Below are 72,089 nucleotides of genomic sequence, written 5' to 3'. Positions count from 1 at the left end.
CTCAGAGTTCAAGTTTTAACTCAGAGTTGGTTGAACCTCCTTATTGAAACGGGTCCCTGGACCTGCTGCCCAGCTACACCCATGTCTGCTCAAAGAGAGAAGAGGATTGCAATTCCAGTTCCAGTCTTAAAAGTGCCACAGAGTGTCCACTCTTTTTGTTTTGTATCCATTTCATTGATCACATGCGTTTTTGTTTGTTACTTAATAAAAAAGTTCATATGAGAACACGTTGGGATTCTTTTGTTTCGTCCTTTGGGGGAAGGACCATTCACCATTCTTGAAAGCAACTTGAAAGCATCATTCTTTCAAGGGGCGTCAGATTACCTAGCAACAGCCCTGCTCTCTTCTCATGTAAGATCGCCGGAGTGCTGGAGTCTATCCCAACCTCTCAGGCTGAAGAGAGGGAAACACTCTGGGCATCAATGGTGTTTACACATTTCACAATAATTAGTGGTGCTTTCCAACCACACAGTATTATTATTTCTGTGCTACAAATATTCAAATTATCACAGAAGTTCTGGGATAAAAATGTATAGTTCGGAATCAGATATAAACGCTGATGCCTACGGAAGCAATCAAAATAGAGCAAATCACCTTTTGAAAGTAACTTGATGCTTCAAATAAAGATTCTATCAATTATATTGTAATTGTGGCGACAAGGGACTGTTAAAAAATGTATTCGTGATTGAATCATTCATTCAAGAGATTTGTTCAAAAACACTGATTCATCCAGTAATGAAACAAGAAGTATTTAAGTGAGTCATTGAATCATTCATTCAAAATGATATTTTAAAAATAATTCATTAAAAATTATTAAACATTTTTAAATAGACTGCAGCAATTAACATTTTTTCAGAACCTCTAGTAAATTGCATGTTATTTTGTTTAGTTGTCTGTTCAGAATCAGAGATTTGTGATCACTATTTAAAACAAACAAAAAAATGTGATTGTCAATTTATCCAGAATTGTGCAGCTCAATTGCTTGCGAAGCGAATCTCGAATGCTTACTATTCTCCTTCCATACAAACTTCGGCGCTGAGGGATTGATATGAAGTTTGGCAGCCAATTCACAATTTTGATCCCACATCTTTCTGAACATCACATCCTCCTTTTTATTTTGAAGCAGCATCAACAGTGCATCAACAGAGCAGTGCAACAGCATGCACTGACATTACTGGCAGCACTGAGTAGATCACAAGTTGGGTTTTGCAAACTGTTGCTAAGAGGCGTTCGATATTGTAATAAACCCTGAATCACAATAATGCTGTTAATGAAATCAAACGACTCCATTGTTCTGCTTAGAGACATCGCTGTATTGCAGCTCTTCAGCTGATCCAATGTTACATAACACGTTCTCATAGTTTTGGATGACAGTGCTAATGCACACATCATGCTGAGACCAGCATGATTCATGCTGCTTTCACCTAAAAAGGTTTGCAGTCATTTTTGTGAAGCTGTTATGAAAGACACAATGTCTTGTACAGCATTCAAGGCATTTCGTACCAAAGGGATGCATGTTGAGTGCACTATTGCCAAATTAAGTGCATGTTTTCTGCATTGCACATAGGTGGCAGCTGGATATAGCGGTTTAATGCGGGCTTGATCAACTCGCACCTTGCCACTTAGGTTCCCAGTCCCATCATACCCCGGTCCCACCATATTGCTAGGCTGTAATTTAAATTCTTCTAGCTTTTCCAGCAATGTTTTTGTTAGTGCCCGCTGGTAGTATCAGCAATGGAAACAAAGCACAAAAAGTCCTCTTGAACGGAAAAGTTGCCAGAGTCACGAACCACATAGCTGTTTCATCCGACAGCAGAGAAAACCACTGGGCTCGTTTTCATTTCTCAAGAATTGTGTTCTGAATCTGTTTCCCACACAACTCAGTTATTTTGTTTTGTATTTGATGCCCACAGTAATTTGCGTTTGAAGGTGCAAGCTGCAAATACTGTTTTAAGGTTGCATCACCATCTGCACGAAAGTTAGGAAATTGCTTTGTTCGTCTGTATGACCTCTAAGAGATACACTTTGCTGTCGCAAACAGCAATTAAATCAATTATTGCTTTGACACCATATTAGTTGCGTTCTGTTGTGTCTTGGTGAGAATGATCTAAGCTGTACAAACTGACTGCTTCTTTCCTATATACACACACATGTAGAAAATCTGCTGCAGCGATTTGATGTGCTTGAGTGGATAGATGCTTTGTGACGATTTTTTTTACGTTACTCCAGTCACTGAATGGCTTTGTCCTGAGAGTCATCTCGCCAGAGAAGAAAAGTATAAAGGCCACACAGAACAGGCCATCCTGTGATATGCTGTACCTCAATGTTGGATATAAAGTCTCATTGAAAAACTCATCAGGGATCTTTTCTTTGTTTTCCAAAAATGGATTTTGACGGAACGACCCAGTCTCTGGGTGGTCTGAATCTACTCTGCAGTGTTCATATTTTCTATATATATCAGGGATGTAATGGTACATGTATTCGCATACTGAAATTTTTCCGAATGGGTCTTTCGGTTCTGTATGCATGTACCGAGCTAATACAGTGTTGTTTTAACAGCTTCATGTGTGAAAATTCTCTGTGTGCGGAACGTAACTTCAAACTACAATTTTCTCCCTAGGATGGACAATATAGTTTACTCTGATGATGCTAACACATCTGAAAAATTATGAAGGACACAGAGTGTGCTGCTGCCGGATAAGGGCATGATCCAAGTTGTCTTAAACATGAGACGTGCTTTATATTCAGTGCTTCAAACTAAAACATAAACCAGATACATCGAGGAGGAATATCAATGCCATGATTTTTCTCACCTGAAGCATCCGTCAGCTTTCTTTCTCTCCATGTCTCTGCTGTAGACAGTCTTTCTTGCCTTTTCTTTGTCTTCCAGGCCAAAAATGTTTCCAGAGTAATTCAAGTGATGTTTGCTACAACAATAACAGCTGATCATTACAACAGTTTTAATACAATGTCATTGTTTCCTTTACAATCATGTTCTATGACACTCTTCTTAATGGTCTATTTTCTCTTCCTTCTCACCTCAGTCTCTATAAAATCCTCCTCTTCATTCTTTTCTTTTTTCTTCAGAAACACAGATGAAGAGTGTGGCGGTAAATACAGTCATCACCTCCATCAGAACAAATCCAAACTAGCCATTTTTACTGTTTTAAAAACTCAGTGTTAAGAATATATACTTTAACACATTCAAATAAATACAATTATTTATTGATTTATTTAAGCAATGATTAAAATAATCAAGTGAGCAGTTAAATGGCATTAATGAATGAAAATCATTATATAAATCTTGCCAGAACCTACATTTTATGTCTTTGCTTTCTTCTTTTCAACCTCTCCATGTTTTTTGTTCACAAACTCAAGTTTCTTTTCATCATTGGCGTCTGCAATTAAAAAAATCAAGATGTGGGTTAAAAACAGAATTAAAACTGACCAAATAAAGCAAAAACAACAGATCTGCTCAGTTACTTGACATTTAAAAAGCTAGAAATGGGACAACTAAAGGATAAAAAAGTAATAAAAATGAGAACAACAACATGTATGTGCATATGTATAATTATTCACAAACAAGATTCATTCAGACACCAGTAATGATTCGTGCACTTAAAAGATTTATTCAACTCATAGGCCTACATTGATTAATTAACCACAACCATGGAGCAGTTTCTATTAGTGATGCTGGCCTTAACAGACACACACAGATGAGGAATATATAACTATAAATGAAGATGATAATGGTGACAGAGAAGCATATACACATGTAACATTGAGCTCATGCTGCTCTAATGGACTTACTGCTGATATCAAGTGTTGTTTACATTTAAATCAGCCTCAACATTCTATGTCAGTCCAGCAGCTTGAGTTGATTTTTGAAATCAACACAACTGTCCCTGAAGCCTGATCACACACTAAAAAATCTTTACAACTCTACTATTTGACAAGTTTTATCAGTTTGGGAAGTGTTTCTTCAGTCATCAACATGGAGCAGCGTCGCCTGAGAAGAACCAGGACTGTTTCCACACACCTGAGGGGATTCTGGGTGGAGGGCGTCTCTTCCAGTCAAGAGCGCTGTGAGCTTTCATGGCTGGCAGCTGTAAGCAGGTTGGATCACACTTACAGCTGCATCTCTGCCAAAGCTCGAAGACCCAAAGGATTGGAAGAGCAAGTGTCCAAGCACTACCTGAAGAACGCAGCTGTCCTTCCCGACGTCCGTCCAGCAGCCTCAGTCTCTTCGGTGGACGTGTGTCCGGCTCTTCCGTGTCAGCAGGAAGAGTCTGTCTCCATCCACGGCTACAGCACGCAGAGCTACCAGGACATTTACCGCTCTGTGGCAGAGCCCATGAAGAAGACACGCTACGGTCGGCACCGTCCCTACAGCCTTGAGCTGGGACTGAAGGTGAAGCAGCGCCTGTGGGAGACTCTCAAGCGCCCTTCACTGCTGGAGACAGAGCAGCCTGATGGACGCGTCCTCGTCACTGAGAGCTTCTCCACATCCAGAAGAAGCTTCGCTCCTCGTGTCCATGTGGACATCAGTGAAGAGCCGCTGCCAGAGGAACCGGCGAGAAAGAAGCCCAGACAGTGAGTCATGACAGCGGGGCGACGTATGTACATACTGTATATAGTTATAGAGTATGTTTATAGTTTTATGAGTAAGTTTCAGTTTTTAAAGTTTTAGCTTGAGTAACTTTTTTATTTTTATTTTAAGTAACGTACATTTTTAGCACATTGCTGTGTGTTGCAGGATGTTTCTGTCATTGCACTGATATGCGGTTCCTCGGTTGTTTTAAACAGATTTTAGTCTTTTGCTATGTGGTTGTCGGGATTTTTCGGGCGGTTTTGTTGTTCACATGCGTTTGCCAAGGTTTTCTCTGCGGTTGTTATTGAGTTGCTGTGCGGTCGCTGGACTCTTCAGAGTGTTTTTTCGTGCTACATGGTTGTTAGGATGTTTGTGTGGTTGGTGCATATTGCTTTTGAAGAGTTAAGTTAGGGTAGGTTAGGGTCCCTCACACGGTTTGCAGCTTGACGTGCTGTGAGGGCTTGTGTGCAACAGTGATGCTGAGAGCGACGCCACTGCTACTTCACAACTACTGAGGGTCACTCACAGTGGACAGGTCTCAGCTGAGATGCCAGACCAAGACAAACCACCTGATTCTGGACAGCAGCAGATTGCCCAGAAGATCAGTCTCGTGACAACGGCAACAACATCAGGATTACCTGAATGGAAAAGAAACTTTACTTCACAGGAGGAAACAGAGTCTGGTTTAATATTGGTAAAGGTGTACGACTAGTTTGCATTCTTTCTTCAGCACTCAGCCAATCAAATTTGAGGATTAGTAATTAAATCAGAATTTTTAATTTAAATCATGCATAAAATATATTAAAATATTAAAATAATAATATAATATAATATAATATAATATAATATAATATAATATAATATAATATAATATAATATAATATAATATAATATAATATAATATAATATAATATAATATAATATAATAATGGTATACACTTTACAATTAACTAACATGAATTAACCATGAGCAATACATTTGTTACAGTATTTATTAATCTTTGTTAATGTTAGTTAATAAAAATGCAGTTGTTCATTGTTTGTTCATGTTAGTTTAGAGTGCATTAACTAATGTTAACAAATACAACTCTTGATATTGATAATGTATTAGTAAATATTGAAATTCACATGAACAAAGATTAATAAATGCTGTAGAAGTGCAGTTCATTATTAGTTCACATTAACTATTGTAATCTAATGAACCTTATAGTGTTACCATTATAATATAATATAATATAATATAATATAATATAATATAATATATTTTTTTTTAAATGTTTGTATGTGTGATTGGCACATGATCACACAAATACTGGCAATTAGAGCTGTGAAAATGATTAAATTATTTAAATACAACAATTACTATTTATAAACACCGTCACAGTAAGTAATCTGAACTTCATAAACTGAAGCTTAATAAAACAGAAGCTCTGTAATGCACTTATTTGTGCTTCAATAATCAAAATCTGCCTGTTAAACATAAAAACTAGTATAGTAAGTTGATTAAAATATTTTATGCATAATCGCAAATATTAGAATTACTAAAAATAACTATATTTTATTTCTGTTCCTTTTAAAATTCATTTCCTTCTTAAGAATCCAAAATATGTAACGTTTTATTAACATTTTTCAAACAAAGACTTACTCAAATAAAAATGAAATAAACTGAAAAATAAAACTATCAAACGTTACTTTAGTTTTTTCAATCTAAACAACATTCGAATCTCAAATCTCTCAATATTTTGTTATGTGCACGGTAAAATCCACAGAGGTAAATCAACTCTGCTCAGATAACATTGGGTCCCTCTCTGAATAGTGTTAAAATAACACTGAAGCAGAGTTAAAGTTAATGAGATAATTAAGCTATTGATTCAGGGATGATTGAACATTAAAGAGAAACACAAGAACTACAAGTGACTTCAGCCAAAACCATTTTACTGAAATCAACTGAAGGTAAAACACATTAAAGGTTTAAATGTTGGTGTTTTATTGGTCAATAAATTATGCCACCATCGTGGTGGGGTTTGTTTTAGTTGGGCTCTTGACCTTTTTATGTTTTTAAAATAATTTGTGTTTGAGCAATTGCAATAGTGTTTCACAGCAAACACTTGTGCATTGCCAAATCAAAAGACTAAAGGAGCAGATCCTTTGTATGTTAGATTTTTCTCTGCAACAATTTTGTTGTGAATTCAGTGCTTAGCTGATATAGTCATTGTGAGATGGCCTGATTATATCCAAAGCAACTGATCATATGTTTAGTCATTTGTACATTTTGGTTTTGCATTAACAACCCTGTGAAACTACAGCATGAGAAGAAAGTGCTGCAGCAAACAGATATACTGTTTAATTTTAAAACCATGCAGTGCATAAAACAAATTGAACTACCTCACCACTTGGACACACACAGACATCAAGAATCAGCATATGAATCTCAACAATGGTGACAAAAATAAGAGCTTCATGCTACAATGCATGCTGGGTATCACCATAGGACAAAACTCCCATCATGCACTGCAGTAGGAATAATTATGGTCACCACTGTTGAGGATTGTATGCTATATTTTCTTGTATAAGCCTGAGCTGTAATAGCTGCTCATTTTTAGCACTGACTTATTACAGTGGCATTTATTTAATGGAATTTTTTTGTGTTTTGATAGCTGAATCTTGATAGCGTGCCCCCGTTTCTTGACTCCACCCCCACGTCAAACCAGTGCCATAAAGAGATCCGCACAGAACAGTGCAGCGCAAAAGAAAACCGGTATCGTGAGCGCACGCTTGACTGAAACGCAGAATAAAATGAGCGTTGCAAATGATTTAGTAGGTTTGAGCATGAAAAATATGTGGCAAAGATAAAATAGGATTACATCTGTCATTGATTTTTGTAATTGATTATATTTTTATTTTTGCACTATTTTATTTTATTTTGCAATTTATTATTTTTGTTTGCAAAACTTATTTTTTTCTGCTCAATACTTTATTTTTCCTTTGCAATTCTTTATTTTTGTTTGCAAAACATTTTTTTATTGCTCAATTCTTTTTTGTGTTTTGCAAAACTTTATTTTTGTGCAAAACTTTAAGGCATTAATTTGACTCCATAGTGATCTACCAGTTATGAACAGTCCAATGAAGAGGTTGTCAAAGAGTTCAGAAGAGGAAACATGTCTGTGTGTGTAGAAATCATCAAGCTCTATAACAGCAGAGTGTAGAGCATCACTTACCTGTCATTACTGATGTCAACGGCTGCTACAGAATGACTGAAGAAAACAGCATCTAGATGGACAGAGAAACACACTTCAAACATGAGCAGACTGTACTTAAATATACATGAACTACTAAATGTATCTGTACACATTTATATATTCATACATTTATTTATTTTATAAATAAAAATAAATAAAATATATGCCAATAATGATTAAATATGAATTAAAAAATGTTTGTTTTAATAATAATTATTAATAATTAATTATCTAAACTCATTAAATAATTTATTTACTTTTAAGAAATGACTGTGGTGAGTTTTTCTCCCTCTACAGACTGTTGTTAATTTTAGACTGATCAAATTACGTATAACACGATATATGATTCGCAACGAGAATTCACAGTGCATTCTTACCATCCATCACGTAACTTTGTTCAAGTTCACAGGTTTGTATTCTCTTATAGTTGTTTTATGAAATTATCGGTTATATTTGCTGGACGGGTTAATTTAAAATAGCTCACAGACTCCCAAACATGTAATTTATGTGGTTGCAGAAAGTATTAGCTCTTGAACGTGGTTGCATAACTGCCCAGCGAATCACCTGATGACTCGAGCTGTGGTCCGCCATCTTGTCCATCCCCCAGAAGAAGAAGAAGATGGTTTTTTGAGTCCGCGGGTTCGAGTTGAAGGTTGGGGCAACTCTGCAGGAAAGTGGACCTCGTGGGCCAAAGTTGAACCCCTGCACTGGACTTTACTCGACATCACAATTTTCATACCGCTACTAGCCCTGTTTGGACGCTAGGAAGTGAGGTAATTTTCGTTGCAATGCAGTTTGATTCTAAACTGATTTTTTTTCTTACTTAAATTAAAAAAAAAAAAAAAAGAAAGAAAAAAAAAAAAAAGAAATAAGTGATTAATTTAAACACTTAACGGATCAGTTCGTGTCAGAGTAGTCTGGAGTGGAAAGATCGACGAACTGCGCATGCGTCATCTAAAAACTTGGGTTATAAATAGCCTACGTTATTGTATAGTACTACTAAGCTGTTGTTGACCAAGCAAACAAATATGACAAACAATTGGATAAAAAACAACAACTATTTTTTCCTGTTTTCTCTATAAATTACCTTTTTTAATCTAAGGTAAGCATGCTTCCTTTCTCCGCTCGCTTTCTCTCTGTGCAATAGAAAGTAAGAATAAGTAATATGTAAGAATATGTGGTGTTGGTGATGTTTGGGGAAGATGTAGTAGATTGTGTAAGATTTAACTAGCAACTGTGAATTTTCAGTTTACATGTAACACATTTCTGAAAAAAAAAAAAATAAATAAATAAGTGTACTGTATAAATAAAAATGTTCGGTCCCATTTTATAGGTGTACTACTTTGTACTAATAATATTCACTGTAAATGAATAATTTGATACAAAGCACTTTTTGAGTACATTCATGTTTTTACATATTAAAAAAAAAAAAAAAAAACCTTACCCCTTAAACCTACCCATACCACCAAACCCTAACCTTATCTGTATCCACCTCAATAGCAGCACAAGTGTTTTGCAATACAGTTTGTACACTGTACTTCTTTATTTTTGATGTAAATATATATTAGATAAGGACACCTAATATAAAGTGTGACCAAATGTACATTTTCTTTTTGTGTACTACAGTATTGACTTTTCCTAGTCATTTTTTTTTTACCTACTGCTGAAATCTGTATCTAAAAAGCTCAGTGTGATTCACAAGAGCATTCATTTCGACAAAATTGACATTATTGTATAGTGTAGAAAACAGACAGTCAACTAAAAAGTAGAAAACACATGCAATTTGTATATAACAAATATTTCCATAGTGAAAAACCATCTAAACATTTTGACCAGTAAGGCACACAATGACAAAAACACTTGTTATTTTGTGACATTAGCCAATTTACTGACACAATAACTAGGTTTTAAAGCGTGAATTAAATGTTTTGGGTGAGTAACTACATTTTGCAGACATGTTGATAGAGTTCTGAATCTGATGTTTCAGTGAACAGTTGTGTACAGTTAAGGCTGTTTAAAAAAATGTCCCAAAGCTGTAAAAACTGTAATAAGCATATACACATAGAGGGGGGAAAAAATCACAGCATATTGCGCCACAAATGACTTTTAACTGCAGGTACTGTAGCACAAATTGTCATTGCAAGGAAAGATTATCTGGAGAGTGGCAACAAAACATTATTTATGGTTTCAGAAAAAAAAAAAAAAATCAGAGAGAAAAAAGGATAAAAATAAAAAACTTAGAATAACTAACTGCATAAGTGTGCACACCCCTGAACTAAAACTTAAAGTCCCCATGAAATCAAGTCTTTTAGCTTTTAGTATGAATATGTTAGCCTTAAAACAGAACTAAGTAACTTTTTTACCTTCATAAATAGTTTTCTAAGTCCTTACGATGGTTAATTGACTTGTAGTGGTGTGTTTGAGGTGAGCACTAACCCCCTCTGGCACGTCTACGCCAGAATACAGCACTTGCATCGACCCGACACAATCTCGCCTCATGTTCACGTTCACGCGAGAGTGACAAAATGCTTTACTGTAATTCAAAAACAATGTATATATTATGACTTTATAAGACAATTTCGAAAATTACCCACCTCCATCGAGGTTTCTTGTACTGTATTTGCAAATTACCCACCTCCTGTTTCTTGTACTATATTTGCAAAACTACTGCACTGGTGAGTGTTGTAATCATTGTAGTCCAGAGCTGCACTTGGAGTATTTACGACAGTGTGATTCACTGAAGCTTCGCAAATCTTACCGAGTTCCGCTTTAAGGTTATGGATAAGCTGGTGTGTTCCAAAACAATGACAAAAGTCACTTTTAGGAGATATAAGCATTCAAAACTTACAGTCTCTCACTTCTGCTAAAATGGATCACGGATTTTCATGACATCACATCGCATTTCAGTTTCTCATCAAATCTTCTGTCCAATCAAATGCTCTCTAAATCTGAAGTCCTGCCTCCTCCTACACTCTTACAGACGCTGAAGCCTCGGCTGAAATCGGTCATTTGTTCACACATTTACTATTTTTTTTATGGTGAATGGCACATAGTGCACTATATAGAGAATAGGGAACGATTCAGAGAGTGTAAATATGCTGTCCTTTGACGTGAATGAAGTCCGTTTTCACATTAGTGTCACACGAAAGGCCGCAATGCGAGCAGTCTGCTCCGGTCCAGAGACACGAGAGCACCGAGCGGATCATATGCGTGAGTCTGCACAGACCACAAAAGGTATCGGACCCATTTGAATTCTGCACAGAATAATGTATATAAGCGATATAAAGGACATTATGAGGAGAAACTTTTACAGTTTTACAGTTTTACAGAGTCTAATGGCTCTGGCGAGCTGTAACATAAATGAAACACTACTGGCTGTTTCAAAAAAGGGGCGGGGCTGTTCTATATATCGCCCTGTCTTCCTTTTTCAGTTGAAATTACGTCAACACTTTGAATAATAATGTACCTCCTGAGGACACATTTCAAGGCACATCCGAATTTGTTTAGTTCTCACCAAAGCTTGCGCTATATTGCTGTAGATCATTAAACTGTTACACTGCCTCAGAAGTCTGTCCGAAATCAGTTTCGTGAGGTACCTTCATGCACAAACACCGCCTTACAAGTCATTCTCTTATAAGGCAGCGAGGCAGCAAGACAGCTACCTAGGTTTTTGGACGCAGCCCATGTCACAAAATGATGTTTTATTAACAAAGCTGGGGAGGAGAATGTTCAGGTAATTAACCTAATTAACACAAGAGGAGCTCATTCAGTTAATCAACTCAAATAACGATAAGAGGTATATATACAGCAGGCTTACCTCTGTTTGTTGACAGTTTATCAGCATCCCTCCTCCACCCCATCTCCTCACTTCTAGTTCTATCTATTCGTATCACAACCAGGGGGAGTACTCTGGGTTTGGGCTAAATTTCTGAGCTCCTCCTCTGATCTGGCAACCTTTTTAGGGGGTTGACCCTTTGGTGCCCAGAATGAAATAATACACTTTTGCTTTTTCTCTGACATCTTTGAAACGGACAAATGCAATGATTAATGTATGCATTGACAGGATATTAAAAATTACTAAAATTATAGCCAGAGAGCTCTGCTTTAAAGGATTAGTTCACTTTCAAAAAAAATGTCCTGATAATTTATTCATCCCCATGTCATCCAAGATGTTTCTTTCTTCAGTCAAAAAGAAATTAAGGTTTTTGATGAAAACAATCCAGGATTATTCTCATTATAGTGGACTGCACCTTCCCTATTCTACTTATAGAAAAAAATGGAACTGGCACTGCGTTCATTCCGTAAGTAGAATAGGGAAGGTGTAGGACATACAGCGAAAGCTTTTTGAAGAATATGGAAATATGTTTGGCGGAAACACGTGCAAGACGATCATTTGTTTATATAAAGCATTTACATTTAATTTTTTTTTTTTTTTCGGAAATAAACGATCGTTTCACTAGATAAGACCCTTATTCCTTGTCTGGTATTGTTTAAAGCCCTTTAAAGCTGCACTGAAACTGTAATTTTGACCTTCAACTGTCTGGAGGCCACTGAAGTCCACTATAAGAGAATAATCCTGGAATGTTTTCATCAAAAACCTTAATTTCTTTTCCACTGAAGAAAGAAAGACATGAACATCTTGGATGACATGGGGGTGAGTAAATTATCGGGAAATTTTTTTTTTAAAAGTGAACTAATCCTTTAAGAGATGTAGTCTTAACATAGCTGAAAAGAGTAATAATACAGTAGAATTTGAAATAAAATAATGAATACACCTCTAGTCCTTTCCTTAGTTTCAGTTAGCCAAAGCTAAGCTAAAGAGTTTTTGACTGCATCAATAATAATTTAGCATGAATTTGGCTAAATTCCCCAACATCAGCTCTCACTATCTTTGATCACAGGCAAGTGATTTCGTCCAAAATCAAAATGCTAAAAAATGAAGGGGTTGGGCGTAGTTTTGATTTGAACATTTGGGGGTTTAGCAGGGTCACATGCAGGGCATGCTCCCTCTTGAGATTTATTTGTGCGAGTGTTTGTTTGTTTATTTTTGCAAAATGGTCTTTTGTTTGTTGTTGTTTTATGATTTATTTAATAGGGACAATACATGTTAATGAACATTTGTATAAAATACAAAATGTAAACAGCCGGATTATACAACATTGCTAATTTACATCCGCAGTCCCTTAGGCGGGTACACACAAAGACACATGTTTACAGAACTGATTCGTCAGAAGCCACTTTTTAAGATGATCTTTAAAAGCATGATAATTAGAACATATCAATATGTCATAATCATTTATTTTATGATTATATTTTGTTAAGCAATAAAATCTATTTAATCATCTGACCTTGGATCTCCTAATTGCATCAATAGGCTTGTTCTTGTTCGCTGTTTTTTTTAGAAAGATCTGGCAACACTCGTGCTCGTGATGCTTTTTTTTTTAGTGATACAGAAGAGAGAAACATCTCATATGCGCTTTTATAAAACGGTTAGTTCCTGTCCTTGATTCTGATTGGTCAATAGCTGTGTTTTATTCACGAAAAAACACAGCTATGACCGCTTCACCCAACGGTTCTATGTATCACTACACAACACCCTTAGCAACCACTCTTAGTAACATAAACTGTTTGTTCTCAACTGATATTGTTCATTGAAGCTTACTGTATTATGTAGAAGTGTATTGTGAGAAAGCGATTGAGTGAGCAAGTTTAGGACCTACATTCAGATTTAGCATTTTCCTTCAGGTCAGTCCTATGTTCATAATAAAAATCTGTTTAAACGTCCGATGTATTGTCTTGTCCTTTTAACAGTTAAGGGGTTTTCCCGTGTCAAAGTATTTGTCAGTTGCGTCTTGTTCCATGTTCACAATTCATAAAGACAGTCTTTGCCGCCATCTAAGAGCGTAATAATGTAACTTCTGTTGCTGTTCACGGTCAGGGACTATTTTTTCCGGCAGAAGGAAGGCTTTAGTGAAAGTTTACTTCACGAAAGTTGCATTGATACATATTTTTGGCTCCGCTTCGCGTTGTGCCTAACAACGCCTTCAGCTGTGACTTATTCACGATACAGCACAGCCTCTCGAACCTTATTGCTTACTTAAAAACGTCATTAACAACTAGTTGTTCAGTTCGGTTCTGTACACTCTGCGTAGAATTTCGGTAAATCCTGTTGTCACTACCTCTATATTTCGGGAGGTAATCGGTTGTAGAATGAGCTTGTCACTCCCGTATTTTACTGAACTGTGTGCACATGTAAAGAACAAGATTAAGCACTAGGCCTAATAAAAGGTGCACCGACAACCGAATTTAGCTGCAGTGTGTACATGTCCTAACAGCCCATGAAATTGAAACGAAACACAAACAGGATGTATTTAATAATGATGAATCAAGACAAAATTAGAATACAATATAGTAGGGCTACACTTAGTAAATAAATGACATAAATATCTTATTCAAGTAAGACCTGATAAGCAGAAAATAAAAATACAACAATGCCTTTATTTACACTGTAAGAGTTGTTGACTGAAGCTTCAACTCTCAAGTCTTTCTAGTTTTCCAGACTTTTTACCAAATTAACAAAATTAATCTAGATGATATTGTGCTTTTAGGAAAAACTTAGTATTTTATTTCACACAGTTTACTTGTGAAGCATTTGAAATGAAATGAACGTTGCAATATTTTTTCATATGAGTGAGAAGGCTTTTTGAATGTTTAAAACTCTTCCTACACAGAATACAGTAGCCTAGTACGGCTTTAAGGTTTCATGTACTTTAAGGTTTGCAGAATGAGTGAAAGTCTTGTCACAATATGAGAACTTGTAAGGTTTTTCTCCCGTATGAATTATTTTGTGTCGTTTCAGGTTTTCAGCTCTAGTAAAGCTCTTCACACATTCACTATATACACAATCTCTTTCTTCATCATCTGTTTTCTGGTGCTGTTTACAACTATCCAGCCATGAAAAACACACATAAAGCCTCTCACCTGAATGAACTTTCAGGTCTGACTTTAGATGTGAAGATGAATTAAAACCTTTACCACACTGATCACAGTTAAATGGTTTTTCTCCAGAGTGATTGAGCAGATGATTCCTGACACCTGATCTTTGAGAAAAACTCTTTCCACACTGAGTGCATGTATACAGTTTCTCTCCAGTTTGAATTCTTATGTGTGCATTAAGGTTTCCTTTTTTTTATTTCTTTTTTTTTTTTGTGAAACTCTTTCCACACTATGAGCAGGTATGCAGCTTTTTGGCTTTTGTTCCTTGAAGTCACAGTGTTTCTTTACTTTGTTTAGTTTGTGTCTTTGTTCCATCACTTCCATCTGAAAAATTCCAATTCCATTAGTGTTTCATGTTGTCTGTGGTTTACTTTAGCATTTGTTTTAACATTTGACTATCATTGTATATTTGAGAGAACACCAGCATCTCGTGATCCTGTTTCTCTGTCTCTCGGGATCAGTTCAGCTGAATTATTGTGTTTGCCATTTCCATCCAGAGTCAGTGGTGGATATCAGATTCTGTTTCAGCTGTTCAGCTTCATCATGGATGACATCCAGAGATAAAGATTTATGTCCAGGATGCTGGTACTTTGAATTCACATTGTGTTAAGTTACATTTTAAATATAAAAGATGGCAAGAAGATGCTTTTAGTTAAAAATTAGGATTTTATTAAAAACAAGACCAGCTGCCTCATGACATTTTTTTCAATGAAAAAAAACTTTTAAAGACCTTATAATAAAGTGATTATCATCATAGGGTATTAAATCTGTTCTCTTCTAGTTGAGTTCATCAGAAGACATCAGAACCAGAGTCTAGCTGTGTGTCAATGAAGAGTGACGAGTCTATGGATCAGCCATTAGATTTGGCTGGAGATACACAGACTGATCTCAGATATAACATTGACATTAAAATGTGTTTTATAGTATGGCATTTTAGCTTATCAGAATAGTATCTGTAGTATTTTATACAAAATATTGTAAATTGTAGAAAAGATTCTGGATTGATTCTGATATTTTCCGTATGTATCTCAATTCTCTCTTGAATCGATTCTTAGCTTAGTTTTCAACAGCAGATGGCACTGCATGCTTTACTCTGCTTCCTTCCAATTCCTTACACACACCGCTTGAAACTTCTATAAAATAATCCATGATAAAATTCGAAAAGGTTGAAGCGAATTACAGGGGTGTTTGCAGTGGGCTGTTTACATTAATCTTGCACCATTAAAGCATTCTGAGGTGCAAATACATTTTCAGAATGCATGAGCGATCTTCTTCGTGAGCATTTGAGTGTGCATTTAAAAAAAATAGCCTAGAACGGCATCTGCTGTTAAAAACTAAGCTCAGAATCGATTTGTGATGCATTTGGAAAATATCAGAAATTATTCACAAATTGTTATGCGTCAATAGTATTGTCCCAGCCCTAATAAAGAGACAAATCTGTGAAAACACTCTAAAATCCACAATTTTTGTAAGAACTTTGTGCAAAAGAAAAATCATAAAGTGAGTGCCTTTGTCATAAATTATAAATTCAAAGGATTCACTTTAATCTCTTTTTTATAGTTCAGTCAAAATTGGATACACAGCCTGATCTCAGGTAAATCATTCCTGTAAAATAGATGATTTGAATGATTTGAATATATGGTACAGAATACAGAAGACATTGTGCTTATTCACTCATGTAATACTGTGTTTTTTTTTATATTTTACAGCCAAGTCTTCGACATATTTAGATCAAATCTGATGCCAAAGTTTGAGTGTACGAGGCAGCAGCAAAGCACCCAACACTCCTGAATAAGATCTACACCAAGCTCTACATCACAGAGAGTGAATGTGGAGAGATCAGTAATGAGCATGAGGTGACCTGCTCTGAGACCAAAGAGAATAACAAACTACAGACACTTGAATTACAATTCACATTCTGTCATTGTTCTCTACAGGATGAGACATTGGGATATCACAGATGAAGGTTGTGCTGCACTGGCTTCAGCTCTGAGATCAAACCCCTCGCAGCTTAGAGTATTGGATCTGTCTTGGAACAAACTGAAATTCAGGAGTGAAGTTGCTCTTTGATCTGAAGGGTGATCCACATTATATACTGGAGGGACTATACTATTGTGAGTACATTTTTATTTAAAGCTTTTAAAGGTACAATTTGTGATATTTTTTCCACTAGAGGTCGCTAGAAGCCTATTCAAAACAAAGGCGTAGTTTGATGACGCCAAGTTTTAGAGTGGAAACTTGGGACATGTGGTATCCATCTCAACGGACGGTGCAAAAGAATAGGGATTGGAGTCTGGAAGAACTCATGTTCGTGGATGCGATTATTAACGTTACTGTTGTATGAAGCAGAGCAGGACCAAGTGTTGCGGGAGCTGAACGAGGAGCTGGAGCGATTGATCAACACACGCCTCACGAGCAGCGGGACTTTTATTATGACACAGTCGCCGGCGCCGATTCCGCTTATCCGGTAATGAGTTTACGGGAGCTGTCCTTGTCGACAGAACCAGCGGCAGATGGTAAACAGTAATTATGTTCCATAAATAAGTAACACAATCCACCATAAAACGTGCAAGAAGTAAATAAGGAACTGCTTGAAGCAAGCTAGTGGTTTGCTGGACGCTAGACTCTACTTCCGCATTCGTCCACGGCACTGTTGTCATGTGGTTTCTACGTCAGTAAAGGCGGTAACAAAGGTAACTCATTGACAGGCGACTGCACTGCCCCGTGTCACTGTTTAAAATGGGAATTTTCTCATGATTTACAAGTAGTTGAAAACATTAGAGATATTGTTTGTAATCAGCTGGACAAAATATATACCACTAGCCTAGTGGTTTTTGGATATTTTACTGCAAAAATTTTACATATTGTACCTTTAACTTAGTCCAAGTTCAGTAACACGCCTCATACTGTATGTGTGTAACAGGAGAATATAAGATAATTCAGCTCCGCTTTATAATAATACAAGTTTAATTCTATGATCAATAAATATATGAATATCTTTATCAGTGTCTCTGTGTGTAAGTGATTAAAAGAGAGTTGTTTATCATTTACTGTTATCAATCTATTAGCAGTAATGTCTCATACTCCATATGTGATTGTGTTTGTTTTATTGTAGGACTCCTTATTCAGTTTCCTCAGGATCACCTAGAGACTGAAGACATAAACGCCACAGCGATCACACTGTTGTGTGTGTGTTTTCACACCAGTTTCTTGTTACATGTAAGGCCCATGAAAATGAGTTCTGAAAATTGATACTTTGAATTGTATCGAATATGAAACAATGTATTGTAGATGTTGTAAAGCCCAATATACATGGCAAATGATTAAAGCAAAGTGGCAAAAGTTAAACACTCACATTTTAAGCAACAAGCCATTGACAGTGTTAAAAATAGATTTATTCTGCAATTCAAACAGCGTTGTTTCCTTTAACGGAGTGTCTGTTTACACTAAATGCAAATAGCCTGCCTTGGTGGCAGATGCTATTTACAATAAATACACAATTGTCTGATTGAGCCGGACAAAACTATTTCCCATGATCACATATCAGCTTGGAGAGGTGTTGATTTTACAAACCCAATTCCAAAAAGGTTGGGACACTGTACAAATTGTGAATAAAAACAGAATGCAGTGATGTGGAAGTTTCAAATTTCAGTATTTTATTCAGAATACAACATAGATGACATATCAAATGTTTAAACTGAGAAAATGTATAATTTTAAGGAAAAAATAAGTTTTCATGGCATCAACACATCTCAAAAAAGTTGTGACAAGGCCATGTTTACCACTGTGTGGCATCCCCTCTTCTTTTTATAACAGTCTGCAAACATCTGGGGACTGAGGAGATGAGTTGCTCAAGTTTAGGAATAGGAATACAGGCTTCTAGTTGCTCAACGGTCTTCTTTGTCACATCTTCCTCTTTATGTTGTGGCAAATGTTTTCTATGGGTGAAAGATCTGGACTGCAGGCTGGCCATTTCAGTACCCGGATCCTTCTTCTACGCAGCCATGATGTTTTAATTGATGCAGTATGTGGTCTGGCATTGTCATGTTGGAAAATGCAAGATCTTCCCTGAAAGAGACAACGTCTGGATGTTCTAGAACTTGGATATACCTTTCAGCATTGATGGTGCCTTTCCAGATGTGTAAGCAGAGAAAACACCTGGGCTTCTGGATCATGTTTAGATATGGCTTCTTTTTTGACCTATAGAGTTTTAGCCGGCAACGGTGAATGGCACGGTGGATTGTGTTCGCCGACAATGTTTTCTGGAAGTATTCCTGAGCCCATGTTGTGATTTCCATTACAGTAGCATTCCTGTATGTGATGCAGTGCCGTCTGATGGCCCGAAGATCACGGGCATGCAGTATGGTTTTCCGGCCTTGACCCTTACGCACAGAGATTGTTCCAGATTCTCTGAATCTTTGGATGATATTATGCACTGTAATGATGATAACTTCAAACTCTTTGCAATTTTTCTCTGAGAAACTCCTTTCTGATATTGCTCCACTATTTTTCGCCGCAGCATTGGGGGAATTGGTGATCCTCTGCCCATCTTGACTTCTGAGAAACACTGCCACTCTGAGAGGCTCTTTTTATATCCAATCATGTTGCCAATTGACCTAATAAGTTACAAATTGGTCCTCCAGCTGTTCCTTATATGTACATTTAACTTTTCCGGCCTCTTATTGCTACCTGTCCCAACTTTTTTGGAATGTGTAGCTCTCATGAAATCCAAAATGAGCCAATATTTGGCATGACATTTCAAAATGTCTCACTTTCAACATTTGATATGTTATCTATATTCTATTGTGAATAAAATATAAATTTATGAGATTTGTAAATTATCGCATTCCTTTTTTCACAATTTGTGCAATGTCCCAACTTTTTTGGAAGTGATAGATGCTTTGAATTTCTCTAACAGCAGAGGGAGACAAAGATCATGCAAATAATTTCACTGAAAATGTTTGTCTGTAAAGTATGAAGCCAACAACAAAAGAGCAGTGATGAGACTGTACACGCTTTATATTAAAATGGGATAATACTTTCAATGAAACTGAATAGAAATTATTCTGATTGAGGGTGTTAATTATGTTCCTAAATTATTAAAAACTACAACCATAAATCTGGTAATAATATATATATTTTTTCTCTCTCTTTTTCTAAAGCTTCTGTCATGGTTCATGCCCTATTCTGGTAAATGTGAATTAATGACTTTATATGACTGCTATATTGTGTCCTTAATTAAATCTAGTGTTAAACACCTAGGTATAACTCGAACAAGTTAAATGAAGAAAATAATATTTTCTGAAGATGACTGCAAATACATATTTCCATGTTTCAGTGAATACTGTTTACTAAAGTGGAGTATTTCTAGATACAGCATGTTCCCTTCTCTTTTCTGACTAGACAGTAAAGACAGTAAACTGGCAGTTTTTGGTTTTGTGTTTGCAGGAATATTTTGAAAAATGTAGGTGGTATTGATTTTCACCAAATCAATACCACCTACACAAAACATCCATTTAAATTTTCTGGTTTTAATCAAGTTGTTGCACTCTGTAAGTTACTGTATGAACAATTTGTCTTTACTCAATATAATACACCTATTTGGAACAACCGTCTTATTTAGAATTAAATCACTTTTAGATATTGAATGGAGAGAGGTAGTAGAGGTAGTCTATTTTTCATTTTTTAGATACATTTCTTTTTTCAGAAGGTGTAACTTTCAGTGTGATTAGAAACAATATGACAAAGTACTTATGCATATTCCAAAGTTTGTTCATATAAACTAAAATGGGTCCAATTTTGACATGTTTTTAAGCAAAATAATCAATTTCCAAGATATTACAATGTTCTTTTTATACATTTGACATGAATAGGTCACCGAAATGTAAACCACTGTTATCTGCGTTTAATTTCATTTAATAGAACACACCTTTGGCTCCTAGTTTTGTTTACATTCACTTTCCTTTTGGATTTTGGAACATTCCAGCTTCAGATGACGTGGTGAAAAGCGCTGGTCTGTATGAAGGTAAACAGTATAAATAAATACCAACATAAACAAAGCCTACTTTCATAACTAGAATACAAATATCTTAATAAAATGATAATGGAAAAACCTTAGGTGTGCAGGTAACAAAATCATAAAGGAGAAAGAGGTCAAAAATATGCACAAATAAGGAATTTAAGTATATTTTCTGAGCATAAATCTAGTTTAATTAACTGGGTTTTTTTTTTTTTTGGTTTTTTTTTTGTATCCTTTGTATGTATATGTATATTTGGTTATGTTCTTCTAATAAATGTAGTCACTAGAAGATGGGTCCGACTTTACGAGAAAAGACGAGAAATTCAGTCAGTCAGACTCTTATTTTGAAATAAACTTCAACAGGATCGCACGTCACCCGGAAATACTCAGAGCAGTTGGTGAATGGTGAACATGCTTTACATTGATGTTTTAATGCAGTTAGTCTCGCTACAAATTATTTGATTACGGAAAATTGGATGGATGTTATTCCGTTTACAGAGTTTTAGATGATTTTGGTGGCTTCGTAAGTTTCCCTAAACTGTTTGTGTCACGTTTGTCATCTGAAAACAACAGTTGTCGCAGTTTATTTGTATTTTTACTGGTTTAAATGGAAATATTCATGACTTATTCAAGACTTAATCTTTAAATTGATTATATTTTATTACTTTTCTTAATTTGCTGACACACTCATAAACGACCTTCTGTCATCACATCATTGGTGTTTATTTGTAATAATAAAAGTATAATAATGTACTGTTATGCCTGTTAATATTCATATTTTAAAACCCCACCCAGGTCCTCTTCTATAAACCAAAATGGGTAAAAAGAAGGGGAAAGACAGAAGTCCTAGAGCAGACAGCAGCATTGAGACACCAGGTACATGTGTGACAATGAAATGCTTCCAGTGATTTTAATAATAAAACCTCACAGAAGATTCTCCTGTTCCTTTGTAAGGGGTTTCCTGCACTCACATCCGTAAAGGAATAGACAACAGCATACTGAAGAAGGCTGATCTGAGTCTGAGCTTGTGCCAGGACTGTGAGCTGAACAAGCCTGCTGAAAACCAGATCTCAGAGGATGAAACTGATAGAGAAAGTCCAGCTGTGTGGATGTGCCTGAAATGCGGCCACAGAGTAAGTGATCAGGTGACTTATGATGACATGTTGCTATTGGCCAGCCGCTCATAAACAATGTTGTAATCCTCATCAGGGCTGCGGGAGATCAGAGAATCAGCATGCGATTAAGCACTATGAGACGCCTCGATCCGAGCCACACTGTTTAGTGCTCAGCCTGGACGTCTGGAGCGTCTGGTAAGTGACACACATCCACACCCTCACTGAAATGTGGCAGGGTTTGTGTGTTCAGACCTCTTACCTTCTGCTTGGTGTCGTCAAGGTGTTACATCTGTGATGAAGAAGTTCAGTATTCCAGCACAGGGCAGCTGGCACAGATGATCAAAAACATAAGAAAACAAGTGCTGACAGATCCTGGCAAGAGGAACTCTAACAAAAGTAGGTGCCAGACAGTTTTCACAGCCACTCACTTTGTTTTGTAGTGGCTGATGCTCATGATTTAAACAAACTTGTATTTATGTGCATAATATTAACAGAATATACTATGTAATATTTAAAACATATTATTAAATTTTCAAACAGACAAACAATCTGCTCACAGCTAACGGTTGATTCTGATATTCTGTTGGTCACACGCTTTGACCGATTTAAGATGGACTATGGAATATGAGAATCATTTGTGTTACAACTGTTACTACAAATGAATAGATTAAAACAGGGTCTTCAACCTGTTTGAGGTCAATAACACCTCTATGGATAGAGAGATAGATCAGACCCTGTGCTGAGTAAAATTTACCCCTGGTTTTACAGAAAAGGCTTAATCCTAGTCCCAGCTGTTTTAACTCAAAGCAACTTGTACTTACATATCTGAAAATGTGTCACTGCCATTGTTTTTTCCTGAAGATGCACACCAGTAGTGTTAAGTACGTTTATAAAAGCTACTTAAAGGGATAGTTCACCCAAAAATGAAAATTTGAGGTTTATCTGCTTACCCCCAGGGCATCCAAGATGTAGATGACTTTTTTTCTTCAGTCGAACGCAAATTATGATTTTTAACTGCAACCGCTGCCGTCTGTCAGTCAAATAATAGCAGTGATTGGGAACTTGAACAATAAGAGTCGAAAAAACTTCCATAGACAAATTAAAATTAAAACCTGACGGTTTGTGCGAGAAACCGAACAGTATTTATATAATTTTTTACCTCTAATACACCACTATGTCCAACTTCGTTCAGCTTCCGGCTAGTGAGGTCTGTTCGCGCTCTGACAACGGAAGTGATGTTTCGCGCTCATTGAAGTATATGGGCGAGACATCACTTCCGTCTTCAGAACGCGTTATTTGACCTCACTAACAGGAAGCTGAACGAAGTTGGACATGGTGGTGTATTAGAGGTAAAAAATGATATAAATACTGTTCGGTTTCTTGCACAAACCGATCGTTTCGTGTCTTAGGACATTAATGTGTCGTCACGAGCCGCAGGTTTTATTTTTGATTTGTCTAAGCAAGTTTTATTTACTGTTATAGTTGAAGTTCCCATCTACTGCTATTATTTGACTGACAGACGGCAGCGGTTGCAGTTAAAAATCATAATTTGCATTCGACTGAAGCATAAGTCACCTACATCTTGGATGCACTGGGGGTAAGCAGATAAACATCAAATTTTCATTTTTGGGTGAACTATCCCTTTAAATGTCCTAATTGAACTAAGGCTTAAAGGGTTAGTTCACTCAAAAATGAAAATAATGTCTTTTATTACTCACCCTCATGTTGTTCCACACCTTAAGACCTTTATTAATCTTAGAAACATAAATTAAAATATTTTTGTTGAAATTTGATGGCTCAGTGAGGCCTGCATAGCCAGTAATGACATTTCCTCTCTCAAGATCCATTAATGTACTAAAACATATTTAAATCGGACCATGTGAGTACAGTGGTTCAATATTAATATTATAAAGCGACGAGAATATTTTTGGTGCACCGAACAAAAAAACTAAATAATGACTTTTTAACAATATCTATTGATGGCCAATTTCAAAACACTGCTTCAGGAAGCTTCAGAGCATTATGAATCTTTTGTGTCGAATCATGATTCGGATCAAGTGTCAAACCGCCAAACTGCTGAAATCACGTGACTTTGGCAATTCGAACTGCTGATTCGACACAAAAGATTCATAATGCTCCAAAGCTTCCTGAAGCAGCATTTTGAAATCGGCCACCAAAAATATTCTTGTCGCTTTATAATATTAATATTGAATCACTGTACTCACATTAACCGATTTTAAATATATTTTTAGTACCTTAATGGATCTTGAGAGAGGAAGTGTCATTGCTCCCTATGCAGGCCTCACTGAGCCATCGGATTTCAACAAAAATATCTTAATTGGTGTTCTGAAGATAAACGAAGTCCTTACGGGTGTGGAATGGCCTGAGGGTGAGTAATAAATGATGGAATTTTCATTTTTGGGTGAACTAACCCTTTAGTCCTGACTTAATCTAAGCCCTGTCTATGAAACCAGGCCTTAAAGTGATGATACATGGGGCAACTTTTTTGAGCTATGTTAATATAATATAATATAATATAATATAATATAATATAATATAATATAATATAATATCCATAAATATAATTGTTGTATAAAGTCATGTATTTCTACTTTACATTTTCATTTTACATTTCAATTAGGAAGGGACAATGAAACATTTAGTTGAACATTTAGCTTCTTAACTACAATTTTTTTATTAACTTAAAGACCCCCTGTGTGAAAATCAAGTTTTTGATGATCTTTATGTGTCTGTGGTGTTTTAATATGCTTTTAGAAAAAAAAATACATGTGCAAATTCATCAGTCATTGTTGGAAATTTTCACCCAAAAATGAAAATTCTGTCATTAATTACTCACCCTCATGTCGTTCCACACCCGTAAGACCTTTGTTCATCTTCCGAACACAAATTAAGATATTTTTGATGAAATCCAATGGCTCAGTGAGACGTCCATTGCCAGCAAGGTAATTAACACTTTCAGATGCCCAGAAAGCTACTGAAGACTTATTTAAAACAGTTCATGTGACTGCAGTGGTTCAACCTTAATGTTATGAAGCAACAAGAATACTTCTTGTGCGGCACAAAAAATAACTTTATTCAACAATATCTAGTGATGGGCAATTTCAAAACACTGCTTCATGAAGCTTTGAAGTTTTATGAATCTTTTGTTTTGAATCATTGGTTCGGAGCGTGTATCAAACTGCAATGCCGAGCGCAGGAACACGAAACCCGGAGGACTTTTTAAACTTTTTTTTTTCTTTTTAAAGCATGTTTTCATGTTTTCAAGGCCCTTGTTTTAAAATAATTATTTGTCTTAATGTAGGGAGAAAACTGCATTATATATTTTGAAATGCTTTTTTAGTGATATTATCAATATATTTAGACACCTATATTTTGGGTATTTTGAAATTACAATATTAAAGGCACTAGTTTCAATAAAAAATTAAAAAAAGCATAAATTTGCCTGCATACTCTGCAGAATGTAAGAAGGAAGAGATTCCTGCTGAGCAAATACTGGACGAAGAGAAAGAGAACAAGGAGAACCAGAAGAGCAACTCCAAGCATGATGACAGTCCCAAAAGACAGAAAGCAGCAGCGACAGGAAGCTCTGGTGTTGTGTGCGTCAGGGGTCTCAGTAATCTGGGCAACACGTGTTTCTTCAATGCAGTCGTGCAGGTACAGAGTCAGAGTTTGAGATGCTACATATTGCTGCATGTAAACAAGCTCTGAAAACTCTTTTGCTCTCGTCTCCCTCTCAGAATTTATCTCAGACGCAGTATTTGCGAGAACTGCTTCACCAGATTTTGGATGAGAAGAGCTGCTTCACCATCACACCTGCACTGTCATCTGAGCTGGTAGTAATGCTGAGCCTTATTATGCTCTTCTCTGTGTCGGTTTATGCATGAATCTTCATCTAACAGGACTTTTTCACATTATGTTAATTCAGGAATCTCTTCAGATCCAGCTGGAAAGGCCCGGATCTCTCACACTGGCTATGTGTCAGTTACTGAATGAAATCCAGGAGACCAAGAAAGGTGTTGTGACCCCTAAAGAACTCTTCACACAAGTGTGTAAAAAGTAAGAATCCACATAAAAATGTTCCCAACACAGCAGCCTCATATAATAAGAGGAATGTTCCCTTATGCTGATTTAGGTAACACTTTATTTTAAGGTGAGGTAGTTACACATTACTTACTATAGTAATAACAGTAAATTATGCATAATTACAAGTAACTAACCCTAAACCAAACCCTAACAGTAACTCTATAATAAGTACATGTAGTTAATTAATATTACTCAGTACTTATGTAAGTGCAATGTAAGTATATCACCTTAAAATAAAGTGTAATCCTGATTTATTTTACACCTACATGTGAAAAGAACTTCTATTTCATATATTTTTAGTTTCTTGTTTGCTAGTTTGGTCATAATGATCACAGGAGACTTGGATTTGCCCTGCATCATGTTTCAAACCCATCTGCCTCTCTCTTCACTTTTACAATTAATAAAATGACAAAAAGTTATAAATAATTATTATAAATACTATTAAAAATACAAAAAATATAATTAAGACCATTTTGATTTACACTAGTTCAAAGGGATGGGGTTAGTACGATTTTTTTAAAAGGTTTTAATCTTTTTTTATTAAGCATTAAATTGGTATTAAGTGGCAGTAATGAGTTTTGCATTGTGACAAAAGATTGCTATTTCAAATAAATGCTATCCTTTTGAACTTTCTATTCATCAGATAATCCCAGTTTTCACAAAAAATATTAACCAGCACAACTGTTTTCAACATTGATAATAGTCAGAAATGTTTGAGCAGCGAATCATCACATTAGAATGATTTCTGAAGGATCATGTGACACTGAAGACTGGAGTAATGATGCTGAAAATTCAGAGAATAAATTACATTTTAAAATAAAAATGAAATTGTAATAATATTTCACAATATTAGTGTTTTTTACTGTATTTTTGTTTAAATAAATGCAGCCTAGTGTAGGGTTGCACCAGCCATTCGTAAGTTCTTAGTTAAACTGAAACGTAAAGTCCAAACTAGAGGCTTAGTAACTACTAGATAGTTTGTAACTAACTTGTTGCACCATTTGTTCTTAAGGTAGGCCATAGCTAGTAGGGCGTAAGCTCTCCATGAAGTAATGTGTAGTAGCATAATGTGACTAAACGCTCAATGATCCAATACCAGCCTTCAAATACATGAGCAGAAGTTGTTTAAATGCTGTGAATTTCAGTTTTTCCATCATTCTAACTTATTATGCTACTTAATCATGAATATCATAATAGGTGTTTTATATGTTAAAGGTGCTATAGAGTGTTTTCGACGACTGAGAAACCAAAGACTGTTAGTGAGTTTTTGAAATGAGCGCATGCGTAAGAACAGCCCCCCTCCTTCACAGCTCATTTCGAGGGAACGCCTCCCAAAACTCGTGCACGAGTATTGGAACACGAGTGTTTGTTTACCACCGGCATTCACTGTGTCGTGTTAGTGGATTCATTATGTCGGACTCACCGCAGGTAACTCATAATCTGCAGTTGTAACTTGTTACTCCTGACAAAAACATTGCATGCGGCGCCTGGGGAAAGTTACCGGAGAGCGCAGTCGCGCACGTCTCTCACAAGGAATGTAATAGCAGTGATTGACAAGCCAGAGGGCCAATCGTTTACGCAAATCGTTTTTAAGGCCCTACCTCGTGCACAGATGATGTATATTAATATTATTCCTTTCAGTGCACCTAATAAATAGTCTTTTATCAGTTAGTAAAGACAGTTTCAAGTAATATTGCAAAAATGTATAAAACAAAACATCTTCTATAACACCTTTTAATAACATTCCTCTGGAAATATTTAGTTTATACGTAGAGTCATGCTTCAACTAAGTTTTACAGTTAAAAACAAGATGTAACTCAGTGCATCTTTACGTCAAGGGCTGTGCTAGGCTATGATGCAACTTGCGCACAGCTGGTGCAGCCACCCCTTAGTGAGAATAAAAGACTTCTTACTATCTGTTGTTCACAGAGCTCCACGCTTTAAAGGCTTTCAGCAGCAGGACAGTCAGGAGCTGCTCCGGTACCTTCTGGATGGCATGAGGGCAGAAGAAATGAAAGTATGGACCTCTAACAGCACATAGCTGCTTGTTTTCCTTTCCCATTTCATTTGATTAAGGGATGTTTGAGACATTTTAGTGTAACCAAGTCCTGTTGGTTTATTTCCTGTATTTTTTAGAGAGTGAATTCTGGAATTCTGGATGCTTTGAAAAACTCTGGCAAAAGCTTAGAGGCTGAGCAGATGAAGAAGGTTCTTAAAGGTACAAGTCCTTATTAGATTATCAGAACAACAACAAATATATTATAATTAGTACTGTCAATTGATTTTTTTTTTTTTTTTTTTTTTTTTTAAGTGAGTGATTTTCTCTTTGTCTTTTGTTATTTAATTAACATTAATGACAGACAGCAGCAGGTTTATTGGGGACACATCTGACGCATCCAATGTCCTCATAACTCTTTACGGTCATTTAAGACTTTATTTAACTTATTTAAGACTGTGCTTATGAGGATACTCTACAAAGCGGGAATTTTGGTATACTTTTGTGTGTTTCTGTATGTTCAAGCTCGAAAGAGAACTGAATGTGGACAGCGCTCTGTCTGAAATGGCTTTCTGTGTGCACGAGTCGTGTGTGTCTGTCAGACAGGAGATTCACCCCTTGTTTACACTGTGGTGCGTTACGCCTCCCGCAAGATTTTGTTCCGTCCTCTATGTGGTGTCAACTCAGACCAGAAGCATTTCAGAAGCGAACCGGCTGGATTCGCGAGACCTCTAGATTTGCCTCTCCGACGTATGCCATACTTTATTTTGCTGTAGCCTACAGACGAAGTTAATACACTTAAAAGTCCAGTTATGGACGACAAGGACAAAAGTTCTTCAACTTCGAATCTCTTGTCCTCAATTTCTGGCCTCCTAGTGATGTGAAATATGAGCAGGAGTCTTCACAGCGTAATTGTTTTGACTTTATTTTGTATATGAGCATCTTTCAAAAATAGACTTAACGCCTATCTTTAGCCTATTTTTAGCGAAGCGGTGTGGTGAACCACTTCTGGGACGCTTCTGAAACGTGGCGTGGCTGGTGTAAACACAAGCATTGACTAGAGTGGCAGCGGATCAGCTCCGGATCAGCTCCACGTTGCAGCCGTAATGCGCCACAGACACGTGCAGTGTAAATAAGGGGTTACAGACAGCGTGCCAGTACAGATTTGTTATTTTTGCATCTTATTGAGCTTGAATGAATGATAGCGTGATCATATAATGTAACACTAGCTAAAGGATGACGGAAAAAAACAGATACTGTGTTAATTGTGTTACATAATTTTAATGCGTTGAACTGAAAAAGTTAATCGCATGTGCGTTAATTTTGACAGCACTAATTATAATGTAATGAATAAGACATGGTTAAACCCCTAACTTTTTAATCATAACATGAGTAATATTAAATTCAAAACTTTGACTTTCTCAATCTTTTTTCACCAGATTATGAGAAAAACGGTGCACCTAAGAACTTTGTGGACCGAGTGTTTGGTGGAGAGATGAGTAGCACGGTGATGTGTAAAGAGTGCAGAACTGTGTCTCTGGTGACAGAAATGTTTCTGGATCTTTCTCTTCCAGTAGCTGATGAGGTAAGATTCATGTAGCTGCTTTATCCCTCAAACACTTAAGCTCTTCCTTCTGGAAAAATGTGCATAATTGCTGTTGTAAAGCGTGAGCATGTTCTGGGGAAGTGAACTGATTTGTGTGTCTCCTCCAGGCCTACAGGAAGAAGAATCAGAAGAAAACCCCTCAGTATCGCAGCAGCGTCAGTGATGATGGAGATCGAGACAGCACAACATCTCTGGCCAATGGGAATGAAGACATGTCTACAGGAACAGGAAGCAAGTACCAGCAGAAGAAAGCCAAGAAACAGGCCAAGAAACAAGCCAAGGTAAAGACACACAATTGACCAGGCTGTTTAATCGCCAAAATGTAGGCATTTATTTTTAATGGCTTTGTTTGATATTGTAAATATTATGTAAAATAAATGTTAATTTAATTTCATTAAAATATATGTATATATATGAAACAGAATTAAATTGTGAACATATTGATATTAATTATTAATAATTTCTTTGGTAGATTAATAATGTTTTAGCTTCCTTTTTGTTTTTCAAACTCTACTAACAGCCTAGGCAGGGGATAATAGACAATATAAGTATTAAGTATATAAGTATAAGATAATATAAGTATTATTTTAGTTTTATTAATATTTTCAATTAGCTTTTATTTTTATATTTTTTGTTGGTTCATTTTGTTTTCAATTTTAGTCATTTTGTCATTTTATTTATTTTTAATAATGTTATTTTTCACTTTTATTCATTTTTAAGGTTTTTTATTGATATTGATAACTGATCAGTTATTAATTTTAGAGCTTCAACTTACACTTATTTCAGTTTATTGCAACATTTCTCACTTTTGTTTTAAAGTTTTCAGTCTGCGCCCTAGTTTTTATGACTGATATTCTCCTTGCATGTTTTCTAAATATCATGTTCCAGTAACTTTTTTTTTTCACAATATCAAGTAGAAGCCAGACAATGTGCAATGCGCATATTTTTTGGCTTTTGTATCCGTAGAATCAGAGACGGCAGCAGAAACTGGGTGGTAAAGTCAATCTGGATGCTCTGACCAATCAGAGCACAGCTAGCAGCACCGATCCAGCAGACAGCTCTGATCAGAGTGTGTCAGTAAATGGCAGTGCTGATGTGGAACCAGATAAAAACAGCCAGGAGCATTTGATCCTTGAGAAACCTCCCACACACTCACAAAATGAGGATGAAGATGAAGATGAAGATGATGAGGAACCCGAGCAAGAACATGCTACTGCTGGCAAGAACCGTTTCACTGCCTTATCCGAAGACCAGACCTCTGAAGATGTGTCTATGGAGGGAGACAAAGTGGAAGATTTGAATGAAATTGAGGAGGAGGAGGATGGTGCTGACCAGCTTTGTGTTGAAGAGGATCTATTGGTAGAAGAACTGAATACTATGTCACTAAAAACAGCTCCTAAATGTGAGATGGAGAATGGAGATGATGACTCAGCTGATGCTAAAGAATACACTGTGGTGAATCAGGACCCTGAGCTTGCTTTTCATGCACTGACTACCAGGGAGTCGCCAGTGAAGCAGGAGTGTTCGGTGGAGTCCTGTCTTTACCAGTTCACTGAGGTGGAACATCTCACAGAGAACAACAGGCTGATGTGTGTTACCTGTACAAAACGCCAGTCTAAAGCCTCAGACGGTACTGTGCTCACCTTTTACATTATTTACTATATTAACTTTTTTCTTTTTTTTATTAGCTTTGCATCAACTCAAAAACCCCTTGCCTAGCAAATAGAAAATACTGTTGTACTGTTTTTTTATTATTTTTTAGTGACCGTTTAGAAAATATTGTGCAGTATATAATGTTTCAGCTATTTTCTAACATCTAATTTGCTATATTTAAAATACATTAAATGTCATTTAATATTGTCTAACCATTTTTTTAAAGTTATTGAACATAAAACTTAATGTTTTTCATAAACCTCAATTTTGACAGCAGTGTTTCTAAACTGATTTTTTCATGATTCAGGTGGTAAGAAAGCTGTTTACAGAGAAGCACTGAAGCAGATGTTGATCTCTCATCCTCCAGCAGTGCTCACGCTCCACCTGAAGAGATTCCAGCAGGTAAAACACTTTGTTCCTCCTGTCCCAGACCTCACCACACTGATAAACTCAAAGAAATCTGCATTTACACCCTTATTTTGTCATTTATTTGCTTGTAGGTTGGATACAGTGTTTGTAAGGTGAACAGACATGTGCAGTTTCCTCAGATCCTAGATCTTGCTCCTTTCTGCTCTTTAAACTGCAAGGTGAGCGAATGATCATTTGTTTTCACGTAGAGTGGCACGTTTGTGGATGAATCGAGAATCAAATAGAGATCACAATCCTTCCAAGACTCTGAATAGACAACTAAATAAAATAACAATTTACTAGTGGTTAAATGGATTGTTGTTGATCCGTGATCCATATGGACCAAGCCCCACGGTTCGGCAAGCATGTGATTCGCAGATCAATTGCAAGTTTAACCTCAATAGAGTGAAAGGTTATCATTTGCACGTGTTTTGTATTGCTAGTTTACACATTAAATAGATATAAAACCATTCAGCGCTAGAGGAGGCAAAAGAGGATTTAATTTGGTAGGCTTTCGCACTCCGTGCTGTTATTGGTGTGTACAGTATGGTGTACACTTTGTTCTTTTTACAGTCTGTTCATGTGCCTTTAATAATGTATTACTTAAGCTATTAGTTTCTAAGTAATAAATGCAAAGTTACTTAATAACAGTGATATGATCCGAACCATGAGTTTTGTGACTACAAATTTACTAGAGGTTCTGACAAAATATGAACTGCTGCAGTCTATTTAAAACATTTTTTTTTTATTTGAATATATTGCTTGTTTTTTTTTTTGTTTTGTTTTTTTCAGTTTGAATGAATGATTCAATGACTCAATCACACCCCCTTTCCACCAGCACGAACAAACTCTTGAATGAAAGATTTAAGAACAAATACATTTTTGTCAAAACTTGTTGCCACTGGCGTAATGCCTGCTGGCCTGGGTAGTAACTGATGACATGTAATCTGGTTTTATGTAATCAGATTCCAAAAATTAAGTACTTGTAATTAGAATATATTACATTTTGAAATACTTGTAATCAGACTACAGTTACTTTTCTATTGATTATGTGATAACATGTTGTTCTCACAATGGCAGTAAATTATTCATAATTCATTGATCCTCCATTTTTTTTATCTCTTAAATTTAATAAAAATGTACTGCTTATATACATTCAGAAGTTCTTCCAGGTTTGTGGAATTGCACACAGACCAGCCATTCGTGAGCCGATCACTGAAAACTGAGACCCATACAGCATTTGATCACTGGAATTACAGAAATCATTTCACTTTTTAACAAGTGTTTTTTTCAACATTGAACCACTGCATATCTAATCAGCTCCAGTAATTATTATTTGAATTATCACTCTGTGAGTCATTTAAGCACATATTACTGTCTTTGGAAGGATTTTGTCTTTCAAACACATTAAAATGTACAAATTCACATCATTTCATATTTTAATGGCTACCAAAGACATCAGTGTTTATATCCGAACTATAAACTTTTCTTCCAGTACTTCTGTGAAAATTTGAATTATTGTAACACAGAAATAATGATACTGTCTGATTGAAAAGACTATTACATACTATTCAGATATGTCTATAGGGTTTAAAAAAATCATTGTCATTTAGGAATGAGATCACATGGGTAATCGAATTGAGATTGCGATCTTTCAACGATTACTCATGCCATATTTCATGCCATTCCTTGTGCTCTAGGTTCAGTAAACTCACTCAAAACTGGTCAAAACTCTCAGATGAGCAGTGCATCAAACCCTTTTTCTGTTTTTAGGGTGTGAAGGAGGGCGAGACGCAAGTGCTGTATAGTCTTTATGGCATAGTGGAGCACAGCGGCACCATGCGGTCCGGACACTACACAGCCTACGTTAAATCACGACCATCCACGCACAATTACGTAGAAAACGGGTTGGCTGCTGGTTGTGAGTATCAGCACTGTTGAGTCTGAGATTTCAATGAGCTTTATGAATTTATTTGAACATGCAATAATATTGGAGGCAGGAAAATCGAATTTTGATTATTATTCATTTCCAATCATTCTCTCGTAGCAGGTAACACTGAGGCCAGTAAAGGATCATGGTTCCACATCAGCGACAGCAGTGTCCATCCGGTTACAGAGGCCAAAGTGCAGAGTTCCCAAGCCTACCTCCTGTTCTACGAGAAGATCTCATAACCCATATGAGGACTGAGCTTCAAAACAAAGGGCTGCTGGTGCTTCATTCCAACTGCTGGGAAATCATGTTAAAACAATGCAAATGGATTGAAAACTTGAATCAAAGTTGTTTGTATGAGCATCCTTTCTTTTTTTTCTCTACATTATCAGCTGCTGTTCAAGGGAAAGTTTTGATTCATGCAAACAAGATGCAGAACTTGTTTGCGATCATTGTATTTTTTTTTTTTTTTTTAATTTGTTAATAATTCTCAGTGGAGATTTGAAAGCAATGAAATGTTTTTTCTTACCTCTAGATCATGATAGCATGGCTTGATAAAGCTTTGGTCATTTGCCTCATACAACGTATCTCAAAGTATCTGATTGTCCTGCACAATCTTCCAGGACTCTGCTGCACAATCTTCCAGGACTCTGCTGCCAGGAGAAATGGTCATTTTGAGTAAATCTCATGACGAAAAGTCAAATTTCACCCCAAAATCATAGGTATATAAATCTATGTATTTCATTTTTTTAATGACAGTTAAGTTCATATCCCCACAATTCTCATTATGGTTTACATTCACTGTTACGAGTCTCATTTTTAATATTGTAACACACTAAATGACCATGACACATTTTTAAAATTTAGTCAGTGTTAATTAAATTCAGTACAATAAATAACATGATGTAAACATACAGCTGGTCTTAATAAAATAATGTTTTAGAAATACGTTTCATTTTCTTTATTCAAAATAATTAAAAATATTTTATTTTGGGGTGAAATAAGAACAAGACATGACTTAACAGTCATGAGATTCATCCTTTTTATTTTTAAAATGTAAAACACTTTTTTTTTCCCCCACCAGAAATATATATTGGTACAATTTTATATTGCAATAAATACCTTCCTGTCCTCAAAATAATGGCATCATATTCATGAGTCATGAACTTCAACATGAAATTTTAGTATATGAACAGAGTCTGAAGACTTGTTTTTTCAGATTTGTTATTTTATTCTCCAGAAATCTCACAGAGCGCACTGAAGCTCAAAATAAATTCCTGCCTTTAAAAAATATTTTGTTTTTTCTAATAATTTAAGAACGTTAAAATACTGGTGCCCTCCGCCTCCTGCTCCTCTTGGATGTGAGTGTAGCTTTTGATGCTGTTTGCCATTCAGTACTCCTATCTATCATGTAACTGGTACTGTCTTTCATGGCTAACTTCATATCTTTTGGACAGGCAACAATTTATTAGTATTAATAAACACAGAAATCGCTCGGTCACTGTTTCCTGTGGTGTACCTCAAGGATCCGTTCTTGGTCCACTTCTAATTCTAATCTACATGCTTCCTCTTGGTCAGATCATCCAGCGTCATGGTCTTAATTTCCACAGTTACGCTGATGATACACAAATCTATCTTACCTTTCAGGCTAATATTGTTTTTCCTCCCCCTTCCATCACTTCCTGTCTACAAGATCTCAATGTATGGATGGCTCAAAACTTCTTAAAACAGAATACTGACAAAACAGAAATCCTGTTAGTAGGCCCTAAATCCCTTGTCTTTTCCCAAAATGACTTCTCCATTCATACTGATGGAGTTATACAATAGTTCACCCACTATACAGATTTGTGGGGTACTAATTGATTCCAAATTATGCTTTGAACCCCGTATTAGCCAGCTTGTTAAATCCTGTTATTCGTCTTCATAACATTGTCCGTATACGACCTTTGCTAAATCTCAAATATGCTGAAGCTGTTATCCGTGCTTTTATAACCTTGCGTCTGGACTGTTGTAACTCTGTTTTGTGGCTTACCCACTAAAGCCTTTAATCGCTTGCAAATAGTTCAAAACTCAGCTGCTTGTGCCCTTACATTTAAAACATAAAATCCGCTCACATCACTCCCATCCTTTAGCAACCGTACTGACTATACAATTCAAAATGCTTATCCTAGTTTTTAAGGCCTGCCATGGTTTAGCACATTCATATCTTACAGAATTAATACACCCTTATGTTCCTGACTGTACTTTTAGATAGAGCACTGAGAATTTGCTTGTATTACCCAAGTTCAAACTATCAACTGTTGGTGGAAGGGTGATCAGCATTTCAGCTTCTGAGATTTGGAACAAGCTGTCCTGCTGTTTCCTCACTCCAGACCTTTAAGACTGAACTCTAAACTCATTTATTCACAGTATGTTTTGTTAAATGATTGTTATTTTCATTATCAGATCCATACTTATCTCAGCTATTGCCTTGTATGTCTGACTGCCTGTTCACTCAAAGACTAGGGACTTTGGTTCACTTTGTTGTTCCCTGATTGTGCATCTGTATTATTTGTGTTATTTGTCAGTATTATGTAATGTGTTCTTGAAAGGTGCTATATAAATAAAATATGTTATTTATTTATTTTTTTAATGACAATTTTCACTTCTGACAGTTTAAAACGAGCATTCAAGCGTCTCTTGAAACATTATCGTAGAAACAAAATAATATTGGGCGGCACCATTTACTATTAAAGGTTATTTCTCAAGGGGGCGCTTGACGGCTCGAAAATCTTAAACTATTTAGCCGCTTTCAAACCTCAGAACTGTTTATGTTATCTTGGAAAGTCTACAAAAATATGAACTTTAAATAAATCTAATAAACGAAAGGTTTGGCTTTTGATGTATATACATATCAGTCACTGTAAAATGCCCGTGTCCTTTTAGTCCCGCCTTGTCTGTAAAGTGACAAACACCACGTGACACGGCCGTTCTCTCAGCAGTTATGAGGAATAATTTATACCAGAATGAGATTTTGAGAAACTTTAAAGCTACTAAAGTAGAAAAGAGTTTCCAGTGGTGAGTTAAAATTAAAACATTTAATTTGTATATGAACATACCTGACCAATTAGAACTTCCGGGCCACTTCCTAATCAGATCAGTTCAATGCATTTGCCGCTCCAGTTTTGTATCGTATTCTTTTGCTATGGCGGGAGTTTAGAACTGAGCAAGAGAGGGAGCGGTCTCCACGGTAACCATCTAAGCCGGAAGTGTCGGACTCTAAAGGTAAGCAACAATAACAGATAAAAACAAATCAATTCTAAATTTCTAATCCGCATTCTGTTAATACAAACATATTGTTTATTTAATGTCTCAGAGTGTGACAGAAATGTAGATGTTTTGTTGGTGAGATTCGCCTTTGTCATTCAACGGTGCGTGTTTGTGCGTTTGCACGGATTTAAAGTCCATGTTAATGTCATTATATTTTAATCTAAACAAGACATTTAAATGTATTTAAATTGCATAATATATATTTAAATGGTAAGATTAAACAATTCGTTTAATAAAAATGGTCTGTCTGTCTATCTATCATCTGACATTATCTATCAATCATCTGACCCTTTCTATCTATCTATCTATCTATCTATCTATCTATCTATCTATCTATCTATCTATCTATCTATCTATCTATCTATCTATCTATCTATCTATCTATCTATCATCTGACCCTTTCTATCTATCTATCTATCTATCTATCTATCTATCTATCTATCTATCTATCTATCTATCTATCTATCTATCTATCTATCATCTGACCCTTTCTATCTATCTATCTATCTATCTATCTATCTATCTATCTATCTATCTATCTATCTATCTATCTATCTATCTATCTATCATCTGACCCTTTCTATCTATCTATCTATCTATCTATCTATCTATCTATCTATCTATCTATCTATCTATCTATCTATCTATCATCTGACCCTTTCTATCTATCTATCTATCTATCTATCTATCTATCTATCTATCTATCTATCTATCTATCTATCTATCTATCTATCTATCTATCTATCTATCTATCTATCTATCTATCTATCTATCTATCCAGTAATGTCCAGGCCAGTGATCTGTCCTCTGACTGTGGGGGCCACGGCTCCTGAGTCTCTCTCCGTCTTACAGAGGCGTCTTCAGACAGCGGAGGAGCAGACAGAGGAGTTGATGAGGAGTCTGGGCTCTTTGGGAGCGTCTGCAGATCAGCTGCTCGTGAGCTCTTTGAACGGAAGCTCCTCTAAGCGTCCGGTCAGTCCTGTGAACGTCCACCGGGCCCTGAGTGCTGCAGGAGAGGGTTTGATATGGAGGCAGTGTGAAACCCTCGTCGCACGTGTGTGCAAATTAGAAAGTGTTTTGCACACTCTAAAACTCAGCATCTTCCGTCTGGAGATGGACAGAGAGCTCAATCCATCTCACACAGGTCAGCGTGCTTTATTTTGTGTGGTGTGTATGTGTGTAAATCTAAAAGTGAAATTTGCATCAACAACATATTGATGTATATTTTGAGATTTCATTTTGAGGTTTGCTGAAGATTACATTTAACATTGTTACATACTGTGCTGGGTAGTAACTGATTACATGTAATCTGGATTACATAATCAGATTCCAAAAATTAAGTAATTAGATTATATTACATTTTAAAATACTTGTAATCAGACTACAGTTATTTTGTATTATTTTATATATATATATACATACAGTACAGTCCAAACGTTTGGAACCACTAATATTTTTAATGTTTTTAAAAGAAGTTTCGTCTGCTCACCAAGGCCACATTTATTTAATTAAAAATACAGTAAAAACAGTAATATTGTGAAATATTATTACAATTTAAAATAACTGTTTTCTATTTGAATATATTTGACAAAGTAATTTATTCCTGTGATCAAAGCTGAATTTTCAGCATCATTACTCCAGTCTTCAGTGTCACATGATCCTTCAGAAATCATTCTAATATGCTGATCTGCTGCTCAAGAAACATTTAATGTGTACAATTGTACAAAATATTTGTGTACAATATTTTTTTCAGGATTATTTGATGAATAGAAAGTTCAAAAGAACAGTGTTTATCTGAAATCTAATCTTTTGTAACATTATAAATGTCTTTACTGCCACTTTTGATTGATTTAATGCATCCTTGCTGAATAAAAGTATTCATTTCTTTAATTTCTTTTCAAAAAAATAAAAATAAAAATTCTTACTGACCCCAAACTTTTGAACGGTAGTGTATAATGCTACAGAAGCTTTGTATTTCAGATAAATGCTGTTCTTTTGAACTTTCTATTCATCAAGGAATCCTGAAAAAAAAGTACACAACTGTTTTCAACATTGAAAATAATCATAAATGTTTATTGAGCAGCAGACAGCATATTAGAATGATTTCTGAAGGATCATGTGAAACTCAAGACTATATATATATATATATATATATATATATATATATATATATATATATATATATATATATATATATATATATATATATATATACAGGGCTTGAAATTAACTTTTTTGCTCACCAGCCACTGTGGCTAGTGGTTTTCCAAAGTTACTAGCCACTCAGCATTTTCACTGGCCACAATTTTGATGTTGGTAAATTACATTTTATATGATTAAAGTTGACTTTGTTATGCTTAAATTACTTTATTTTGAGTCATTTTACTTGATTTAGAAGATTTAAAACCCTTTCAAACTTTTAAATGCAGATTGACCACCTAAATCAAGACTACATTGTATATCAGCTGGTATGTACAGGTGGGAAAGAGGTGGACAGTATGAGCATGGGCTAATATGAGAAATTTTATTTATTTTTATTTATTTTATAAAATTTTATTTTATTTATTATAAATATAGTTATTTGTGTTAGGCTATATAAAAGAACAAAGAAGCTAATTACAAAAACAATAGTAAATTAAAAATAATCTTTTTTTTCAGATACACTAGGTTTATAGATACACATATAGCCTACATTTATTTAACATCTTTTGTTGTTTGATTAACATTAATGACCTATTTAATTGGGCAGCTGAATGCATGGACGTTACTGACGCATATTCAGTTATTACTCAGCTGTTTACGTCCACTTAAGCCATAACCGACTGTATTCACGTGAGATACTCCAAATGATGAACATTTAGACATCTGTGTGCACGTGTATTTGGCTACTCAGGCGCGAGGAGAACTGATCGCGCTCGCGACAGAGAGAGAGAGAGCGCTTCTGTTGTGTGTCATTTAGCGCAATTCCGCCTATCCCTCCTTCACTAACTGCGTGTAAATAACGAATTGTGTGATTGGATTGTAATGTTGTGCTACGACGATCTTCGACGATCCTTTGGCTGTAAACTGAAATTATATTCAACCCGCCACATTGGCTAGTGGGAGTGGCTGTCTTACCCGCTACAGCTGAAATCTACCCGCATTTGGCGGGTTGGCGGGTGTTAATTTCAGGCCCTGTATATATATATATATATATATATATATATATATATATATATATATATATATATATATATATATATGTATGTATGTAAAGATTTTTTAATGTTTTTAATAGAAGTATTTTCTGCTCACCAAGGCTTCATTTATTTGATCAAAATACAGCAAAAACAGTAATATTGTGAAATATTTTTACAATTTAAAATAACCGTTTTCTATCTGAATATATTGTAAAATGTAATTTATTCCTGTGATCAAAGCTGAATTTTCAGCATCATTACTCCAGTCTTCAGTGTCACATGATCCTTCAGAAATCAATCTAATATGATGATGTGATGCTCAAGAAATATTTATTATTATCATCAATGTTGAAAACAGTTGTGTACTTTTTTTTTCAGGATTCTTTGATGAATAGAAAGTTCAAAAGGACAGCATTTATCTGAAATATAAATCAACATTATAAATGTCTTTACTGTCACTTTTGATCAATTTAATGCATCCTTGCTGAATAAAAGTATTAATTTCTTAAATTTCTTTCCAAAAAGCTTTCTATTTCAGATAAATGCTGGGGTTGTTTTTAGTTTCTATTCATCAAAGAATCCTAAAAAAATTGTACACAACTGTTTTCAACATTGATAATAATCAGAAATGTTTCTTGAACAGCAAATCAGCATATTAAAATGATTTATGAAGGATCATGTGACACTGAAGACTGGAGTAATGATGCTGGAAATTCAGCTTTGCCAACAAATAAATTGTATTTGAAAATATATTCAATATTTTATATAGCATACACACACACAATCATGAATATGTGGTTTACAGGGACTCTCCATAGACGTAATGGTTTTTATACTGTACAAACTGTATATACTATCAGCCTACACTAACTCTACCTCTAAACCTACCAACAATTTCAAAACTTAATTTGTGTGAGCAGTAATCCAGTGAGATGACAGATGACAGTGTAGTTCTGTGTGTGTGTGTGTGTGTGTGTGTGTGTGTGTGTGTGTGTGTGTGTGTGTGTGTGTGTGTGTGTGTGTGTGTGTGTGTGTGTGTGTGTGTGTGTGTGTGTGTGTGTGTGTGTGTGTGTGTGTGTGAGTGAGAGAGAGAGATTTTTGCACTTGTTTTGTCTGCATGCATCTATGCAGCTTCCAGCCCTGCAGGAGACGTGTTGGTAATTTCCCCTCTGTGTTTAGCGCGTCTGCTGGAGCGATTAACCACCCTGCAGGAGCAGCATGAGGAGGAGCAGCGCTCTTCACGGCGGGAGGTGCTGCATTTACAGGATGAGCTCCAGCGGGCTTGCGAGGAGAGACAGGAGGCGCAGCAGGAGGTGCTCAGACTCAGGGAGGCGCTGGAGAACAACACCTCCGCTAAAGTAAAATAGCTTATGGGCTCATTAATAATTAATGACTACATGAAATATTTGCACTTTTAATAATTAATTTGTCACACAATAGTATTTTTTAAATGAAGTTCAAAAAAGCTAAAAGGTGTTAAAATAACTTTTTAGTTACAGGGTTAAATCGTATCCAGTCAGAAATATAATATATCTACTGTTAAAAACATTTTATACTCACCAAAGCTGCATTTATTTGATAAAGAAATACAGTAAAAACAGTATTATTTCGAATGTTATTACTATTTAAAGTACTGTAACTGTTTTCTATTTAGATATATATTTTTTTAAATGTACTTTATTCCTGTGATCAAAGTTGAATTTTCAGCATCATTACTCCAGTCTTCAGTGTCACATGATCCTTCTGTACTTCTAATATGCTGATTTGATGCTCAAAAAACATTTATTACTATTATCAATGTCGAAAACAGTTGTGCTGCTTTATTTGAAATCTTATTTGAAATCTTTTGTAACATGTCTTTACCTTCACTTTTGATCAATTAAATGTCCTTGCTAAATAAAAGTATTAATTTCAAAAAATTATATTCATTTATATATAAAACATATTTTAGTTTTAATATTTTTATTGGTCAAACAGATTAATCTTAATAATGTAATAGATATCATAGTAATTTCAATCTCATTTGATAGTTCTTGACCTCTGAATCTGTTCACAGAAGGAGGAGCAGATGGCGCAGGAGACCGCAGTACACTTGGAGGCTGAGCAATCCCACAATGCACTGTTGCTGAGAGTGGAGGAGATGGAGAGAGTGGTGGAGAGGGAGAGAGGACAGGTAAACTTAAGGAAAGGACTAGAAGAGGTTCACAGTATATCCCCATTTACTGTGATCTTACTTGCACATTAAAAAAAAAAAAAAAAAAAAAAAGACTTGTCTGATTCATAAATATACTTGGAGAAACTACAATACTTCAGTTCTCCAAGCAATGCCCGTAACAACCATCCAGAACACCATAGCAACACCCTAACAACCACCTACAACACCCTGGACATGTATAATAACCATAAAATGCCTTATTTATACGTTCTGTTCACTATTTGCTGTTGTCTTGTGAGGTGGAGGTTCTTCAAGCAGACTGCCATGCCTTGCGTACTGACGGACAGGCAAACAGGGCGGAGCTAAAGAAGAGGGAGGAGCAAATTCTACACCTGGAGAGAGACTGTCAGCAGCTCCGAGACCATTCCAGTCAGAAGCACTGAATTATGGGACATTTAATCTTTGTTTATGCTACAGTATATCTGTTAGCTGTGAAACTAAAATGTTTTGTTTCCTCTCAGGAGTGAAAGAGACTTTGATATCTCAGCTGAGCAAAGAGATCAAGGTACGGGAGCATGTGGTAGAGACACTGATAGCGGTAACAGCACATTTCATGATGTTCGTGTGTGTTTAGAGTGTGAAGACGGCTCTGCAGAAGCAGCAGCAGGAGAACAGCAGACTTATCAGAGATGGACGAGACCTCAGAGCAGCTGCAGATCAAGTTCAGGTACAAAAACACAATCTGTTTTAGCATTATATAATTATGTTAGATCCACAAAGCCAACTTACTGTCATTGTACAAATTTTGATTATAGCAATGCTTCTTAATTTTGCTTGGTGATGTCCCCGTTTGAAAGTAAAAGTTTTGCCCACCCCTCCCCCCATAATCTGATTGTCTTGAAAAGATTATATTATGTATTAGAATATTAATGAGGGGGGGAAAGTGAGCTACAAAATTAGCAGTTATGTTATTTTAAAAGTTTTTAAAAATGTTAAAAGTTTCTTCAGTGGAAAATGAACTAAATTTTTTGGTAGAAGGCCTTTGTTTGCTTTCTGTGTTGCCAAAATGTACATAAAATGTTTAAATTATTTATACAGTATATTATTATTATTATTGTTATATAATAAAAAAACTGAGCTTCAAAATTAGCAGTTATGTTTAAAGTTTTAATTGAAAAATTGCTTGCCAACAAAAGAAAAACAATGAAAACTACATGTGATCTTTCTGCTTTCACTGTTTTGTTTGAATAATGAAGTTACATTCTTCATTGGAAAATAAAACTGAAATAACTTGTCTCTGTGTTGCAAACATTTACATAGAATGTTTTAATTATTAAAAATGGGCTCTCACATTATCCCCACATAAATAAATAAATAAATAAACAGTGACAGTGTTGGGGAAAGTTAATTTTAAAACATTAATGTGTTACAATATTATCACTAAAAGATGAACTAATTGTGTTAATTACTTTTTATGGAAAGTAATCATAGACTGTAAAAAAGTATGGACATAGTGTCTGTGACATCACCCGTAGATTTCTGAAGAGCATTTTTGAAGCAAAAAAGCATCCTTTGCCATCTTGTCACTCCCGGATAACTGAAAATGGGCAAAGTGAACTGAGGTGCCTGGTTGCTGAAACTACGTCTGCCTAGTACAACTTGATCATGTTAGCAGGCTAAGGAGCTATCTATCTATCTATCTTAGACACTATCTAAAATATTAATAAAGATAACAGCTATATCATTTGAAAGTTTCTAAAGTTTTACTATCAATCTACGGTGTCCTTTTTTACGATATAGATGCTCCAGCATCTATATAAAAACAAAAACAGCACTTTTTGTCCACAAAACCGTTAAATCCACGAAATATTGATATATTGTCCATTGTTTGCATCACATTTCTTCTGAGTGATCTGCTTTCCATCATCGTTCTTCAAGAAATTATACAATCTGAGCAGCGTTTGTAAAACTGTATGTGATTGTATACACTAGACTCTCACAAACAAATGAGCCCGCATCCAAAGTATAATTTTTCAAAATAGTGCAGCAGTTTTAGTTATAATATCCAAGCAGTGCTGTCGGAGTTTGTGGTGTTTTGAGAGTCATATTATTTGACAATTGTATGAAATAATCTGGAAAAAATCACAAACACGTCAGAGATGCAGATTTCAGTGGCTAGAATTAGCTGAGGTAACATGACGGCTCACAGACACAGCAGCGGCAAACCTGTCACTCAAGTGACCACGCCCTTAATTATGCAGAACTTTAAGGCTTAATATAATTTAAATGGATGAGTTATAAAAACAAATTCACCCCCCTCAGAGTTGTCATGAAGGGCAAAATTAGCTGTATTGACCAAAACCACAATTTGTACCAGGCTGTAAACATGTTTTTTTCTGCTATAAAGTTGAGCATTTTAACATGGGGGTCAATGAGATTCTGCTCTCTTTTGGAGCCTGTCCCTAGCGGCCAGTCGATGAATCGCAGTTTAAGTCACTTCCGTATTGGCTTCAAGAGAAACTGGGGGAGGTTTAAGCTTGAAAGTAATGCATTATTTTATTTTTGCATTACTTTTTACTTCTTAGTCTAGAACTACAATAACTGTCATGTTCACACAGCGCACACAACAACTCTGCACTTACTCATGATTTCTCTCAACATGGGGACAGGAGAGCTATCACTCAATAAATGAGAAAACAAAGTAACTTGCATTACTTATTTGGAAAATAAATGCGATATTTTGTTGTAAATTTAAGAGTAATGTGTTACTTTACTCGTTACTTGAAAAAAAGTAATCTGATTACATATCTCACGTTACTTATAAATGCATTACCCCAACACTGAATAGTGATACTACATTGTAGTAGCAATATGAAAGGAATAACTCACCCGAAATAAAAATCCTGTCATTTACTGCAAAACCATTTAACTTTATCATCTGTGAAGGATTATAACAGTCAAGCTCAAAAAAGCACATTAAAAAGTACCATATGGTTGTGTGTATGAATGATTTGCTATGTTCTATAATCTTTTGAATGTATTCAAATAATTTGTGTAAAAAAAACAGACTGAAATTTACATTTATATACATTTATCCAGCTTTGTGTAGCCAACATCATTTTATTGATTAATTTTCCTGTTGTGGTGTAAAAATGTTTGTGCGAGTTATGAATAACCTGTATTATAAAAAAGTTAATGTCTCTCCTTCTCTCAGGTGTTGAATGATAAGTTAGAGGTTCAGTGTTCAGAGCTGAGCACTGCGCTTCACTCATTAACACTGGAAAACACTCGACTACAGACAGAATATCAGAACAACATCAAGGTATTTCAATTCAGTTTCAACTTGAATGTTTTTTGGCATGAAAAACAAGTGTACATTCTATGACCAAAGTGCAAACAACTGCATGTCATGAATAAGAGCAAGAGTAAAAGTTAACCAGTAAAATAACATTAGATCAGTTTAATGAGGTTAAAGATGAAAATAAGAGTAAATATGGCATAATATTAGTATTACTGAACAAAAGTTTGCTGATACAGACCATATTTCTCACACACACTGCTGTGCTTGTGCTATTTGTTCAGGTGGAGCGAAATCGTGTGTCTAAACATCTTAAAGAGCAGGATCTTCTTTTAGACACAGCCAGGAGGAACATCCAGGCTGAACTACAGGGCACGATATCAGAGAAACTCATCCTGCAGAAAGAACTGTGAGTTACACACACATTCACTACTATAAATCATTCACAACTGGTGGATCGCGACCCATAGCGGGGAAAAGACAAAGACTTCCTTTATCTTTTGTTGTTGACGTCAAAAGCTTTGTCCTACCAAACTCTACCATATTTTGGCTGAAATTCATATTGTAGTCTGTCAGATTAGGCAAATGCCCTCATCAAACAAAACTAGATATGATAAAAGAAAATATTACTATAAATCACAGTTCTGTTGTAATGTAAATTACTTTATATTTTAAATATTTGTAATCACAAGCTCTTTTATTTTGTCTTGAAGGGAGGCACTGAAGATGGATCATTCCAAACTGCAGCAGAGTTCCACTGTTTCCCAGGAGACAGCTGTCAGTCATCAGCAGATGCTGGAACGGACCATTGAGAGGCTTCAGGGGGAGCTCAGCTGCGCTGTGAGAGACGGAGAGACCATGAGAGAACAGAGAGATCACATCAAGAGTGAAGTGAGTTGAATCATAGTTATTTTGTGTTGGTGTAATTTCTCTTATAGGCTGTAAGAAAAGTATGGAGCCCCACACATGACACATGACACGATTTACTATTTTGTTCCCTTGATTTATAAATCATGCGCATAATTTACTATTTCATTCCCTGGATTTATAAATAATGCACTTGATTTACTATTTCATTCCCTCGATTTATAAATCATGCGCATGATTTATAAATCGAGGGAACGAAATAATAAATTGTGTGCATGTTTCAGTAAATCTAGGGAATGAAATTGTAAATTGTGCACACAATTTATCCCACTTTTTTTTTTCTTTTTTCCCTGCATGTCATGTCCGGGGCTCCGTAGAAAAGGACACAAACACTGTTGTTTAAATGTGTATGAATGAAACTGATAGTTCTGGCACAAGTAATATATATTGTTATTAATATATTGTATCAATATTAGTAATATTGTTATTAATTGTATTAAATAAAATGAATAACAATCTATTAATAGTAGTATTCATTATTTTAATAATAATAACAATGACAATAGCACAAAATAATAATATTAATATTTGTTATATTTAATCATAATTATATATACACATTACATAATGTATTATAATGAATATATTATTAATATTTTAACATTTTTTAATATTAATATTAGATTTATCATCAAAGTAGTGTTAAAAAATTATAATACATTATGTAATTTGCATATACAAATAATAAAAATGTATTATTAATAATACTTTTAATTATTCAAAATCTGCAATAAAGCATTAAATGGATGTGCATATCTTTTCACTAAAAAATACACTTGTGGCCCATTGTTTTAATGAACTCTTTATTTCCAAATCTCAGATGAACTCTGCAATCTTTTTGCTGGAAAAAGAGAATAACGTTCTAGAAACACAGCTGTCAGAGATCAAGGTACTGCTGGCCAAATGTGAGATCACTTCTAATCTTTCTTTAGCTCATTCAGGAGATCCTGGTTGAATCGTAATTTGAGTTTGCTGGATACAAAATGATGCTCATTTCACCTACTCTACGGATCAGGGTAATATTGCACCAGCTATTACCATAGACGGCATCTTCCCCTGTGATTGACAGGTTGAGTTGACCACAGTGAACTCAGCACTGCAGAAACAGAAGGAGGAGAACAAGGAGCTGTTGGAGAACCTGGCAGCATTGAAGCATCAGCAGGTTTGAGATCAAAAGAGCGCAGAGTCAGATGCACGTTAAAAGAAAATGCGCTTGTAACTCTCTTTCTCTCCCAGGTAACTCACTGTCAAGTAGAACAGATGCTGTGGGAGTTGACAGACAGCAAGAACAAACTGGCCTACGAGAAGGGCAAGTTGCAGGTCTGTTACACACACACACACACACACACACACACACACACACACACACACTTCATATATATATATATGGATTTGTTGCACACATTTTTTACAGTGTGACATACAATGATATTCAAACAATCATATGATGAACACACACATCATATAGCAGAAACACACATCAAGCTTCTAATAGACTGACTCTAATGTGTGTGTGTGTGTGTGTGTTTACACAGGCACGAGTGCAACAGATGGCCGTTGACCTGAAGACATTGAAAGCAGACTGTACTCAACACTCTCAGACTAACACTAAACTGCAGATCAGTTACACACAGGTAAACACACACACACTCCTCTGTCTAACAAACCACTGCTGTTTCACAAGCTCTTGTCAATGAGACAAAAGCAGACAGAACACATTATAACCACCAGTAATGCTGTCTACACTGGATCACGTGAAATGACAAATTCCCGACAGTAAAGTGAAGCCCCGTTGTATTTCTGACATTGTCCAAGCGCTCACGCTACTTCTGATATGAAGAACAAATAGATTTGCAAATTAAAACTCACAGACTGTTCAGTTTTATTAAAGGGCTCATATCATGAGGAATCAAGTTTTCAAACCTTTTGAGATTTATTATAAATATAAACTAAGCAGCAAAGATGCCTCATTTGAAAATCACTAAGTTCCTGTATATTAAATAAAGTTAATGTTTGAAAACACTGTCATACAAAAAATTTGTAGTGTTTTATTTTTTATTTATTTAGTTAAAATAATAGAGAATTTTAATACTGGCCATTATATGATTATCTAATGATATTCAAATTCTGTCCGATACCGATAAGTTGATAATTATTAGCATTATGTGACTGAATTTATTTATTTCTCTATTTATTTATTTTACAATTTTTTTTAATGATTTAAGAACAAAACACAAAATAAAATCAGTCTTTTTAAATGCTACCAGTGAATGTTAAGTGTCACAGTATTATAATGAAAATGGATAATCATTTTGAGATTACATCCAACAGTGTTATTAAATTATTAATGTTTTAAAGAATGACTTTAAGTGATCATGAGATGACAGCAAAAGTGATCTAAATGTAAAAATAGCAGAAATGAGCATCACAATACTGATTAACCCATATGGTACCGTTATAATGTGCATCCCTAGATTCCTGGCATCAAAAACATTATCATATGAATGCCCACATTTAACAACATCCATTCTGTGTGTGAGTCACAATAAAGTATTACAAGCAGGACAGAGGATCTCATTTCAGAGCTGATTGCTTTCTGCATGTGTCACAATGAAATGATAGAGCAACTTAAAAACTGATGTGTGAGAGCAGCGAAGCATTGTTGGATGCAGGGTGCAAAATGGTGATATAAAACAAAATAATGGCTAAACTTTATAAGTGGTCTACTGAATATTGAACACTCTCGTTCTCAGATGCAGAGAGAAAATCAGACACTGAAAGAGCATCTCGGCGCACTACAGCAACAGCACAGAGACACGGTGAGTGTTTCAAAAGAAACCAATGACTTGTATTAACAAAATATTAAATTTGTATGACGAGTGTGTGTTTTTGTGTGTAACAGAATGAAATAGCGCAGACTCTGGAGAACGTCCTGTCGTCTCACACTCGACTGCAGCAGAACACACAAACACTACATGCAGAGCTGAGAGAAAGAGCACGGGAACTGAACACACTCAGGAGAGAGAGGTGTGTGTGTGAGAAATACATGTGTAAAAGGACACAATTAAAGGAAAGGGGTCATTTTTTTACGTTTTAGTAGCCAATATGGCAGCCGTTTTGCACAAAGCAACATCACATACAACTTTTCAGGTTTTCTGCATCAGCTCAAACTGATCACCTGATCAGCTGACCCGAATCTGCTTTAAGAAAGAAATCATCCGTCCCGCCACCTATCCGCACCTATTATTTTCTCTGATTTAGATATCTGCACACAATCATCAAGTGTTAGCAAGTTAAGTGTGATGATATGGTAAGGTATTACACTGAACTAGACTTTTAAATTAACCTTTGGCTATTTAAAGTAAAAGTTCTTCTTTTGCAGATTACATTTCTTTAATAGCATAAACAGAGGTCTTACTCCTCTCAACCTTAAATAGGAATGTCATTGTTTCCGTCACTGCAACTTCCCAAACACACACACACACACACAAGACATTAAATACGGTTAGCCTAAGCAAAGGCTGGATATAGGGTTTATTAGGTAATTAACATATACATACACCGCTTAATAGCTGATACATTTCACATGCCAAACACTTTGGTCCTAGTTAACTACTTCACCAAAACACTCCCACTTTGTACTTTTTTTCATTCCTTTTGTTTTCAATTCTCCTTTTTTTAAAGGGTAGGTAACACAGTTTCTGCTAATCTCATGTTAATCTTGAGTACCTATAGAGTAGTATTGCATCCTTCATATCTCCAAAACGTCTTTAGTTTTATCATATTTATAAAAGATAGATATGCTGTACCAAGTCTTTCCAAAAAAAGCAGAGCTCATGGAGGCGTGCCTGCCATGGGCAGAGCTAAAGAGTCACCAGCGTGCGCAGCTTTTGCGTAAAGATCGTCTGCATGCTGCGACATCATTATAAATAAAAAGGAAACAAAAAAGTTTGTGTTGTTTACATTTTATGCACTTGCATGCAGATTGCTAGCAAAACACAGACATTTGATGCAGTTTTACTCCCCACCCGCGATCTGTAAATCCAGTGCCGAACTGGGATTGTTTACAAAGTATTTGTCACCAAAATTCTGGGAACAAACAAATATACACACAATTCCGTTGCTGCCCCAGAAAAAACGAACTTCATCCACTGTTCCCTTAACGCTGGGTTCTTTAGGAAGCTGAAAAAGGTCATCTTTCCCTCACAACCAAAATCACACTCCTTCGGTGACAGGAGCTGCGTCTCATTTCAGAGGCTGCATCCTTCAGAGGTCGCATTTGAAGGCTGCATCAAGGATGTCTTATTTAAGAAAAGTAACCATAATAAAAATTGACTGATTTTCATTGTGAGGTGTAAAATACTGTAATTTCTTTCTTACTTTACTTTATCTAACGGTAATTTTTCTTAAATGAGACTGCTTCAATGATGTATGCAGCTTTCAAATATGCCCTTCAAAGGGTGCAGCCCCTGAATTGGGACACAGGCATTGTTGAAAATCTCTCGGCTTCCGTAACCCAAATAAAGCATGTTGATGGGCGTGCTCTTGCTCTGGGTGATGTGTGTGCTTATCAGGGAGAAGTGCCCATACAAGGAATTCCACCCTTTATTACGTGATAAAGGGCCGTACTCGAAAAAAAAACTGACGAAAAATTAAACGCGTCTTTAAACACATTAATATTTTCAATCATTGTGTTAAAAATCAGTCATTTCTGTTAAGCTTGTGTATATTTTTGTATACACTACCGTTCAAAAGTTTGGGATCGGTAAGATTTTTAATATTTTTAATATTTTTAAAAGAAGTTTCCAAGATTCCATTTATTTAATTAAAAATACAGTAAAAACAGTAATATTGTGAAATATTATTACAATTTAAAATAACTGTATAAATATAAAATGTAATTTATTTGTGTGTTGGAAAAGCTGAATTTTCAGCATCATTACTCCAGTCTTCAGTGCCACACGATCCTTCGAAATCATTTTAATATGATGATTTGCTGCTCAAGAAACATGTATTATTATTATTATTATTATTATTATTATTATTATCAGTGTTAAAAACAGTTGTATACTTTTTTTTTTCAGGATTCCTTGATGAATAGAAAGTTCAAAAGAACAGCATTTATCTGAAATACAAAGCTTTTGTAACATTATACACTACCGTTCAAAAGTTTGGGGTCAGTAAGAATTTTTATTCTTATTTTTTTTAGAAGAATTTAAAGAAATTAATATTTTTTTCAGCAAGGATGCATTAAATCAATCAAAAGTGACAGTAAAGACATTTAAAATGTAACAACAAATAAATGCTGTTCGTTTGAACTTTCTATTCATCAAAGAATCCTGAAAAAAAATATTGTACACAAATATTTTGTACATTGCACAATAAATGTTTATTGAGCAGCAAATCAGCATATTCAAATGATTTCTTAAGGATCATGTGACACTGAAGACTGGAGTAATGATGCTGAAAATTCAGCTTTGCCAACACAAGAATAAATTACATTTTCAAATATTTTCAAATAGAAAACAGTTATTTTAAATTGTAATAATATTTCACAATATTACTGATTTTACTGTATTTTTAATTAAATAAATGCAGCCTTGGGGAGCAGACGAAACTTCTTTATAAAACATTAAAAATGTTACCGATCCCACACTTTTGAACGGTAGTGTATATTTTAGTTGAAGCTGTTATGCTATTAAGCAATATCTATTTTTTCCTTTGTGTTTTATATAATGACCACTAGGAGGTGTTCGAGGCATGTTTTCCTTGATTGGTTTCCCTTGTTCGAGAAGCCATTTCACTCCGAATCTCAGAGAGAAACTTTCGTTTCATGCTGACTTTTAAATAATTTCGACTCGTCCTTAAAGGGGGTATATGTATAATTCATAATGGCCATCCAATGAACTACAGCCAGAAACGTATTGCTCATGCTCGCACTTGTACACACGTAACAAACAAGACTGAACGTGAATCATTGCCTCAATATACTCAGGGTAAACATCTTTGTAGTTCTTCACTTAGCGGTAAAAAGAAGTTGGAAATACCTTTGCAGCGATATACTGTTAACGAACATCCAGACATCGCCCATGCTGCTGAGATGTTTAGATGAATATGTGCTGCTCGCTTTCCTCTCAATAACAAAATAAACGCACAACAAAAATGACAGCGGTGAGAAAACAGCAGTTAAGAAAGCATCTGATCATTGCGATGTGAATGTTTACACCAGCTCTGCAATTCACCAGCATCATGTCGACAAATGTGGTCATTAAAATGACACTGTTAAGATAGTTTGATTATAAAGCATATTTGAGACTATAGACTATATAGATCTGGCTTTGTGTAGTTTGAATTAATCACTTTTCTTTGCATGACTCATTGGCATTAAAGTACAGAATGGCTCTTTCAACATTATCCTCAACATTGTATAAGCATTCGTTTCATGTGTCATAAATGTTACATCCTTTTGATTTCCCCGGCAAAAAACACCCCGAGTCCTTCACATAAAAATCAGTTTACAGACTTTCATAGACAACCTACTGTAGGAAGTCAGGAAAGATCTTGTTTTTTTTAAGTTTCATTACAAGCTGTTTACACATTGGCAATAAAAAAGCATTTAATACTTGAAAAATTATTAAATATAGCCCCTTGAAAAACATGTTTAATGTAACACACTTACCATGGACATCCATGGAGCAAGACATTGTACTGAGATGAACTATAAAATACACTTTTTTGAGCTCAATTAACACATTTTTGTATGGAACAGTTAATAAAGTGCTTTAACATTTATTCATTTCTGGGGAATGTCTTGCTGCATAGACTTTCATTATAAGTGCATTACTGTAACTATGGTTTTGTTTGTTTTTACTAAGTCAATGTTTGTCTGTGGTAATCAGCATTATGTTGTGTGTGTTTGTCAGACTGCAGGCAATAAAAGAGATTCAGAGACTTGAAAGTGACGTAGAGAATCACAATGCAACCAATAATGAGAAGGTAAAACACACACAAACACACTGATGACCAAATAAATAAGAGACGTGATCAAGGCGTTTAAATGTTTACACACTTATGTTGAAGGTGGAATCTTTGCAAAAAGCACTTGATGAAGCTCAGCTGGACAACAGGAAACTTGTCCATAGTTTAGAGCAGGCCTTACAGGAAAACCACAATGCACAGGAGAAACTAAACACCCTCAGCGAGAGGTAAGGGAACATGAGTTTATGGTATTAATTACCATTAAGAGTATGGCTTAAACTGCTGATAAAACATGATTATTGTATTGTTCATTTTGGCTACTTCATTAGGTTCATTAAAGGTGCCATCGAACGTTTTTTCACAAGATGTAATATAAGTCTAATGTGTCCCCTGAATGTGTCTGTGAAGATTCAGCTCAAAATACCCCATAGATTTTGGGGCATAATTAGAAATGCGGCGATTCAGGTTGCGGCCCCTTTAATTGCTCGCGCTCTCCGCCCCGGAGCTTGCGCTTGCCTTAAACAGTGCATAAACAAAGTTTACACAGCTAATATAACCCTCAAAATGGATCTTTACAAAGTGTTCGTCATGCATACTGCATGCATGTGTCGGATTATGTGAGTATTGTATTTATTTGGATGTTTACATTTGATTCTGAATGAATTTGTGATCTGTGATCCGTGGCTAACGGCTAATGCTACACTGTTGGAAAGATTTATAAAGAATGAAGTTGTGTTTATGAATTATACAGACTGCAAGTGTTTATTAACCCTCAGGGGTCTGAGGATTTTTGGGGCCTTGGAGAAGTTTTGACATGCCCTGACATTTGTGCTTTTTTTTTTCTGTTGTTCATAAACATATTAATGGAAAAAGTGTCATTACACTGTATTCAGCACAAACTAGGCTACAATAATATGTGAGGAACATGTATGTACATGTTTGTGTTTTTGAAGGAATAACGTTTATGCGTGGTTATTGAAAAAACAAAAAACTTAAGTCACTGAAATAAAGCCAAAAAATATATATTAAATCTTTTTTCACAAGACTTCTGGGTATTTGAGGTTGTAGACTAGAGTTTTTGCTTCAAAATGAGGTAAAAATTATGCTGCCTGCTTGTTCATATAAAACAATAGAGAGATTTAAATTTTCTAAAACATCTTTGGTCAAGAAACACAGTATGCCTGAAGGTGTGAATCCTCATGAATAATGGATGATTCTCACCTGAGAAGACAAAAGAATTGCATAAATAATGAGCTCTTTCAGTCAGGTAGGCTGTGAAAAAACCCTCTGTTGATCATGTCTCAAATCTCATCACGGTGTAAATCAAACATACAGAAAAAATAGCAAAACTGTGAAATATTATTACAATTTAAAATAATGGTATTCTATTATATTCTTTAAAATATAATGTATTTCTGTGATGCAAAGTGTCTGAACAATTATGTTACCTCTATGGCATTTCATATAGGCTTTTAGCTTAAAGCATGCACATTTGGAGAAATACTGATTTATTCTCATATGTTTGTCAATTTTCTATACAGAGGAGTAATATTTATTCAGGATTTATAGTCATTACTATGAGTGCTGGATACTGTGTTTACAATTCATACTTGAAGCCGGAGGGCGCTCTGTACACCTTTAGTCCACAAATGCCTGAGCACCAAAGAAGAATAGACAATCCAGGAAATAACTGAACTAACAGAGGCCAGAGATCGCTAACTATGGCTATTCAAAACACTTTTCAAGACAATAAATACACAATTGAGACGATGAATGCATGTATTGCCTCTGAATTTGCGTCTGAATAGCGCTGACTCCGTGGGCGTGGCCGCATTAGCAGATAATGAGCTGAATCACGGACTTCTGACATGGCTCTCTTTTCATACAGATTAGATAAACACAGAATGTTTGTTTTCGATTTGACTTACACGATTTAAAACCTGACATTTCAACGTTTTTTAGGTCTAATTTTTTTGTCATTAGTATTCACTAAGTTACAGTTCATTTTCTGAGAACTATCAGATTGGACTTTCACTATCAAATAGGGTAAATGAGTATGACTCCTGCACAATTAAATATCTAATACTGACTGATATAGAGGCAATGTCAACTAATTAAAATGTAAATATCTGTAATTGTGCTCGATAACTGATATAGTTAAAGATATATCATGCATCCCTAAACTTTTGCATGGATAATCTATTTGTGTTTGGTTGTTTATGTATTTACCCGAATCTAGCTATGTTCAAATAAAGGGACCCAGTTGTTTTTTCCTCCATGTTTTCTTGAGTTCATGTTACATGATTGCATCAGCAGGGAGGCGGAGCTTAAAGAGGCAAGGGCAGAGATTCGTCGACTGACGGAATGTGTAGATTCCCTCAAGAATCTGCTCAACAGAGAAAAAGACTCGAGGAGGAAGTCAGCACAGAGGGTAATATTAAATTTATTTTTATGTAAATTAGTTGCTTGCTGGGTAGATTTCAATGTACATCGCTTTGATCTACTTTATAAATAAGTTTGACTTTGACTTAGACTCAGTTATTCACCTACTCCTATTTGCTATAATAGCTGAAGAAGGCACTAAATGATGCATCAGCAAAATCAGATGACCTCTCAAAAGCCAATCAGAAGCTACAAGAGAAGGTATCTGAGCTGGAGAAGCTGTTGTCCAATCAGAAGTCTCAGTTGAGTCAGTATCTGAATAACAGAACAGCTCTAAACCACTCTCTGAGAATCAAGGTGTGTAGCTTTACCCATGGTTTACCTCATTTGTGCTGGATACAGCCTTTCTCACTGTAATACTAACACCCCAGAACACATAAACAGAGTTTATTGTATCATCTTGCCTCTCCCAACAGGATTTGGAAGCAGAAATTGAAAGTCTTGAAGAAGCTAAGGATGAATATAAGAGGAGGAGTTATGAGCAGGTGTGCGTCCAAACTTTATAAACTTTAATGCATGAAATTATTTATATACAAACATCTATGCCCTTAAAGTACTTCACAGTCTGATTACAGTGAAAACTTCCTCTTTAAAAGTTATGCAAAATATATTTTCAAAATCCGTTGGTGGGTTTTGAATGACCACTCTGACTTAAACCTATAAAGAGGTATGTATCATATTTGATACATGTCTTTCTTAGGCGTCCACATCATTGACATAATCAGTGCTTTCCCAAAAACATTCCTATAGGATCTTCTGTAGGTCTTCTGCCCCCTTGTTGAATATCCATGCAAATCAATAAGTAAAATAACTTTCAATGTATGAAAGGGTATGTTTACACGACAATGATGTACTAAAAACAGGAAAGTTTTATTTGCATTTTTGAAAAGTTTTGCAAACAGATGACAATGAAATGTTGTCAAAACAATCCCCATTCACACAAATCAGTGGAAACAACTAAAAGTGCTGTATTATTTATGCCAGGCCACTAGTTGGCGACGTAAAGAAACACTATGCACCTAAAGACCAAACATGTAATACGCATGGGCATAAAGTCACCATTTGCACAAATTCACGATTTTGTAGTTTAAATCGAGACAATAACGGTATCGTTTTCAAAGACTTGTAATATGAAATCTGTTTTCAAAAGTGAGTTTTCAGGCCCCCAAATTGCCGTTATCATGTAAATGAACGGCCAAAAAGCATACTTTTTTTTTCAGTTTTAGGTTTAAATGGCCCCTTATTTTATAAAATGTTCGCCTGTTTCGCAATGCACTTTATTTGCTCGATAAAGTAATGGCAAGAATGACTTTATTTATATTTTCAGTCACATAATATTTTATACATTATAAAAAAATGTTGAAAATATTGGTATTTGAGGTGTTTTAATTATATTCATATTTTTAGAATGCATTTCACTGTGTATTATGCTGAGCACAATAATGAACACAATTTACTTGTAAAATGTAATTAAAAATTAATTTTGCTAAGATATATTTTGAGTGTTTTTCAATCTGATACTTTTACTTTATTCATAATTAAGCCAATTAGCCAATCACAGACATATCTGTTGAGCATGGGAACGCTATGGCCAATCAAATTTGTTTGTCAGTCAGAATCCACTCAATACCACTCAAAATGGCAGAGTTTGTGTTCAACATGAGTTCAGCACAGTTTTGAATCATTTCTTTATAACCGACAAAGTATGAACATAATGTCAATAAGAGGTTCAGCACAGCTTCATTGATTATAACAGGAGTTTTCGCAAGATTGCAGCTTTGTGCGCCTCGAATGACAGTGATAGTCACAGCAATGGACAGAACAAAACAATCTGATACTGTATGTCAAATGATCTGTGCATATTGGAGTGTAAATGCAAAAATTTTCAAACCAGTTACTCAGTGACTGTTTACATATACATTTACAGATTTTTAATTATTATCAGTACTGGGCTCGCATTTCATATGGGTAGGAAACTTTACTAATGTGTGTGGATGGCCATATTCGTCTGCCAACACTTAAGAACATTTTTCACCCAGGACAAAACCCTGTTATATTTATCTTTTAAGGCAGAGACTTTTTTTTTTTTTTTTACACCAGCACTGCTTTAATATTTTAAAAAGTTTAAAAGGTTTGCACTTCTAAATTCACCCTTTTTAAAGCACAGCTGCTAAAAAATATTAGCTTAGAAAAAAATATATCACTTACTGACATGCTGAACAACTAGTGAATGTCCTAACCCATCCTTACTACAGATTTTATCTCACAGTTTGTTATGTGTGTGTTTCAGTCTCAGTCTCTGCTGCAGATGCGTTCTGAGATGGTTTCTCTTCAGGCTGAGCTGCAGTGTCTGTCCTCCACTCAGCAGGGGGAGCTACAGGCCGAAAGAGATCTCAATCGCACCCTACAGGAGAAATGTCAGGTCAGAACTCTCTTTTTCACCATAAGGCCCCGATATACTCAATGTGAAGTTCTTTTTCGTTCTTCACTTTGGGGTAGAAAGAAGTTCGAAATACGTAAGCAGCAGTATACTGTTAGCGAACATCCCGATGCCGTCCACACTGCTGAGAGCAACGTTTAGATGAATATGTCAATATGTGCTGCGCGCTTTTCTCTCAATAACAAAATAAACACACAACAAAAATGATAGGGGTGAGAAAACAGCAGTTCAGAAAGCATCTAATCATAGCAATGTGGATATGTTTGCACAAACTCTGCAATTCGACACTCAAGTCACAGTCAAGTCACGTCATTTTATACAATAGATTATACAGCTTTACAATATTAAACATTAAAGGATTAGTCCACTTTTAAATAAACATTTCCTGATAATTTGCCCACCCTCATGTCATCAAGATGTCCATGTCTTTCTTTCTTCAGTGGAAAAGAAATTAAAGTTTTTGATGAAAACATTCCAGGATTATTCTCCTTATAGTAGACTTCAATGGGCACCAAACAGTTGAAGGTCAAAATTAGTTTCACTGCAGTTTCAAATTGTTCAACACGATCCCAAATGAGAAATAAGGGTCTTATCTAGTGAAACCATCGCTCATTTTCGAATTGAAAATTATATAAGTTTTAACCATAAATGCTTGAACTAACTCTCTTCTTCTTCTCTATTAGAATTCAGGCAGTGTAGATGCTGCTAAGCGTATTATTGCCCTCCACAGTTCAAAGTTTGAACTAATTTTTATATGCAATATCCTAGTTCAATACAATAGTATAATACAATTAGTTCAAACTTTAACCTGTGGAGGGCAGTAATACACTTAGCAGCGTCTACACTGCCGGAATTCTAATAGAGGAGAAGAAGAGAGCTAGTTCAAGATGAGCATTTATGGTTAAAAACAGAAAATGAGCGATGGTTTCACTAGATAAGACCCTTATTTCTCATCTGGTGTAGAAGAATTTGAATTGTGTAGAACAATTTGAAGCTGCAGTGAAACTAATTTTGACCTTCAACTGTTTGGTGCCCATTGAAGTCTACTATATGGAAAAAAATCCTGGAATGTTTTCATCAAAAACTTTAATTTCTTTTCGACTGAAGAAAGAAAGACATGGACATCTTGGATGACATGGGGGAGAGTAAATCATCAGGAAAAGTTTATTTAAAAGTGGACTAATTCTTTAAAAAATGGTGTCAATATCTCTTTCATTTAGAATTAGAACTATATTTCTACCATAAAGCTGCTCCAGTGTGTTCATGTTTTTACTTGCGGGTATCTGACCTCGAGGGACTGAACAGAAGAAATGAACCGGAGAAGATTTCCATGTCGGAGAAGGCGGAGCCTCATAGCCACACCCACCTATTACATCATCACCACGGACCAATGGTAGTTCGAAGGTGTGTTTACTAGCTGGAACAAACATTTCCGAAAAGTTCGCTTTGGCAAACTGTTTTGAACTCCCGAAACGAACGCAAAGCGGACTTCGTTTTGGCCTGATTTTGTTCGAAATGACATCACACCAGTTCATTCTTCGATTTCGCTTGAAGTATATCGGAGCCTTGTATAGCATGTGGCACTGTTTGATATTACATTACAATGTGTTAACTTAGAGGATCAGGAGCCATAAGCACCCATCCTCCTTTTCTGCCCGTGTCCATCCTTTCTTCTTTCATCTTTTTATCAGTTTCTGTTTGCCTTGAGATTCTCTCTCCATGTCTCTCTTTTTCCTTCCTCTGTGCAGTATCAGCAAGCTACTGTTCTTCTTCCTGTTTGTTACACCCTTCAGGGCATCAATACTGCAAGACCAACAAAGTGCTGGAGAAATGCCATTATGTAAATAGGTGATCAGGGGTTTTGTGCTGAATGGTTCTTTTATGTGTTTGTGTATAGCAGCTGGAAGAGAGTTTGAAACGGCTCCAGGACGAGAGGGATGAAGCAGAAGTGAGACTCCGGGAAGTTTGTCTAGAGTCACAGCAGGTAAACGAACCCCATTTCCATTAGTTTTTTACTGAGCAGTAATAATAGGGACATATAATGACAGAATTTTTATTTTTTGAGTAAACTATCCCTTTAAACTGTATCTGAATGCTGTGGTGTTTCCAATAATGATCATCTCCCTTGTTCCAAAGTCCTGAATTTGATGCTCAAAACCATGCCAGAATTTAGATTGCTGCCTCCTCCTCTTATCACAGCCAGTGTTGAAATCATGTGAGCTCTCCAGAGGATGGAAATTTCTTTTGCCTTTGATTTGGTTCCTTTGTTTCTATCCTGCTTCTCTGTTCCTCAGATCACAGAGAACATGGATGAGGACCACAGAGGGCTCCGCTCTAAATCGGAGAGCTTTAATGGCGAGGCTGAGCCACAGAAACTCGAACAAAGCTTATGGAGGACAGGGACAGACGGCACACCGTCCACTCCTGCTCAGGTAGCAAATGAGACATGCAAAATAGGTGAAATTATTTTACATTATATTTGTTCAAAATCCATTAAAAAGGGTTCTAGTGATCAATGTGTGATGAATTGTCCAGCATCTTCCTAAAATTGCATTTAAAAATTATTTATTCAATTATTATTTTGTTGATACACTTTACTACAATTTTATGCATGAATTAAAAAAACACACACACACATATACAGTGCTGCTTGAAAGTTTGTGAACCCCTTGCAGAATCTCTGAAAATGTGAATAATTTTAACACAATAAGAGGGATCATACAATATGCATGTTATGTTTTATTTAGTACTGTCCTGAATATGATATTTTACATAAAAAATGTTTACATATGATAAAAATAATGGATAATTAAGGATAATTAAGGGTCTCAACACAACTATTAAAAAAGGTTCAAACATTCACTGATGCTCCAGAGGGAAACACAGTGCATTAAGAGTCAGGGGTGAAAACTTTTGAACAGGATAAAGATGTCCAAATTTTTCTTATTTTGTTTAAAAAAAATTTTTTTTAATTATTATTTAGTACTGCCCTTTGGAAGCAACAGAAGATACTTAAATGTTTGGCAGAAGACAAATTAAGTACAATATCTGGAGCATCAGTGAATGTTTGAACCTTTTTTAGTAGTTGTGTTTGAGTCCCTTAATTGTCCTCAGTGTGAAAAGATGGATCTCAAAATCATACAGTCACTGCTGGAAAGGGTTCAAATATAGAATTTTTGGGACTTGGAGGATTTTTCTGAAGAACAGAGTTCAGTTTAACTGCTCAGAACAAACGGGACTCGTGAACAACCATCACACAACATAAAAACAGTCGTAGATCACCCAGGTAACCACACACAGTATTAAGAATCAAGGGCTCACAAACTTTTGAATTGGGTCATATTTATAAATTCAGCTATTTTTTTGTCTTGTGGACTAAATGTAAACATTGTTTATGTAAAATATCTTCCTCAGGACAGTACTAAATAAAAAATGACATGCATTTTGTATGATCTCTCTTATTTTGTTAAATTATTCACATTTTCACAGATTCCTCAAGTGGTTCACAAACTTTCAAGCAGCATTGTGTGTGTGTGTATGTATATATATATTTATATATATATATATATTATAGATATAGTTTGGGGTCCGTTTTTGTTTTTTTGTTTTTTTTGTTTTTTTTTTATTTAAAACTTTTATTACACATATAAATTGATCATATGTGACAGTAAAGACATTTATTACCTTCTATTCATCAAAGAATACTGAAAAGAAATGTATCAGCATTTCCACAAAAATATGAAGCAGCACAACTGCGTTCAACATTGATAATAATCAGAAATGTTTCTTGAGCAGCAAATCAGAATATTAGAATGATTTCTGAAGGATCAGGTGACACTGAAAACTGGAGTAATGTAACAGGAATAAATTACATTTTCAAATATATTGAAATAGAAATTAGTTATTTTAAATTCTAATAATATTTCACAATATTACAATTTTTACTTTATTTTCAATCACATAAATGCAGCCTTGGAGAGCATTTATTTTTTAAAAATTTATTTATATTTTATATTTTTTAAAAAAAAAAAAAAAAAAATATATATATATATATATATATATATATATATATATATATATATATATATATATATATATATATATATATATTATTATAAATTTTGACTTAAATGTCAGGTTTGTGTGTTTTATTTCTGACCGGAAGGTTGTACTTTGTTATTAGACCCACGTTTGCTTTTATGACCCTAAACTGGAGCCCTGGGCCTCAGCATTACAGCGCTGGGAGATGAAGAAAGAGCTGGGACTCATCACCGGCAGTTACAAACCCACAAGACGCGTACGCACACTGACCACCTGACAGCTCCAGGAGACATGAAGAAGTGTGCATCAAGAACTCATAGATCATGGAGAAGTGCTTCAGTATGTAATCTGCTTGAAATGAATGATCTACAGTAGGTGTGTTTGTATGCAGGCAAATATCAAGCATATACACTTTTGTCATTACTTGAGTATAAAATTGCACTAGCAAAAGTACATTATGTGTGGGTGTATAAAGACAGAGTTGTGACAACCAAAAGAAGATGGCCCTTCTGCTAAAAAAAAACAGAGCTGTACTTTATGACCAAATTACTCACAAATGACTCAAGTTAAACATGTTATTTCCAGCCTGCAACAATGTTATTCCATCACAATAATACAAGGTCAATACTCCTATACCTGCAAAATAAAACCCCAGAAAGTGTAAAAATAACTACAAGTGCTGTTAGAAAGGGGAAACCTACTTTGTATATGTGTATATATAGGTATTATATTTCTATAATAGTTTTTATTGCTAAATCACTTTTTGTAATGTCAATAAAGTCACTTGAATCTGAAAAGACAATATTGTAATAATATATATATATATATATATATATATATATATATATATATATATATAAGAGCATGCATATATATATAACTGTTGTGGAAATTCACAATACTAATCTGACTTCACCACTGACAATTCGAACAACCTCCAGTTGTCAAGATAATATAATATAATATAATACAATACTAAAGTACCAATACAGTACTACAGTTCCTTCAAGGTAATTCCCGTCACGAATATAATACAATATAAGGTTACACTTTATTTTACAGTGCCGTGGTTACATAAAAAAGTACTATTAATTAACCTCATGTACTTACTATAGAGTTAGGGTTAGGGTTCGGTTTAGGGTTAGTTAACTTACTTGTAATTATGCATAATTTACTGTTATTACTATAGTATGTACATGTAGTAATGTGTAACTACGACACTGTAAAATAAAGTGTTACCCAATAATACAGTATAAGTAATTCCCCTTCTGAAGTATGGTGACAGCTTCCTGTCAAGAAGCTACTATCACTACCTCATTCACACATGAGCACACAGGTCTTAAGCATCTATACAAAAAGTAAAAGATGATTTTGATTTTTTTCTCACAATTCAGTTGTGAGTTTACACCTCACAATTCTGATTCGAAATTGTGAGTTATTAAAGTGATAGTTCACCCAAAAATGAAAATTCTGTCATTAATTACTCACTCTCATGTCATTCCAAATGACAGACACATGATCGCTTTATATGATATACAGATTTAATTTAGTTTTTTTATTGACGTATAAACATTGATCAGTGAACATACACAGAAGCTCAACCAAAGCTGCTTGACGCTTGTGAACAAACCTCTTGAGAAAGCTCAAACGTGCTGCGTAACATGAGAATGAACCTCATTGGTTCTTGTGGAAGCTCAAACGTGCTGCATAACATGAGAATGAACCTCATTGGTTCTTGCAGAAGCTCAAATGTGCTGCATAACACAAGAATGAACCTCACTGGTTCTTGCAGAAGCTCAAATGTGCTGCATAACACAAGAATGAACCTCACTGGTTCTTGATGAAGCTCAAACGTGCTGCGTAACATGAGAATGAACCTCATTGGTTCTTGATGAAGCTCAAACGTGCTGCATAACATGAGAATGAACCTCATTGGTTCTTGCGGGAGCTCAAACGTGCTGCGTAACATGAGAATGAACCTCATTGGTTCTTGATGAAGCTCAAACGTGCTGCATAACATGAGAATGAACCTCATTGGTTCTTGCGGAAGCTCAAACGTGCTGCGTAACACAAGAATGAACCTCATTGGTTCTTGCGGAAGCTCAAACGTGCTGCGTAACACAAGAATGAACCTCATTGGTTCTTGATGAAGCTCAAACGTGCTGCGTAACACAAGAATGAACCTCACTGGTTCTTGATGAAGCTCAAACGTGCTCCATAACATGAGAATGATCCTCATTGGTTCTTGCGGAAGCTCAAACGTGCTGCGTAACACAAGAATGAACCTCATTGGTTCTTGATGAAGCTCAAATGTGCTGCATAACACAAGAATGAACCTCACTGGTTCTTGATGAAGCTCAAACGTGCTGCGCAACATGAGAATGAACCTCATCGGTTCTTGCAGAAGCTCAAACGTGCTGCGTAACATGAGAATGAACCTCATTGGTCCTTGATGAAGCTCAAACGTGCTGCGTAACATGAGAATGAACCTCATTGGTCCTTGATGAAGCTCAAACGTGCTGCGTAACATGAGAATGAACCTCATTGGTTCTTGCAGAAGCTCAAATGTGCTGCATAACACAAGAATGAACCTCATTGGTTCTTGCAGAAGCTCAATCGTGCTGCGTAACATGAGAATGAACCTCATTGGTTCTTGATGAAGCTCAAACGTGCTGCATAACATGAGAATGAACCTCATTGGTTCTTGCGGGAGCTCAAACGTGCTGCGTAACATGAGAATGAACCTCATTGGTTCTTGATGAAGCTCAAACGTGCTGCATAACATGAGAATGAACCTCATTGGTTCTTGCGGAAGCTCAAACGTGCTGCGTAATCTGAGAATGAACCTCACTGGTTCTTGATGAAGCTCAAACGTGCTGCGTAACACAAAAATGAACCTCATTGGTTCTTGATGAAGCTCAAATGTGGTGCGTAACACAAGAATGAACCTCACTGGTTCTTGATGAATCTCAAACGTGCTCCATAACATGAGAATGATCCTCATTGGTTCTTGCGGAAGCTCAAACGTGCTGCGTAACACAAGAATGAACCTCATTGGTTCTTGCGGAAGCTCAAACGTGCTGCGTAACACAAGAATGAACCTCATTGGTTCTTGATGAAGCTCAAACGTGCTGCGTAACATGAGAATGAACCTCATTGGTCCTTGATGAAGCTCAAACGTGCTGCGTAACACAAGAATGAACCTCACTGGTTCTTGATGAAGCTCAAATGTGGTGCGTAACACAAGAATGAACCTCACTGGTTCTTGATGAATCTCAAACGTGCTCCATAACATGAGAATGATCCTCATTGGTTCTTGCGGAAGCTCAAATGTGCTGCGTAACACAAGAATGAACCTCATTGGTTCTTGCGGAAGCTCAAACGTGCTGCGTAACACAAGAATGAACCTCATTGGTTCTTGATGAAGCTCAAACGTGCTGCGTAACACAAGAATGAACCTCACTGGTTCTTGATGAAGCTCAAACGTGCTCCATAACATGAGAATGATCCTCATTGGTTCTTGCGGAAGCTCAAACGTGCTGCGTAACACAAGAATGAACCTCATTGGTTCTTGATGAAGCTCAAATGTGCTGCATAACACAAGAATGAACCTCACTGGTTCTTGATGAAGCTCAAACGTGCTGCGCAACATGAGAATGAACCTCATCGGTTCTTGCAGAAGCTCAAACGTGCTGCGTAACATGAGAATGAACCTCATTGGTTCTTGATGAAGCTCAAACGTGCTGCGTAACATGAGAATGAACCTCATTGGTCCTTGATGAAGCTCAAACGTGCTGCGTAACATGAGAATGAACCTCATTGGTTCTTGCAGAAGCTCAAATGTGCTGCATAACACAAGAATGAACCTCACTGGTTCTTGATGAAGCTCAAACGTGCTGCGTAACAAGAATGAACCTCACTGGTTCTTGATGAAGCTCAAACGTGCTGCATAACATGAGAGTAAACCTCATTGGTTCTTGATGAAGCTCAAATGTGCTGCATAACACACGTGAATGAACCTCATTGGTTCTTGCGGGAGCTCAAACGTGCTGCGCAAAATGAGAATGAACCTCATCAGACAAGTCAGGGAAGACAAGCACAGAGTCCTCCTGGTGGCCCCACTCTGGAGGAGCCAAGTTTGGTCCTCTAAGCTATTCAGGCTTTCCACGCTCCTATCGCTGGCCAATCAGTGGGTCAAAACAGCCTCATTGTGTGTTTCCTGAGAGGTTCTAGGCAGTCGAACCCCTCACATCCATTCACTGTTCCCACTTGGGACCTTTCCACGTTCCTCAGAGCACTCAAAGGGCCCCCCTTTGAGCCACTGTGGTCAGCTGACCTTCGGCCCTTAACACTCAAAACCGCTCTGCTCCTTGCACTAGCATCGGTCAAGCATGTTGGCAACCTGCAGGCCCTCTCTGTGAGCCCTGCATGCCTTGAGTTTGGGCCCAACGACTCAAAGGTCATTTTAAAGGCCAGGCATGGCTACATCCCTAAAGTGCTCTCGACCCCGTTCAGAGCACAGGTCATTTCCCTCTCAGCGCTACCTCCCTCGTCGGACGAGCGAGAATTGGAATTACTCTGCCCAGTTAGGGCATTGAGGACCTACAGTGAGCGGTCACAGCCGTTTCGACAATCTGGCCAGCTTTTTGTCTGCTTTGGCAGCCGCACCAAAGGGTCTCCGGCCTCAAAGTAGCGACTCTCGCGTTGGATAGTCAACGCTATCGCTGTATGTTACTCCTCTATGGGCCTTGATTGCCCCATAGGAGTAAGAGCCCACTCCACTAGAGGGATTGTGGTGTCTCTATCAAAGACATCTGTGAGGCGGCCGGATGGTCCTCGCCATCCTCTTTTGTCAGATTTTATAACCTGGACATCCCGACCTTGCATGCTCTGGTCCTCTCGGTATGATACGACGGCCTCTGCTGAGCTTCGTCATCATGCCACTTCCAGGGAGCTAGCTCCCTCTTAGCAAGTGTAACATAAAGGGTTCGACAGCTCTGGCCATCTCACTTGTCCCCTGGACCCCTACAGTGTCCAAGATAAGTCTAGTCATTCCCTGCCATGGCACGGCACGGTTGAATTCGTTCCCCATACACAGTACGAGTGAAGTATCGAAAGGAAACGTACTCGGTTACAAACGTAACCTCGGTTCCCTGAGATATGGAACAAGTACTGCGTTCTATGCCGTGACACGAGGCTTTGGCTTCAGTGTCGTCGCTTCAAAAAAAATTTCTTCCTGAAATCCTATGGCGAAATGCCCGCTTATATAGCCAGTTGCCCCGCCTATTTTGACGGGCTTTGGTGCGCTGCATCACCATAGGCTCGTGCAGCTACGCCGCGCCGTCATTGGTTCAAAAAGTTTTCCAGTTTGAACCAATGGCCGTGCAGTTACACTGCGCTATTGAAAAAGGCTTCAACATCGAGGAAAAATGAGCTTTTCCCCCATACGCAGTACTCGTTCCATATCTCAGAGAACCAAGGTTATGTTCGTAACCAGGTACGTTCACATTGGTTCTCACGTCAAGCGAACATGCTTAAGCTTCTGTTTGCCATAAGTGATGTGTACATTGATTAATGTTTATATGTGAATAAAAGCCTAAATTCAATCTGTTCATATAAAGTGGTCGAGTCTCTTCAGAAAATTTGGACTAAACCGCTCAATTCAAATGGATTAGTTTTACGATTTCTTTATGAATGTTTTGAAGTGTCAAAGTGTCAGTTGTGTAGCTGTCAATGGAGGGACAGAAAGCTCTCGGATTTCATCAAAAAGATCTTCATTTGTCTTGAAGATGAATGAAAGTCTTATGGGTTTGGAACGACATGAGGGTGAGTAAATGATGATATCATTTTTTTTTTTTTTAGGTGAACTAAACCTTTAAGTCCAAGTCAGCTCACAATTCTGACATTTTACAATTGCGAATTTAAATCTTACAAGCCTTTATAACGCACAATTGCGAATTTATTTCATGTAATTCTGAGAAAAATGTTGGAATTGTGACAATTTGTTTGATAAGAAGTCGCAGTTACCTTTTTATATTTTATTCAGTGGCTGAAACAAGTTTCCATAGTTACAGACAGGTGTGATTTCTCAAGAATCTAATTTTAGTGATATATGTGGTATGGATATATAGGTAGTGGGGCGTTTTATGTTTATTAAAAAAATAAATAAATAATACTTTACAGCCCTTTTTGTGCCATTGCATTCTGGTCTTTTAATCGTCTCAGTGTCTCCCCCTGTCGGTAGTGAGGAGTCATTGTCACTACAGATGTTCTCTTTTTTTCTTTCACCTCCTTCCCGTCTCTCGTGCCCCCGCAGAGAGGGAGAGAGCGCGCGTGCTCGCGCCTCCTCCTCGGCCTCCTCCTGCGCGCGAGGCTCCAGTACTGCCACGTAATCTCGGTCGAGCCCCCGCTCACTCACTCAAAACCTCCGGGAACCGTGACAAGGACTGCGGAAAATTCAAAACACACTGTACGAAACCCCTCCGGGCGGTGCGCGCGGGTGTAGCGGAACACAGACTGTAGCGGTAAGCGAAAAGTGCGTGGAAGTGTCCCCACGCGCGCGGCGCGAGTGCACGAGACGCAGTCCACATTTAGTGCATTTTTAAAGCGCGAGCACAAGAAACAGACGATCCATGTATTTGAAGTGGGATCGGGTACTTTTCAAGTCAATCGGTCTTTGTCAGACACGTGATTTTGTTGTGTGTGACGTAACCGCGGCGCCATATTTGTGGTATCCCTGCTGACTGTGAGAATGAAAGAGATTACACGAGTTGAGATAACAAGCAAATAACTCGCAAATATGAAGAAGCACAAGAACAAAGTTAAAATTTCATATCGCGATAAACTCACCAAAGATGCCAGGGACCGTTATTTGGAGAAATTTTCATCCATTCATAACATAGATCTGTACGAACTGACTGCAGTAAGTTGGAGTGCTACTGACCCCGCATTGCTACCTAAATCATCATACTTAAATATTGTTAACTGTCTTGTTTATGGCATAAACGCATAGTGAACAATTTAAAAACTATAAATCCCTCGAAGCTCACAGATATTTCACTAATGGGTGCAGGATTTATTTATGTTCTGAAGGAAGGACTGCGATAACACAGTATAGTAACGATAATGATGTCGTGTTAACTATTTAACAAGTGCATGATTAAGGATGGTTTAGTATTATCAGGAAGAATTTTGAACTAATACTACCCTTTTTTCATTATTGCATTAAGTACATAAACCAATGTATAACACAATAAACATTGTTCCAATAAACAAGGCATCATCAGAGATGTATGTAGAATTTAATAGTGTATTTTATTACAGTACATTCTGATATAGTATACCTTTTAGACCTACCTCTGTGTTGTCTGGGTCAATGACATTATGAGTCTTTTTTTTTTGTTTTTTGTCCAAAGGCCTTAATAATAATAAAAACAAAGATATGTCATGCAAGTTAAATATCTGATTTACAGATTGTGTATATTATTAATTATCCTGTTAATACTATAAGTGCATATAACATAAATCTACAAATCACCCTGAAAAATTTAATTATACATGCTTTATTGTTCATGCAAGACTGGATAAAGCATCAGCACATTTTTACACTACAATTCTACAAAAGATTCAAACATGCGCTGATTGGATGGTTTCTCTGTGAAAATCTCAAAACAGTCAATAATCTCTGCTACTCTGTATTTAAACAAAGGAGACATATTTCTGTGCAAATCATCTCTGTCTGCCCATACAGCTGAAAGCTTCAGGTTTGCATAGATATGACACAGTTTCATTGAATGTTCTGTATACCGTCTCAGGGGAAACATTAGAAGTGTTGTGCAGGCAGATCAAATCTGAGGTATATTAAGGTTCACAGAAGCATTTGAAATTTGTATTTGTTGCGTCTGGAATCAGAGGCACAAAAAAAAAAAAAAATAAATAAATAAAAAAAAATTTGTAATAACGCCATAAAGGTTCCCAGGTTTGGCAGACCCATATAGTACATTAACATCATCTCCAAAACAAACATCAGACATCCTGTACATATCAAGTCGGTTTACTTCTGCACATGCAGATCACCATCTCCTCCAGCCTCCTGCATCTTCTCAGTGTGAAGATGATCACTCTCTCCAGCCTGATGGACCATAGTGTTAGCTGACTGACTTGGGTAAAGTTGGTTTTATATTCGCACATCCGTATTCAATAGCCTTGTTAATCACACTACATTGGACATTCAGTGGACATTCACAAGTAAATATGCCATTAAACAATACTTGCCTATTTTGATCGACTGTGAAAAATGTTATAAGTTGACAATCGTTGGTCGTCAATATCATGTCGCTGCTTAAAATTCGCAAACATTAATTTATTGCATATTTATTGGAAAGTCTGAATTTATCAGAAGTCTGAATGTGCAAATATAAAACCAACTTTACCTTAGTAGCTGACTGGATTGTTTTTCCTTACTTAGTGTCTGTGTGTGCATCTCAATCAGCTCTGAGCTCTTGAATCAGTATATTGTGTATACAAATTTTGTGACTGAGACCGTCCTGATCAGTGCCCTAACTAATGAACTAGGGAGCTGATTGAGACAGCCTGTGTTTAATGCTGATGTGGCCTTAATGTAGGGAGGGATGGTGTCCAGTTGGGGTCAGTCTCCATAATCTTTAAGCAGGCTGATCTGCAATGAAATGAAAAGGTCCACAGACCACAGCTGTAAAAAGTAGTCAGAAAATTAGAATCAGTATATGGATACAGAGCAAAAATGTCGCACCTTAAGTATAAAAATGCTGTAGCAAAATTAAGAAAAATAAAATGTAGACATATTCAAGTAAAGGGATTCAGTTTAAATTGACTTGTTTCATAGCACATACAATCCAAAACAATGCGTTGCTATAACGTTTTCTACTTTAGAAAACAGAAACCTCTAACTTACCTTTGTGAAATGTAGAAAGCAAACATACTTGAATGGAGATATCTTGACGAAAGTGATGTTTTGCGTCTCACCGCGGCAACCCGTGCGATCCGGCGCCTCTGTTATTGCCTCTAACGTTACATACTCTCCGTACAGCCTTTTTTCAAGTAGGAAACCGACTAAATCTAATCTCGTAGTAAAGTTTTTGACATTTTCTATCGTGGGAAATATTATTGCAGCTTTTCACACAACAAAAGTGTGCCATTTTTACAATGAAAAGTAGCCAAAGAAGAAACAACTCTGCACTGATACAGAGATTGTTTGGATACCTCAGAAATGGCGACGACACCCATAATGCACTTCGGTTTTCACGAGTGTGACGTCACCTGACAAAGACCGATTGCATGCAACAGGTCGTTGATTTGTTGTCTGTATCAACTCGTTTCATTGTAAACACTGACAAGCAACTTCGACGCAGAAGAGAAACTATGCGGCTCATGCTGTCAGTGCAGTAGATTTCTAGTATGTTCTGTAGCAGCCTGATTTGTGAGCTTGACCGGGACCTTTCAGCTGTTCTCATGGCCAACTTTCATGTGTTTTGAGCAAAGCTAACGAGAACTGTAGCTTTTGTTTTTATACTCAGAGAAGTTCAACACAAATGTCTCATCCACCTGTAGAGCTGATTCATAATGTGACATGAAAAAGCATTATTCACAGCATGGCATGGTTATGTTATGCTGTATTGCGCTTAG

General features: G+C 36.2%; 2 protein-coding genes across 4 annotated transcripts; both read left to right on the top strand.

Moving 5' to 3' along the window:
* The first annotated feature begins 21,221 nt into the window (after positions 1-21,221).
* Positions 21,222-36,276, top strand: usp16 (ubiquitin specific peptidase 16). Of its 3 annotated transcripts, none has more exons than XM_067365774.1 (17): positions 21,222-21,368; positions 21,641-21,721; positions 21,800-21,978; positions 22,055-22,155; positions 22,241-22,356; positions 25,439-25,635; positions 25,719-25,814; positions 25,907-26,037; positions 27,994-28,081; positions 28,201-28,282; positions 29,500-29,645; positions 29,774-29,947; positions 30,633-31,296; positions 31,627-31,721; positions 31,820-31,906; positions 33,501-33,648; positions 33,778-36,276. In XM_067365774.1, the coding sequence occupies exons 2-17, from the start codon at positions 21,661-21,663 to the stop codon at positions 33,897-33,899; spliced, it is 2,487 nt and encodes an 828-aa protein (XP_067221875.1). In that variant the 5' UTR covers positions 21,222-21,368; positions 21,641-21,660; the 3' UTR covers positions 33,900-36,276. The 3 variants fall into 3 exon arrangements, with proteins under 3 accessions (XP_067221875.1, XP_067221874.1, XP_067221873.1); XM_067365773.1 differs by having other exon boundaries at positions 33,775-36,276; XM_067365772.1 differs by having other exon boundaries at positions 33,501-33,663.
* Positions 36,277-37,749: 1,473 nt separating this feature from the next.
* On the top strand, positions 37,750-63,070 carry ccdc150 (coiled-coil domain containing 150). The gene is made up of 24 exons (XM_067366212.1): positions 37,750-38,110; positions 41,325-41,503; positions 42,202-42,318; positions 42,600-42,729; positions 42,822-42,865; positions 42,935-43,027; positions 45,515-45,622; positions 45,883-46,007; positions 46,312-46,489; positions 47,346-47,414; positions 47,595-47,687; positions 47,762-47,845; positions 48,061-48,159; positions 49,279-49,344; positions 49,428-49,552; positions 53,449-53,521; positions 53,606-53,730; positions 55,817-55,934; positions 56,072-56,242; positions 56,362-56,430; positions 58,236-58,367; positions 60,283-60,369; positions 60,680-60,817; positions 62,569-63,070. Exons 1-24 carry the CDS (start codon positions 37,750-37,752, stop codon positions 62,701-62,703), a joined length of 2,919 nt encoding a protein of 972 aa, XP_067222313.1. The 3' UTR covers positions 62,704-63,070.
* Positions 63,071-72,089: the final 9,019 nt, after the last annotated feature.

This window comes from Chanodichthys erythropterus, chromosome 17 (assembly GCF_024489055.1).
Source record: "Chanodichthys erythropterus isolate Z2021 chromosome 17, ASM2448905v1, whole genome shotgun sequence".
In the NCBI taxonomy this organism is placed as follows: Eukaryota; Metazoa; Chordata; class Actinopteri; order Cypriniformes; family Xenocyprididae; genus Chanodichthys; species Chanodichthys erythropterus.
Note: the sequence above shows the minus strand (reverse complement) of the source record. Positions and strands in the feature narration are given on the sequence as shown.

Coding starts and splice junctions, on each gene's coding strand:
- usp16 (XM_067365772.1), top strand. CDS start 21,661: ATGGGTAAAAAGAAGGGGAAAGACAGAAGTCCTAGAGCAGACAGCAGC. Junction 28,283..29,499: donor GATGAAGAAGGTTCTTAAAG/GTACAAGTCCTT, acceptor TTTTTTCACCAG/ATTATGAGAAAAACGGTGCA. Junction 31,907..33,500: donor TCTGCTCTTTAAACTGCAAG/GTGAGCGAATGA, acceptor TTCTGTTTTTAG/GGTGTGAAGGAGGGCGAGAC.
- ccdc150 (XM_067366212.1), top strand. CDS start 37,750: ATGTCCAGGCCAGTGATCTGTCCTCTGACTGTGGGGGCCACGGCTCCT. Junction 58,368..60,282: donor CCCTACAGGAGAAATGTCAG/GTCAGAACTCTC, acceptor GTTTGTGTATAG/CAGCTGGAAGAGAGTTTGAA. Junction 60,370..60,679: donor TTTGTCTAGAGTCACAGCAG/GTAAACGAACCC, acceptor TCTGTTCCTCAG/ATCACAGAGAACATGGATGA.